Raw genomic sequence first — 59,673 nt, 5'->3', positions numbered from 1 at the left:
TTATAAAAAAATACCTGACATTGTTATATCACTGATAATCAGCCCTCTCATAACTTAATTTGGAAAAAAAACCACATAATTTACAGTATAAAAGATTAAAATTCTGCAAGCCGAAACCCTGAAAAACAAACAAATTCCTAAAAAAAACCAGCAGCCACATCCTTAACCATATGTTAACTATGTGAATTACATTTTTGCTTTATCCTACATATATTGGTCTTTTGATGTTGTCCCTAAAAAAATCTTACCGTGACTGAATCTATACATTTGCTTTGAGACCAAAATATTGTCAAAAAATCATTAAAGCAGAACTTGCGTCTCAGATTAAGAAAGGGTCTAGAAAACACCTAGAAAGCAAGATTTTGCGTCATTTGTTCTATAAAATTGAGAATGGAAATGGGGTATGTGTCAAAGAGGCAACAACCCGACCAAAGAGCAGATAACAACCGAACGCCACCAATGGGCCTCCAGCGACTCCCTAGCACTTCGTTAATTTTTGGCAATACTGTATAAAAAGGCAAGTTACAGACCAATTTTAATACCGCAATACATGATGCAGTTTGGAATTCAGAACATTCAATTCCGCAGAAGAGAAGGACTTATTCTGATTAAATGGTACATTATGACTTTACTATACATGTATTAATTTATTTTTATTTTAGAATAAAATTGAATTTACTAATGGTATATTTTCAAATATTATAAATATAGCTGTGAAAATAAAGATCAGTCTCTTGTTTCAAAAGTTTATATGAAAAAGCAAAATCATGTGACTGAACAGTGCAGAAAATATTGAATAATCTGTCCTCCCAGTCTACGAAACTAAGTAACCAATCCAAAACAAATCATCTTGCAACCCGCCCTCCCTCCGAATATCAAATGATTGTGTTCTTACTCGAGAAATAACATTGCGTTTATACAAAAAATACAACCCAATTTATTGTACGGAAAACAAACATAGTCGTCCGTTTTTTTTGTTTCATTTGAAAACTAGTATAAAAAATAGTTCGTCATTAAAGTTGTATTATTAAAAAAAAACGACGACTTTTTTTAACTGAAGCTGACATTGGTTGATGAAAATTTGTGGCTAGGATAAACAGGGACAATCGATGAAATCTAAACAAAAATTTAAAAAAAAACAAGTAATAAGGAAGAAATCCGAGACCTTCCGAACAATTTTTATTTAGGTAAATGTCAACATCCGGTTGTCAAAGACAAATTTTACACGAGGTTGAAAAATAACATCAGACGAAATGTTTCGTCAACCTAAGACAGTTTCGATGACGGGGTGGCGTCTGGTAGCATTTTGGGGTGCCTTTGTCGGGTCAATTGGAGGTTTCATGTATGCAGTTGCAATTTACCCAATGATGAACGTAGATAAATATAGTTAGTTTATGTAAGACCGTCGTATATAGATCGATGTCGAGTTAACTTTTATGAATGAGTTACAAGACGATTAGTCCAAATAATTATGACGCCTTGAACGGCTATTAAATTTTGTATGTTCTAGGTTTTCGAGACTTCATAATTATTTGGACTACTAGACGATTAAATAAGATTCGCCTCTATTATTATGGGTCCTCAGTTGCTTTCGAGACGCTAATCTGTATCTGTATCTGTATTAGGAAATCCCTCCTTCAAAGGAGCACTTCACAATGAATATATATGTCTATACACACTTAGTTTGAAAATATAAAAAATATAAATATAAATGTACGCCCCGTGGGGTGTACGTTGGCTACAGTCTTTGACTCTTGCTCTTGCTAGACGGTAAGGTCTTTAAGAGTTCATTTCTCTTGGCATGTAACGCATAGCATAATTTTCTGGATATGTATTCTACCATGAAACAATTGTCAGTGCATTTGCATCTGCAACCACAAGCACATAATAAGTGACTCGGATCTAAAATGAGCTGTGCGTCTATTACAACGTTAGTAAGATTAAAGCATTTGGTACAGTTTCTAAAGCTACAAAGAAAGCTTTCAAGTTCATGCAGGTATGGTATGCGGATATCATGCAAAGTCTTACATTCCAGAAGGAAGTGATCTACCGTTTCTGCGGATTCTTTGCATAGTAAGCAGGTTGGATCTACGCTATTTTGATTAAATGAAGCTTTGTTGCTTTGAAGATAGTAGGTGCCTGTAAGGAGCTTTAGTTTTGTTTGAAGACGACTTATATCCTGAGATGATGTGCCTACACTTGCAAGACAAGGATGAGTGTTTCGCCAGAGTATATTGTTAGTGGATAGATAATTGAGAGAACTATATAGGGATACTTTTGTTCTCAATTGATCATGCCAGACACTGTCAACTGCTTTTTTTACTTGTGTTTTCCATCGATTTGCGTTGATCGGATTGAGCATTAGATCATGAGCTGAAGGTAGATTATATTGGGCTAGAATGCATCTTGCTTTTGAGAACCAGCTTTGAGAGTTGAAACCAGACATAAGTAGTTGTCGTTCAGCTAGTTCCTTTTCTATTGAGGATTCCATTCCACATATTTTGTTATAAATATTTATGACAGCTTTATGTATTGTTCCTTGTATTGGAATTACTCCTGTCATAGTATAGACAGCTGCATCTGCAGTATTATTTGGCAGTGATAGGATTTGTTTCATTGCTTTCCTATAGAATACTTCTAATGGCTCTATGTGTTTTTTGTCTGGAACGAATATATCTAGTCCATAAATAAGGACAGGTAGGATATATATTTGAAAGATATGTAGACAAGTAATTGGGTTGAGACCATTCTTTCCGTGAAGACCAGCACCCATTAGGCTATACATTGTCCGTCTGGCTTTAGATATATTTCCTTCAATATGAATATTGATTGTTTTCTTTAAGTCAGAGCTGTGTTTAATTCCTATATGAAGAGCCGAGCTTGGCTGAAGCATAGCTGTATTATTAATCTCAAATTCAAAGTCTGTATTTCGTGTGGAGGGCACATTTTTCAGTACAAGACTCTTGGTGGGTTAGAGTTTATATTTTTCCTGAATACTGTAGTTTTCAACTGTACTTATCATTGACTGGAGATCTGAAGGTGAATTTGCAACCAGGGCGACATCATCAGCGCAGGTCGGCGAACCACAATATATATTCCCAATGTAGGAACCCAGACCGCTATTTTCCAGTTGGTCTAGAATGTCGTTTATATAAACTTTGTAGAGTTCGGTACTGAGAATTCCACCTTGTCGTACTCCTTGGTGAACAGGGAATGGATTTGATATTAAACCATTCCATTTGATGGAGGTTATGGCATAAGTACTAAGTTGGCGTATTAAGAGCCAGAGTGTTCCACCTACTCCTGATAAGAAGAGTTTACGATGCAAGCTATCATGGTTGACGACATCGAAAGCAGCCTTAGCATCCAGTAGAGCAACAAAAATAGGTAGTTTTTGGCTAATGCCATATTTCCATGACGACCCTAGGATATATCGTCCATACCGCCACATCATCCATGGGACGTATCGGGCCTATCGGCCATACCTTGTGAGACGTATCGTCTACACTTTAATTTTTTTTATTGAGGTTATAACATAAAGTATAATAATAAAATAAGTATTTATTAATAGTAATAACATAAATATGATGTGATATAAAGGCATCTTATTTTATATGAAGTTGAACAGGGTTTCCGCTGGCGGTCGCCATTTTCGCAATTTGCGAAAAAATAATAATTGTGGCGATTAAAATTCGTCATTGGCGAAAGAATTTGGCGACAGAAATATATATAACGATTTATTTTCCTCCATCTTGTTTATTTACTTTTTTTCGAGTTTTCTTGGACTTTACCCGATCAGACAATACTTGGAATTCACCTTGACCTCATTAAGATTTGTACAGAAAATCAATAATCAGCTGATTGCATTTTATACCTATCGACAACAAAGGACTAATTAATAAAGGTGTTGATTGAATTGTTTGACAAAATGATATGGTTAAATAGCTTCCGCTAAATGTCACATACATAATTTATTTACCACTTAGCGACGCACGTGTTTGAAGCAAACTTTTGACGTCTCCTCTCCTTTTAAAGATAGTTTAGAAAAGAAAGCTGTTGTGACGAAAAATGTTCAAAAGCAAGAAAAATCTCTGATTTAAAACTTAAATTATCCGTTGACTTTAATATAGGTTATTGATATTGCTTCAAAGTCGTTTTAGTGACACATGTACGTGTTTTAAGCATAGTTTTACGTCTCAACTTTTTCATTTACGATGGTCAAGAAAAGAAAACTGTCGTTATGAAGAAATCTATCCAAAAGGTTAAGAACAACTCCTCGAATGAGAGTAACCCTTCAAAGTAAATTTTAAACGAAAAATATAATTATGTTACTTGGCGAAAAAAAATAATAAGTGGCGAAAAATAAATTGTTTTGGCGAAAGAGGTGGCGAAAAAAATAATTGACCCAGGGGAAACCCTGAAGTTGAAACTATAGGAGTTGACTGCCGCTGTTGATGACGATATATATAAAAACAAATTGCAAGCACATGTTACTGTAGTCCGAGATTACTCTGACGTCCAACGGCTGTTTTGCCAGACAAGCTGGGGCCGTGGGGACGGCCCCAGCTTGTCTGGCAAAACAGCCGTTGGACGTCAGAGTAATCTCGGACTAATGTTACTGATCTTTTTATTATATCTGTAAAAGGTATATTATTCTAAACAAATCTGTGATGATTTTATAGTCTACTTCTACGAGTCAAAAGATTTGTAGAGAAAATCAGTCTTAGTGAAATTAAAAACAGTCCTCAGTGTAGAGGTTAACTCTACGGAAAGCAATTCGAGTTATATTTGTCCTGATCATCATATATAGAGTTTAATGATTCTGTGTTTTTCTTCTTTCTTATAGTTTAGAGTCAGTCATTCCTGATAACATGATAAATGATGGTTTCAGGAATGTTCTTATTGCTTTGTTCATTGTCACGGTTGACAATGGTTGAATACTGTTTTTTGACGATTTAGATGTTCCCCTTTTTTTCTGAAGCTTATGGACAATCATACCAATATAGTATAAGAAACACAAAAAGATAATATTTTCGTTTAATATATTTTATTTATTCATTCAGTCATACAGACAAACAAATATACAACATTTACAACACACACATAAACCATACAGCATACACCTTCATGTTAATAATTGTAAATTTGTTTGATAATTGGTTGGCAATCACGTAAACTAATTAAAGGATTAATACATGCACCTCTGAAATTTGTAAACTCAAAGTTTGCATTAAACAGAGACACGTGCCCAATTATTGAATTAATATGATTTATGATGGGTTTTTGTAAAGGTAATCATACATAATCATAAAAAACGGTCTGAGACCTTTGGCATAACAGCACTTATTCAAAGTAATAGTCAACCTTAGAAAATGAAAAAAATCTTCCCAATTTAGCATTTGAGGGATTTACTTGATGTTCGTTTTTTTTGTCAAGAGAGAAAAAATGCCAAACAATATGAAATGCTATCTAAGACTTGCATTACTGGTGGTAATTTGTTTAAACCTTTGAAAACCAATTTTAGAGGCATTTTCAGTACAACCTGGAAAATTGACAAATAATCTATTATTCCACAGAATCAATATATATATTGAAGTTTATACTCTTAAAACATGTAAAAACCATCTAATTGGCTACAAAAAACAAGCTTAAAATCTTATCTAAACCTTTTCTTAATAACTTAGAATTTCTTTTTAAAATGTTAACAGGAGAGACAAAATATTGTACCACCTCAAAAAATGTTGCTAGATATTCCAAATTATGTATAAGATATTGTATGAAATATTTTGAGTAATAATGACTATGTGGTATGTGCTTTGCTCATTTTTGAAAGCAAAAGATATAATAAAACTCTGTTCAAATACGTCCGTTTGCATGTAGCTTGCATTAGATAAGTTTGGTAAGTTACATGTAAATATTTTTTATCATATGAAATTCGTTTTTGTCCTGAAATATATTGCTCAAACTTTTTCTTCATATGATAAAAAAATTGAAAATAAATCATAGAGTGCCACCGACATTTCTGGTTACTCTATTAATAAAGCAAGGTACATCGAAAAGACTGCTCAAATAGCTTGTATTTTTACAAGAATTTCACTACATAAGGTATGTTTGCACTCCGCTTGAACTCTGAGTCTCAGCTTGGGTGCTGTATTTTCATAGTGATCTCGAATTGTATTAATATATTTCCTTTACAATTTATTGACAAAAGCATAATTAAAACTTGTGTTCATCAAAGGTGTAATAATAAGCAATTAACAACCTTCTTTCGGAGGATATAACAAAATTAAACATGATAAATAATGTATAAACAGTATAGTTTATTCAAAAGTTATAATAACCATCTATAAGTATCAAAATAATTCATATATAACATCTATAAAAAAAACAAAAAAAAACATGGACAATACGTCTTTACAAAGTATGGCCTTTTTTGTCATCTTTGCATCCTATGGACGTCATGGCAGTATGGCCGTCACGTCCTGCATCGCCCCAGTTGGTCTGGAGCTGAGCTGGAGATCAATCTTACTTGTTCATGTTGTTGAAATAAGATACAATCTTACTTGTTCATGCTGTTGGAATAAGATACAATCTTAATTGTTCATGTTGTTGAAATAAGATACAATCTAACTTGATCATATTGTTGAAATTAGAATCAATCTTACTTGTTCATGTTGTTGAAATAAGATACAATCTGACTTGTTCATGTTGTTAAAATTATAATCAATCTTAATTGTTCATGTTGTTGAAATAAGATACAATCTGACTTGTTCATGTTGTTGAAATAAGATACAATCTGACTTGTTCATGTTGATGAAATAAGATACAATCTGACTTGTTCATGTTGTTGAAATTAGAATCAATCTTACTTGTTCATGTTGTTAAAATTAGATTCAATCTTACTTGTTCGTGTTGTTGAAATAAGATACAATCTGACTTGTTCATGTTGTTGAACTAAGATACTATCTTACTTGTTCGTGTTGTTGAAATAAGATACAATCTTACTTGTTTATGTTTTTGAAAAGAGATACTATCTTACTTATCATTTTCTTATTGAAATGAGAATTAAATAACATGAGTTATCTCTCTTTACCAAGTAAATAAAATACATTCTTTGTATACATGTATATAACATGCATACAATTAGGAGATATGGTATGATTTCCTATGAGACAAATATAAATTTAAATAGGATACTTTTAGCTTTCTTGTCTTATATGATCATACATATATATGTTGTTTATTTTCAACATGTTCAATAATGCAACAATGCGCGATACATTTTAACGTATTTAAATTAAATAACTAAAACTCATGATAAATTGATGAAGGTTTGACTGTGAACAGACCTAAGCCTGTCGTGTACTTTAACTGTATTCTATATCTTTTTTCCTGCTTTAATGACAAATAACATGATTGTACAAACATGACAAATGAATATTGTCATTAAAAGAAAACCACATTTAATTAAGTTATTGTTTGAATTTCAGAAGAATTACAGAAAAAAGGCAGAGCTGGTTTGGATATTGAATCTATACAACCAGCAGGTAAGTTATTGAACAGAATCTATTAACAACTAATTATCTTTAGTTTGATATAAATGTATATACATGATATATATGTACAGGTATTTGTACAAACATGAAAAAGTCTTCCTTTTAAGCTTACTTGGCTCAAAGTGGCCATGTGAGCTTTTCTTTCCACTTGGTGTCCTTTACCCTTTAGTCTATAAATGATTAAAGATTTATCTTCTGTGAAACTATGGTTACAATTGGAACCATACTTTTACACAACCATTCTCCAGGTATTTAGCAAAAACATGTGTCATGTGTGTAGGATGAATGTACATGGAAAAAAAATGTAGACTGCCAAGGTTGAAAATAGAACAGCCAGATGAAGGACTCCTCCGGGTGTGGGAGTTTCTCGCTGTATTGAAGACCCATTGGTGGCCTTCGGCTGTTGTCTGCTCTATGGTTGGGTTGTTGGCTCTTTGACACATTCCCCATTTCCATTCTCAATTTTATTGTAGCCTAAGAAAAATGCAACTATTGCCAATTTTCTTTAAAACAGTTAAAGCAGGGTTTGATCATTAATTCTATCCAGGGCCATTTATCATTGTAATTTGGATGCTACATTGCTTGAGAGGTATGATATCTGACATGTCTGAAGTGGTTTTCTGATAGATTGTGCTTGAGAGTGATGATATCTGACATGTCTGAAGTGGGTTTCTGATAGATTGTGTTATGGATGTAATGCTTTATTGCTTGAGAGTGATGATATCTGACATGTCTGAAGTGGTTTTCTGATAGATTGTGTTATGGATGTAATGCTTTATTGCTTGAGAGTGATGATATCTGACATGTCTGAAGTGGGTTTCTGATAGATTGTGTTATGGATGTAATGCTTTATTGCTTGAGAGTGATGATATCTGACATGTCTGAAGTGGGTTTCTGATAGATTGTGTTATGGATGTAATGCTTTATTGCTTGAGAGTGATGATATCTGACATGTCTGAAGTCATTGGAAGTAGGTTTCTGATAGATTGTGTTATGGATGTAATGCTTTATTGCTTGAGAGTGATGATATCTGACATGTCTGAAGTCACTGGAAGTAGGTTTCTGATAGATTGTGTTATGGATGTAATGCTTTATTGCTTGAGAGTGATGATATCTGACATGTCTGAAGTGGTTTTCTGATAGATTGTGTTATGGATGTAATGCTTTATTGCTTGAGAGTGATGCTATCTGACATGTCTGAAGTGGTTTTCTGATAGATTGTGTTATGGATGTAATGCTTTATTGCTTGAGAGTGATGATATCTGACATGTCTGAAGTGGTTTTTTGATAGATTGTGTTATGGATGCAATGCTTTATTGCTTGAGAGTGATGCTATCTGACATGTCTGAAGTGGTTTTCTGATAGATTGTGTTATGGATGTAATGCTTTATTGCTTGAGAGTGATGATATCTGACATGTCTGAAGTGGTTTTTTGATAGATTGTGTTATGGATGCAATGCTTTATTGCTTGAGAGTGATGATATCTGACATGTCTGAAGTGGTTTTCTGATAGATTGTGTTATGGATGTAATGCTTTATTGCTTGAGAGTGATGATATCTGACATGTCTGAAGTGGGTTTCTGATAGATTGTGTTATGGATGTAATGCTTTATTGCTTGAGAGTGATGATATCTGACATGTCTGAAGTGGGTTTCTGATAGATTGTGTTATGGATGTAATGCTTTATTGCTTGAGAGTGATGATATCTGACATGTCTGAAGTGGTTTTCTGATAGATTGTGTTATGGATGTAATGCTTTATTGCTTGAGAGTGATGATATCTGACATGTCTGAAGTGGTTTTCTGATAGATTGTGTTATGGATGTAATGCTTTATTGCTTGAGAGTGATGATATCTGACATGTCTGAAGTGGTTTTTGATAGATTGTGTTATGGATGCAATGCTTTATTGCTTGAGAGTGATGCTATCTGACATGTCTGAAGTGGGTTTCTGATAGATTGTGTTATGGATGTAATGCTTTATTGCTTGAGAGTGATGATATCTGACATGTCTGAAGGGGGTTTCTGATAGATTGTGTTATGGATGTAATGCTTTATTTCTTGAGAGTGATGATATCTGACATGTCTGAAGTGGGTTTCTGATAGATTGTGTTATGAATGTAATACTTTATTGCTTTAGAGTGATGATATCTGACATGTCTGAAGTGGTTTTCTGATAGATTGTGTTATGGATGTAATGCTTTATTACTTGAGAGTGATGATATCTGACATGTCTGAAGTGGGTTTCTGATAGATTGTGTTATGGATGTAATGCTTTATTGCTTGAAAGTGATGATATCTGACATGTCTGAAGTGGTTTTTTGATAGATTGTGTTATGGATGCAATGCTTTATTGCTTGAGAGTGATGCTATCTGACATGTCTGAAGTGGGTTTCTGATAGATTGTGTTATGGATGGAATGCTTTATTGCTTGAGAGTGATGATATCTGACATGTCTGAAGTGGTTTTCTGATAGATTGTGTTATGGATGTAATGCTTTATTGCTTGAGAGTGATGATATCTGACATGTCTGAAGTGGGTTTCTGATAGATTGTGTTATGGATGTAATGCTTTATTGTTTGAGAGTGATGATATCTGACATGTCTGCTGTGGGTTTCTGATAGATTGTGTTATGAATGTAATACTTTATTGCTTGAGAGTGATGATATCTGACATGTCTGAAGTGGGTTTCTGATAGATTGTGTTATGGATGCAATGCTTTATTGCTTGGGAGTGAATCTGACATGTCTGAAGTAGGTTTCTGATAGATTGTGTTATGGATGTAATGCTTTATTGCTTGAGAGTGATGATATCTGACATGTCTGAAGTGGGTGTCTGATAGATTGTGTTATGGATGTAATGCTTTATTGCTTGAGAGTGATGATATCTGACATGTCTGAAGTGGGTTTCTGATAGATTGTGTTATGGATGTAATGCTTTATTGCTTGAGAGTGATGATATCTGACATGTCTGAAGTGGGTTGTTTGATAGATTGTGTTATGGATGTAATGCTTTATTGCTTGAGAGTGATGATATCTGACATGTCTGAAGTGGGTTTTCTGATAGATTGCGTTATGGATGTAATGCTTTATTGCTTGGGAGTGATGATATCTGACATGTCTGAAGTGGGTTTCTGATAGATTGTGTTATGGATGTAATGCTTTATTGCTTGAGAGTGATGATATCTGACATGTCTGAAGTGGTTTCTAATAGATTGTATTATGGATGTAATGCTTTATTGCTTGAGAGTGATGCTATCTGACATGTCTGAAGTTGGTTTCTGATAGATTGTGTTATGGATGTAATGCTTTATTGCCTGAGAGTGATGATATCTGACATGTCTGAAGTGGGTGTCTGATAGATTGTGTTATGGATGTAATGCTTTATTGCTTGAGAGTGATGATATCTGACATGTCTGAAGTGGGTTTTCTGATAGATTGTGTTATGGATGTAATGCTTTATTGCTTGAGAGTGATGATATCTGACATGTCTGAAGTGGGTTTTCTGATAGATTGTGTTATGGATGTAATGCTTTATTGCTTGAGAGTGATGATATCTGACATGTCTGAAGTGGTTTTCTGATAGATTGTGTTATGGATGTAATGCTTTATTGCTTGGGAGTGATGATATCTGACATGTCTGCAGTGAGTTTCTGATAGATTGTGTTATGGATGGAATGCTTTATTGCGTGAGAGTGATGATATCTGACATATCTGAAGTGGGTTTCTGATAGATTGTGCTTGAGAGTGATGATATCGGACATGTCTGAAGTGGGTTTCTGATAGATTGTGTTATGGATGTAATGCTTTATTGCTTGAGAGTGATGATATCTGACATGTCTGAAGTGGGTTTCTGATAGATTGTGTTATGGATGTAATGCTTTATTGCTTGAGAGTGATGATATCTGACATATCTGAAGTGGGTTTCTGATAGATTGTGCTTAAGAGTGATGATATCGGACATGTCTGAAGTGGGTTTCTGATAGATTGTGTTATGGATGGAATGCTTTATTGCTTGAGAGTGATGACATCTGACATATCTGAAGTGGGTTTCTGATAGATTGTGCTTGAGAGTGATGCTATCTGACATGTCTGAAGTGGGTTTCTGATAGATTGTGTTATGGATGTAATGCTTTATTGCTTGAGAGTGATGATATCTGACATGTCTGAAGTGGGTTTCTGATAGATTGTGTTATGGATGTAATGCTTTATTGCGTGAGAGTGACGATATCTGACATGTCTGAAGTGGGTTTCTGATAGATTGTGTTATGGATGTAATGCTTTATTGCTTGAGAGTGATGATATCTGACATGTCTGAAGTGGGTTTCTGATAGATTGTGTTATGGATGTAATGCTTTATTGCTTGAGAGTGATGATATCTGACATGTCTGAAGTGGGTTTCTGATAGATTGTGTTATGGATGTAATGCTTTATTGCTTGAGAGTGATGATATCTGACATGTCTGCAGTGAGTTTCTGATAGATTGTGTTATGGATGGAATGCTTTATTGCTTGAGAGTGATGATATCTGACATATCTGAAGTGGGTTTCTGATAGATTGTGCTTGAGAGTGATGATATCGGACATGTCTGAAGTGGGTTTCTGATAGATTGTGTTATGGATGTAATGCTTTATTGCTTGAGAGTGATGATATCTGACATGTCTGCAGTGGGTTTCTGATAGATTGTGTTATGGATGTAATGCTTTATTGCTTGAGAGTGATGATATCTGACATGTCTGAAGTGGTTGGTTTTCTGATAGATTGTGTTGTGGATGTAATGCTTTATTGCTTGAGAGTGATGATATCTGACATGTCTGAAGTGGGTTTCTGATAGATTGTGTTATGGATGTAATGCTTTATTGCTTGAGAGTGATGATATCTGACATGTCTGAAGTGGGTTTCTGATAGATTGTGTTATGGATGTAATGCTTTATTGCTTGAGAGTGATGATATCTGACATGTCTGAAGTGGGTTTCTGATAGATTGTGTTATGGATGTAATGCTTTATTGCTTGAGAGTGATGATATCTGACATGTCTATGGTGGGTTTCTGATAGATTGTGTTATGGATGTAATGCTTTATTGCTTGAGAGTGATGATATCTGACATGTCTGAAGTGGGTTTTTTAGATTGTGTTATGGATGTAATGCTTTATTGCTTGATAGTGATGATATCTGACATGTCTGAAGTGGGTTTTCTGATAGATTGTGTTATGGATGTAATGCTTTATTGCTTGAGAGTGATGATATCTGACATGTCTGAAGTGGGTTTCTGATAGATTGTGTTGTGGATGTAATGCTTTATTGCTTGAGAGTGATGATATCTGACATGTCTATGGTGGGTTTCTGATAGATTGTGTTATGGATGTAATCCTTAATTGCTTGAGAGTGATGATATCTGACATGTCTAAAGTGGGTTTTTTGATAGATTGTGTTATGGATGTAATGCTTTATTGCTTGAGAGTGATGATATCTGACATGTCTGCAGTGAGTTTCTGATAGATTGTGTTGTGGATGTAATGCTTTATTGCTTGAGAGTGATGATATCTGACATGTCTGCAGTGGGTTTCTGATAGATTGTGTTATGGATGTAATGCTTTATTGCTTGAGAGTGATGATATCTGACATGTCTGAAGTGGGTTTCTGATAGATTGTGTTATGGATGTAATGCTTTATTGCTTGAGAGTGATGATATCTGACATGTCTGTAGTGGGTTTCTGATAGATTGTGTTATGGATGTAATGCTTTATTGCTTGAGAGTGATGATATCTGACATGTCTGAAGTGAGTTTCTGATAGATTGTGTTATGGATGTAATGCTTTATTGCTTGAGAGTGATGATATCTGACATGTCTGAAGTGGGTTTCTGATAGATTGTGTTATGGATGTAATGCTTTATTGCTTGAGAGTGATGATATCTGACATGTCTGCAGTGGGTTTCTGATAGATTGTGTTATGGATGTAATGCTTTATTGCTTGAGAGTGATGATATCTGACATGTCTGAAGTGGGTTATCTGATAGATTGTGTTATGGATGTAATGCTTTATTGCTTGAGAGTGATGATATCTGACATGTCTGAAGTGGGTTTCTGATAGATTGTGTTATGGATGTAATGCTTTATTGCTTGAGAGTGATGCTATCTGACATGTCTGAAGTGGTTTTCTGATAGATTGTGTTATGGATGTAATGCTTTATTGCTTGGGAGTGATGATATCTGACATGTCTGCAGTGAGTTTCTGATAGATTGTGTTATGGATGGAATGCTTTATTGCTTGAGAGTGATGATATCTGACATATCTGAAGTGGGTTTCTGATAGATTGTGCTTGAGAGTGATGAAATCGGACATGTCTGAAGTGGGTTTCTGATAGATTGTGTTATGGATGTAATGCTTTATTGCTTGAGAGTGATGATATCTGACATGTCTGAAGTGGGTTTCTGATAGATTGTGTTATGGATGTAATGCTTTATTGCTTGAGAGTGATGATATCTGACATATCTGAAGTGGGTTTCTGATAGATTGTGCTTGAGAGTGATGATATCGGACATGTCTGCAGTGAGTTTCTGATAGATTGTGTTATGGATGGAATGCTTTATTGCTTGAGAGTGATGATATCTGACATATCTGAAGTGGGTTTCTGATAGATTGTGCTTGAGAGTGATGATATCGGACATGTCTGAAGTGGGTTTCTGATAGATTGTGTTATGGATGGAATGCTTTATTGCTTGAGAGTGATGATATCTGACATATCTGAAGTGGGTTTCTGATAGATTGTGCTTGAGAGTGATGCTATCTGACATGTCTGAAGTGGGTTTCTGATAGATTGTGTTATGAATGTAATGCTTTATTGCTTGAGAGTGATGATATCTGACATGTCTGAAGTGGGTTTCTGATAGATTGTGTTATGGATGTAATGCTTTATTGCTTGAGAGTGATGATATCTGACATGTCTGAAGTGGGTTTCTGATAGATTGTGTTATGGATGTAATGCTTTATTGCTTGAGAGTGATGATATCTGACATGTCTAAAGTGGGTTTCTGATAGATTGTGTTATGGATGTAATGCTTTATTGCTTGAGAGTGATGATATCTGACATGTCTGAAGTGGTTTTTTGATAGATTGTGTTATGGATGCAATGCTTTATTGCTTGAGAGTGATGATATCTTACATGTCTGAAGTGGGTTTCTGCTAGATTGTGTTATGGATGTAATGCTTTATTGCTTGAGAGTGATGCTATCTGACATGTCTGAAGTGGGTTTCTGATAGATTGTGTTATGGATTTAATGCTTTATTGCTTGAGAGTGATGCTATCTGACATGTCTGAAGTGGGTTTCTGATAGATTGTGTTATGAATGTAATACTTTATTGCTTGAGAGTGATGATATCTGACATGTCTGAAGTGGGTTTCTGATAGATTGTGCTTGAGAGTGATGATATCGGACATGTCTGAAGTGGGTGTCTGATAGATTGTGTTATGGATGTAATGCTTTATTGCTTGAGATTGATGATATCTGACATGTCTGAAGTGGGTTTCTGATAGATTGTGTTATGGATGTAATGCTTTATTGCTTGAGAGTGATGATATCTGACATGTCTGAAGTGGGTTTCTGATAGATTGTGTTATGGATGTAATGCTTTATTGCTTGAGAGTGATGATATCTGACATGTCTGCAGTGAGTTTCTGATAGATTGTGTTATGGATGGAATGCTTTATTGCTTGAGAGTGATGATATCTGACATATCTGAAGTGGGTTTCTGATAGATTGTGCTTGAGAGTGATGATATCGGACATGTCTGAAGTGGGTTTCTGATAGATTGTGTTATGGATGTAATGCTTTATTGCTTGAGAGTGATGATATCTGACATGTCTGCAGTGGGTTTCTGATAGATTGTGTTATGGATGTAATGCTTTATTGCTTGAGAGTGTTGATATCTGACATGTCTGAAGTGGTTTTCTGATAGATTGTGTTGTGGATGTAATGCTTTATTGCTTGAGAGTGATGATATCTGACATGTCTGAAGTGTGTTTCTGATAGATTGTGTTATGGATGTAATGCTTTATTGCTTGAGAGTGATGATATCTGACATGTCTGAAGTGGGTTTCTGATAGATTGTGTTATGGATGTAATGCTTTATTGCTTGAGAGTGATGATTTCTGACATGTCTGAAGTGGGTTTCTGATAGATTGTGTTATGGATGTAATGCTTTATTGCTTGAGAGTGATGATATCTGACATGTCTGAAGTGGGTTTCTGATAGATTGTGTTATGGATGGAATGCTTTATTGCTTGAGAGTGATGATATCGGACATGTCTGAAGTGGTTTCTGATAGATTGTGTTATGGATGTAATGCTTTATTGCTTGAGAGTGATGATATCTGACATGTCTGAAGTGGGTTTCTTATAGATTGTGTTATGGATGTAATGCTTTATTGCTTGAGAGTGATGATATCTGACATGTCTGCAGTGGGTTTCTGATAGATTGTGTTATGGATGTAATGCTTTATTGCTTGAGAGTGATGATATCTGACATGTCTGAAGTGGTTGGTTTTCTGATAGATTGTGTTGTGGATGTAATGCTTTATTGCTTGAGAGTGATGATATCTGACATGTCTGAAGTGGGTTTCTGATAGATTGTGTTATGGATGTAATGCTTTATTGCTTGAGAGTGATGATATCTGACATGTCTGAAGTGGGTTTCTGATAGATTGTGTTATGGATGTAATGCTTTATTGCTTGAGAGTGATGATATCTGACATGTCTGAAGTGGGTTTCTGATAGATTGTGTTATGGATGTAATGCTTTATTGCTTGAGAGTGATGATATCTGACATGTCTGAAGTGGGTTTCTGATAGATTGTGTTATGGATGTAATGCTTTATTGCTTGAGAGTGATGATATCTGACATGTCTATGGTGGGTTTCTGATAGATTGTGTTATGGATGTAATGCTTTATTGCTTGAGAGTGATGATATCTGACATGTCTGAAGTGGGTTTTTTGATAGATTGTGTTATGGATGTAATGCTTTATTGCTTGATAGTGATGATATCTGACATGTCTGAAGTGGGTTTTCTGATAGATTGTGTTATGGATGTAATGCTTTATTGCTTGAGAGTGATGATATCTGACATGTCTGAAGTGGGTTTCTGATAGATTGTGTTATGGCTGTAATGCTTTATTGCTTGAGATTGATGATATCTGACATGTCTATGTTGGGTTTCTGATAGATTGTATTATGGATGTAATGCTTTATTGCTTGAGAGTGATGATATCTGACATGTCTGAAGTGGGTTTTTTGATAGATTGTGTTATGGATGTAATGCTTTATTGCTTGAGAGTGATGATATCTGACATGTCTGAAGTGGGTTTTCTGATAGATTGTGTTATGGATGTAATGCTTTATTGCTTGAGAGTGATGATATCTGACATGTCTGAAGTGGGTTTCTGATAGATTGTGTTATGGATGTAATGCTTTATTGCTTGAGAGTGATGCTATCTGACATGTCTGAAGTGGTTTTCTGATAGATTGTGTTATGGATGTAATGCTTTATTGCTTGGGAGTGATGATATCTGACATGTCTGCAGTGAGTTTCTGATAGATTGTGTTATGGATGGAATGCTTTATTGCTTGAGAGTGATGATATCTGACATATCTGAAGTGGGTTTCTGATAGATTGTGCTTGAGAGTGATGAAATCGGACATGTCTGAAGTGGGTTTCTGATAGATTGTGTTATGGATGTAATGCTTTATTGCTTGAGAGTGATGATATCTGACATGTCTGAAGTGGGTTTCTGATAGATTGTGTTATGGATGTAATGCTTTATTGCTTGAGAGTGATGATATCTGACATATCTGAAGTGGGTTTCTGATAGATTGTGCTTGAGAGTGATGATATCGGACATGTCTGCAGTGAGTTTCAGATAGATTGTGTTATGGATGGAATGCTTTATTGCTTGAGAGTGATGATATCTGACATATCTGAAGTGGGTTTCTGATAGATTGTGCTTGAGAGTGATGATATCGGACATGTCTGAAGTGGGTTTCTGATAGATTGTGTTATGGATGGAATGCTTTATTGCTTGAGAGTGATGATATCTGACATATCTGAAGTGGGTTTCTGATAGATTGTGCTTGAGAGTGATGCTATCTGACATGTCTGAAGTGGGTTTCTGATAGATTGTGTTATGGATGTAATGCTTTATTGCTTGAGAGTGATGATATCTGACATGTCTGAAGTGGGTTTCTGATAGATTGTGTTATGAATGTAATACTTTATTGCTTGAGAGTGATGATATCTGACATGTCTGAAGTGGGTTTCTGATAGATTGTGCTTGAGAGTGATGATATCGGACATGTCTGAAGTGGGTGTCTGATAGATTGTGTTATGGATGTAATGCTTTATTGCTTGAGAGTGATGATATCTGACATGTCTGAAGTGGGTTTCTGATAGATTGTGTTATGGATGTAATGCTTTATTGCTTGAGAGTGATGATATCTGAAATGTCTGAAGTGGGTTTCTGATAGATTGTGTTATGGATGTAATGCTTTATTGCTTGAGAGTGATGATATCTGACATGTCTGCAGTGGGTTTCTGATAGATTGTGTTATGGATGTAATGCTTTATTGCTTGAGAGTGATGATATCTGACATGTCTGAAGTGGGTTTCTGATAGATTGTGTTATGGATGTAATGCTTTATTGCTTGAGAGTGATGCTATCTGACATGTCTGCAGTGGGTTTCTGATAGATTGTGTTATGGATGTAATGCTTTATTGCTTGAGAGTGATGCTATCTGACATGTCTGAAGTGGTTTTCTGATAGATTGTGTTATGGATGTAATACTTTATTGCTTGAGAGTGAGTGATGCTATCTGACATGTCTGAAGTGGTTTCTGATAGATTGTGTTATGGATGTAATGCTTTATTGCTTGAGAGTGAGTGATGCTATCTGACATGTCTGCAGTGGGTTTCTGATAGATTGTGTTATGAATGTTATGCTTTATTGCTTGAGAGTGATGAGTTCTGACATGTCTGAAGTGGTTTTCTGATAGATTGTGTTACATGATACAAGAATGTACAAACTTCTCTATATAGAATAGGAAGATGTGGTATGAGTGCCATTGAGACAATTCTCCACCCAAGTCACAATTTATAAAAGTAAACCAATTCATTACAGGTCAAGGTACGGTCTTCAACACAGAGCCTTGGCTCACACCAAACAACAAGCTATAAAGGGCAAAAAAAAAATAGTGTTAAACCATTCAAACAAGAAACACTTATGAACCATATAAACAAAAGACAACTACTGAACATCAGATTCCTATATACCAGAATGCTGTAAGGAATTAGTTAAGAGAATACTGGTTAAAGGAAAAGAAAATCTGAGAGGCGAAGTTTTATAATGTCAAAATGTCCGTATTGTAATTTTTGACCAAAACAACTTATTATAAATTTTATAGGCCAGTCACAGATTCTATAAATTTAGAAATTAGCACATGCGTTTTTTATTGCAATTTTTTAATAAATGCGAGATATTTATTATTGTAATTTTGGGAAAAGCAACATACATTTATATGAATCAGATATCAGAATGCAAGTTCTTATTATTGGGCTACTGGTGTAATACCACCATTGATTTCCCCCTATTACAGTCAGGATCCTACTTTGTCAAAATTATCTCCCCATTACGCCAGTTCATTATCACAATCGTAGAAACGGAAGCCATTGTAGGGATGACGCGCTACCAATTTTGCTCTTGGAAACCGATAAATTTATTCATATTGCACCATTACGATCCTTATATGTCAGTTGTATTTTTAAAGACAAATGTATCAACTAGCTTATGAGCATCAGTTAATAATCTTGTCTGCATTGATTCAACTTAAAACTATTGTCTGATCGGTTGTCAGGTGGAATTTTCGAAAATTCATAAACATTTAAAAAAAATTCTAAATAAATATTTCGTGGAAGGGCAGACTAGATTTTTTTAGTGTGTGAAGACTATAAACTCTAGTTATCACACACAAAAAAATGGAATTTTTTCGAAGATATGCATTTTCATCATCCAACTTGAAAGACTGTCGTCAAGTACTTTCAGTAAAAAAATAGCTATTCGAACACACCTTCTCTGTTTTTGTGACTCATTAGATAGGTATTTCACTTGACCTATATATTTCATCTTTTAGTACTGTGATTTTTTTGTGTTATAACGCCAACCTGTAGCTTTAATGTATAAAAATAATAGAATTTGAAGCGAGACGATGTATGAAATATTCTTGCTTTGTACGATATCAAGACAAAATACTTAACTCAAACACGCCCTAACATAAAACGGTGCACTCGATTTTCTCTTTTCGATACAATTGTTACCCATTTTTGGATTTTTTTCTTCAGTCACATAATGGAAGGGCAGACACGAAAATTACTGAAGTAATAGATTGATATAGTTTCCGTCCGTGGTAATTTTTTCAAAAAAATCGGAGGTTATGCATTTTTGACATCCAACTTGAAAGATACCCATGTCGTCGACTTGATATCTAATTGTTCTGCTTAACTATGAACTAGATAAATTGAAAACTAATGCAAATGGTGTTTTTAAAATAAAACACCTCGTAATTGAGAAGAAAATTGCAATTTTGTTTGTTTCTATTAACTTTTAAAAATTTTGTCACTATAGTAAACAATACAGTAAACATTTATCGCCTTCTCTAACAAAGAGCTTCGATTCTTTTGTTCTATTTCAACCTGGTTTCCGACTGATTAGTCTTTGTTAAATTTGCACTTTTTAAAAAAATGGGCAGAATTTATCTTTGGTTCAAATAAAGAAATACTTTGCATGAGTAAAGTTTTATCCTGTCCAGTACTATAGAAAAAAATTCACATAACATTTCATTACATATAAGAAAATAACCATCATTGGAAGTTAACCAATCAAATGTCTCCCCTTATTTTATCTGTGTACAAGGTTTAATCACCATGTAACGTCAAGATTACAAAATTTTCTATAGAAATCCCAAATAAAAAATAATGGTGTTTTGAAATACCCAAGACAGATGTTTATGACACAGAAATGTTTTTACTGCAATAAAATGTAGGATTAATAACCTACAACTGTCAAATTCAAGGAAATATTATTTTAGACCTACTTTCGTATACAACTAGATGTGACATACCATGATTTGGTGGTATTACACCTACTGGAAAGGTATTTACAATATTAAAACTTGGAAACAATTTCAGTATCTACATTCTACAGTAATACAAATGTTTTGGCCTGTGCAATTCATGCCCAATGTTGACTGAAGCTTGCTAATGTCTAATGAGATTTATATGTTTATTTTTTCAGATATGAAGGTGTGGTCGGATCCCTTTGCTCCATATAAAAAGAAAAAGGAATAAACTTTAAGATATTGTGATATTTACTGTATTTTTATATGTACTATATATCAATTGTTTTTTTGTTTTTTTAAATGTTTTCAATAAAATTTGAAAGAAGAATCTCAGCAATTAAAAAAGGCCAACACACATCCACACATATCCAGGCAGCAATATGTTAATTTACAATGTCAGATTAATGACTAAATAATCGTTCAATTGTTGTACATAAATTAGGCCATATTTTTCTCGTTTGAATTGTTTTAAATTGGGGCCTTTCATAGCTGACTATGCGGTATGGGCTTTGCTCATTGTTGAAGGCCGTACAATGACCTGTAGTTGTTAATTTCTGTGTTATTTTGGTCTTTTGTGGAGAGTTGTCTCATTGACAATCATACCACATCTTCTTTTTTATAATGATTAGGAATGTTTTTTGGCTTGTTTCCTGTTACTGAATGGAGGTCAAGTTCAATTTTCACGATTTTAACTTTTCTCCTTATTGAGTAATTCCCCTTTTTAATATTCAAAAGTGTTAATATTATGTGATCAAATTATTGCCCTTATTAATATTCAAAAGTGTTAATTTATTATGTGATTGAGTTATTTCTCTTTGAACAGAAATATATATATAGTTTGATTAATGTTCACCTGTTTATAGATAACAGAGCATCTGGTAAATGTCTTATGATTGGATTGACAGATTTATTATAAAAATGTCTGTTTTCTAAGTGTTGATGATTATAAGCTATATAGGACTGTATAAATAACGTTAGAAATTTACTGTTAATTATTAAACATTTTGAAGATAAGTTTTATAGATTTTTAAAAAGACATTATGTTAATGATAAATAAAATTTTGGATTTTTTTTCTTTTTTTTGGTAAATTGTTTGACGAGATTTGTTTTTTATTCTGTAAAAACTAATTTTGGGTCCAGTTTTCAAGTGTGTCCTAACATGGGTCCGAAATTAAACTCTTTGATTTCAACATAAATTGAAAATGTATAGGGTTCTTCGAAATGCTGAATCTAAACCTGTATTTATTTTGATTATTAATTAAATGATACCACATTGAAGTCCATAGGGTCCTAAAAATTTTTTTCATCAAAACTTTAATTCTTTGGGTTCTTTGATATGCTGATTCTAACAATGTTTAATTGACTACATCATATCTAATTTTATAGAATATAGTCATCACTAATTTTATATGAATTTTGAGCTATTTCCCTTTGAATAGAAATGAGTATTTGATGATACAAATGATTTCTTGGGGTTGTTTGGTATGTTAGTTCTAACAATGTACTTTAGATATTGGATATTGGATCATATCTGTACTTTGACCACATTCAATTTGGGTCAAAAACCTATGCTGTGTAAAATAATCAATTACAATCCATATTCAAAGCTGCTGTATCCATACTTGCTCAACTGTTCAGGGTTTGACCTCTGCAGGGAAATCTGGTTTGCTGCCACTCTGACAGCCTCTTGTTTGCGGTTAGTTATATTTCTAAGTTACTATGAGTAATAGGGCCACTGTATTTGGTGTATGTCAAATTTGCATTTTTCATCTGACCTTTATCTCGTTTTTGTGGTTCGATGATCAATGTTAAGTTTTTGTGGTCTGGTCAATGTCAACTATATTTAATGTATGGAATGGTTGTATGGAGAACATGTCATTTAAGCAGTGTTTATATGACCCTTTTGGTGTGTTCTTTTCCTCAAATACTATAAGAAATAGGACCACTGTATTTGGTATATGGAATGATTGTAAGGTGTACATGTCAGACTTGCAGGTTCATCTGACCTTTACCTCATTTTCGTGGTTCAATGGACCATGTTAAAGGGTCAAAACTTTATGTAAAAAGTCAATTATATTTAAATGTCGTATTATTAGAATTCATCTCACCTTGTCCTGACTTCTATGGTTTATTGGACAATATTATTTTGTTTTTGGTTTGTTCTATTCCGCAGATACTATAAATAATGGGGCTACTGTACTTGGTGTATATGGAATGATAGTTATATGTTCATGTCAGACTTGCAGGTTTTATCTGACCTTTACCTTATTTTTGTGGTTCAATGGACAACGTTAAGTGTTTGTTGTCTGGACTGTTTTACAGATACTATATGTAAAAGGTCAACTATATTTGGTCTATGAAATGAAAATTATGTTTACACGCCTAACTGTCAGATATCATCTGACCTTGTTCTATTCAGTGAATACCATAATCAATAGGGTCACTGTATTTGGTGTATATGGAATGATTTTAATGTGTACATGTCAGACTTGCAGGTTTCATCTGACCTTTACCTGTTTTTGTGGTTCAATGAACAATGTTAAGTTTTTGTGGTCTGGTCTATTTCTCAGATACTCGGGTAAAAGGTCAAAACTATATTTAATTCATGGAAAGATTGTAAGGTGTACATAAAGGCAACAGTAGTATACCGATGTTCATAACTCATAAATCGATAGAAAAAAAAACAAATCCGGGTCACAAACCAAAACCGAGGAAACACATTAAATATAAGAGGAGACTGACGACACAAAATTAAAATGTAACACACAGAGAAACGAACTAAGCATTAGACAAAATCCGATGAGAATTACAAATCATCAAAACTAAATATTTCAGGTTTCATCTGACCGTTACCTCGTTTTCGTGGTTCAATAGACAATGTTAAGTGTTTTTTGTCTCTTTCACAGAAAGGCACTTTATGTAAAAGGTCAACTATATTTTGTCTATGGAATGATTATTAGGTGAACATATCGTACTGTCAGGTCTCATCTGACCCTGACCTGAATTGAGTAATTCTTCGGACAATGTTAATATTTTTTGGTTAATTCCATTGCTCGGAAACTATCAGCAAGGTCTACACGTTCAACTGGTAGAATTTATCTGATCTTCACCTCGTTTTCGTGCTTCATTTGACAATGTTCAAGTTTTTATGGTATTTAAATAAAGGCAACAGTAGTATACCGCAGTTCGAAACTCATAAATCGATTGAGAAAAAAACAAATCCGGGTTACAAACTAAAACTGAGGGAAACGCATCAAATATAAGAGGAGAACAACGACACGACAGAAACACAACAATAAAATGTAACACACACAGAAACGAACTAAAATATAACAATGGCTATTTTCCTGACTTGGTACAGGACATTTTAAGAAAAACATGGTGGGTTGAACCTAGTTTTGTGGCATGCCAAACCTCCCTTATTAATGCAATGTTTTCTCAGACACCATAAGTAATGGAATCCTGATATTTAATGTATGGAATGATTGTAAGGTGAATTGTTTTTTAACAGTGTTTGCTTCGCTCATTGTTGAAGGCCGTACGGTGACCTATAGTTGTTAATGTGTCTGTGCAATTATGACCATGATCTCATTTTAAAAGTTCATTGGTCAATGATGATTTTTTTTCACGTACTTTTAGAAATAGCTCTATTATATTTGGTGTATGTAACGACTGTAATGTGTACATGTTTGTCTGGCAGGTTTATCTTAGGATGACTTAATTTTCAGATTATTTGCAATGTTTATTTTTGAAGTTTATTTGATATTTGTAGTTGAACCTTCATATTACAGACTTTCAACATGAATTCAACCTTAAGTAAAGACAATTCAGTGTTTGCAATCTTGTTTTTGGTTTTACACTTAGTATATACAAAAACAACTTTAAAAATAATATAGATTTATTAAAAAGAAAAGTAATTTACAAAGATGTAAATGTACTCACATACCAAAAAAAAAGCAGGAAACAAAAATTTGAGCCCTAATGTAACTATGGTCACTTGCACCATAACTTAATCATTTTCAGTTAATCTTAAAATCTAGCCAAACACAAATTACAGAAACAATTTAAAACTTTAACATTGTTTGAAGTTGATGAGACATAATCTTGTACTTTTAGTAATATTTATACCCAAGCAAACAATAATATTTATTTTACCGTTTGACGGTACGAAAGAACAGACAGTTAAATTACACAAACTGTTTACATTTCTGGTTCATTTACAAAAGAAGGTACATTTTTATACTTAACAATCCACACACATGGCTCACGTACAAAAGTGTTAACGAACAGTTTTACACTCTTGTTTCACTTCAAAAAGAGGTTACAAATAGTTCACACTCCTGGTTCACGAAACATATGAGTTAACAAACATTTTTTACTCCAAATTCACGTATAAATGAGGTAACACATAGTTCACACCACTCGTTAAAAGTACAAACGAGTTAATACAAAGTTTACACTGCTAGTTTACTCATGAAAGAGGTAACACATAGTTCACACTCCTGGTTAAAGTACAAACTAGTCAACAAAACAGTTTACACAGCTAGTTTACTCACGAAAGCGGTAATACATACTTAGTAGTTCACACTCCTGGTTCACTTACAAGAGAGGTAACAAACTGTGCACACTATTGGTTCACTTACAAAAGAGGCGACAAACATTTAACACTCCTGGTTGTCTCTAAAAAAAAATTGACAGACTGTTTAAATTCCTAGTTCACTTACAAAAGAGTTAACAAAAAGTACACACACCTGGTTTTCTAAAAAAAAAAACAGTGTTTTTCACATTTCTTGTCCAGTTACAAAATTGCAACAAGCAGTTCACTCACCTGGTTCACCTACACAAAAACTTTCCTTATATTGATACTACATTACATTACAACATATCTCATCAACCACCAAAACACGCAAACGAAAAAAGAACACAGACATACAAGACCAACAACAACGAAAAACAAGAAACAACAACGTTCTCCTTATCGCAAAAAGTTGCACAGGCTTACACTATTTTTGTGGCTTCACCAGCTAACTCCACATTACTTCCTCACATTTCAAGACCATTAGTCGTTTAACTAAAGCAAACAATTAAAAAAAAACCTGGATGCAGCAGCACAGAGCAACTACAACAGTTTACACTCCAGTGCACGTACACATGAAGTACCAAAGGGTTCACTCTCCTAGTTCACTTACAAACGAGTTAACAAACAATTTACACTCCTAGTTCATTTATAAAAGAGTTAACGAATACATAACATTGACAATCATACTATCTCTTCTTATTTTTATATTGATATGTAAAACATAGACACTTATAAAATAACTTATCGAAGAATTCAAATATAGAAAAATATTCAACGAATGACCCTCAACACATTAATTTACAAGTGCAAGTAGCGAGCATGAGTAAATTTTTAGTGTTGTTTGGTAACCGTTACGAGCTGAATATTTTCTTCGATTAATTATTCTTTTTATTAATTTTATTTGGTAAATGACTTTTTTTTTATGAAATTATAATACAAAATGTAAGGAACTATATCTTTTTCTACGCATCCATAATTTGTTTTATTGCGATGTCATCGAAGACGTCTTGACAACGCCCATTGTATGATAAAAGAAGATTGAAATAACAACGTTTAATTATTTTACACGTGATATTATCGGTTTTTATTTCACAATGTTACAACTCTGATATCATTCGCCTATTAACCAGTCTTCAGCACTTCGAACATTTAAATGTAATATCTCGATCCATGTTCTCTGTTCCTTGTTCTTACAACATTAATATTAGATAAAAATAGAAAAGAGGGTACATTGGCTCTTTCAATGTACTGTAGTCCATAACAAGATTTTGAGAGTAAGACGAAATTTAATTTAAAACGATTTTTTAAATTTTGAAGTCCAAAAAAGGCAGATAGTGTAATGAGATGATTAACAATACTAGTATAGGTATACAGATGAACGTATCTTCTAACACTTATTCGTATAAAATACGCTTACAACCTCTCGGTGTCTTTATGCAAAATTCGCACATAACAATACTTCTTTTAATCGCGGCTGGTTTTAATTTTTTTTCTTGGTGACCTTAGAGCTGTCTGCTACATGGTAGGTTAAAAAACTCGAAGTGAAAAATATTAAATTCCGCCACAAAAAAAAAATTTGAAATAATTTTCAGTGTTTTGTCCATATTTTCAAAACATCAGAAAATCGTTTTTATTTAGTTTATAGGTTACATAACTGCATATTTTTTGTTCGCGCGTCATTGTTGTGTCTTTTGAAAACGAAACGCACGTCTGACGTAAATACAAAATTTCAGTAGTGGTATCTGTGATGATTTTATTTACAGACATTACGCTTTTCGTTATTAAATAATTTATAGTTAACATCTAAGAACTTCTTCTGCAAATCTAATAGAATAAATAATTGATTTTTTTATTCTAGATTTCCTTCAATTTGAAGAATTACTACATGGTACCGATGATATATTGGCCAATTTCGATTCGTTCATTGCTTTACTCTTATTTGATGACATGACTCTATTACAAAACAAAGACAGGAGACCGTCACGAAATTGTTTTGACATGGCAATATATACCCATATGTTAATCATGTACGATATTACTAGTGTAATGTTACAAAACCGATTTCCGGTTGATGTTGTCAGCCACATTGGTTCTTTGGTAAAGAACGCTCTATAGAATACGCTGATTGTTGTTGGGAATTCACCAACAATGAATATGAACATTATAAGAGTCAGCATGAGTGTTGTTCTTGTCTTGGTGCGTTGTTGTTCCGAAGACTCACTCGTCGTCATTTTCTTCCGGTTTACTATACGTAAACAAAATACCATGCAAAATGAAATTATGCATGCGGGTATAAGGTGAAGAGCAAAGAATCTTATGTACATGTAAATTTTCGGGAGTACAGAAATCGCCTCATCATTTAACATGTAGTTAACATTGCAGTACAATACAGATGTGTTATCATCCAATATATTGATGACGCCTTCTATGTCAGATATTAATAGATCTGGCATCTTTAAAGCGATCATAGACACCAATGAAACGATAGCAAATATTATGTTTGTTCTAAGTCCACAAAGTCGAGGTCCAGAAAATGGAAAGGCACAAATAACACATCTCTGGATTGCAAGATAAGTTGTGCTAATGATTGACAAGGAATGGAAAATAAAAGCCAGTGTCGCTGACGCCATAACCACATAGCACGCGTCTACGCTGAGTGAACGTCCACCTATATAGGATGCTACAGTGTTGGTGGTTCCACAGGTAATAGTGAGCGTGTCATACAAGGCTATAATGGACAGAAGAATAGAAACGGGCGTTCGGTTCGACGGTGATAGCCATACAATAGCTACAAACGAATTGGTGACGAAAACTACCATCAATAAAATTACCTTTAGAAGTACATTTCCAAGCGTCGAATTGAGATAATTGTACATTTCGTTGATTTTCTGAAAAGAAAACAAATGCTGAAATAAATGAAAGTATATAGCAAATACATGAAATATAACAATATTTTATCATTTATTCAATTCATACAGGCAAAAAACTAAAGCAAAATAGGGTATAACGTATAGGGTATATGTTTCAATACACTCATCACATACATAGAAACCAGGATTGAAACTTTGTATTTGTTCCAGACACTCGTTTCGTCTACAAAAGACTCATCAGTGACGCTCGAATCTAAAAAGTAAAAAAGGCCAAATAAAGCACGAAGCTGAGGAGCATTGAGGACCAAATATTCCTAAAAGTTTTGCCAAATAAAAGTTTTTTTTATCTTTTTTATGGCAGTATAAAAAACAAGTTTCTTATATCATGTTTTTGATTATAGAAATTAACATATTACATTATCATACTATAAATGAAAATTTCCTGGCGCACGGTAGAAATATCTTTTTAAGGAAACAAATGTTTTATTAGGCACTAAAGATTTGTAATACATGCATAACTAAGTGTTGTAAGCTTCGATTGGAGGGATGAAAACCTGGATCAATAACATTAAAATAAATGAAGAACCAAACAGTGTAAAGATCTTAACCGATGCAACTGAAAAACATATAACGGAATTAACTAGGTTTGCAAGTAATTGTATTCTGTATTCAAACCTATACCTGTATGGTAAAAAATCTTTTCTTACGAATACAGTGTATTGTAAATTTTACATTAGCCAATACGTTTATGATATGCACAAGGGGTTGACGAAAGACATTTTTTGTCAGTTATAAATACCAATTTTGTTAACGCAATGCTTTTGAATTGTGCCGTGCAAACTGAAAATGTATCGTTTTATTGATGTCCCTGGTCTTATATTTGATATTCAGTTTTTCAGATTAAAACCAAAAGCAATCTTTAAACGGATATGTTTACTTCCCGTAGTTTCTCATTAGGTTAAGTGAGTACTTTGTAGATTAAATGCCCCTCTGGCGTAAATACCAAATTTAATCCTGGTATCTATGATGAGTTTATTTACGACCACTGGGTCGATGGCACTGCTGTTTTACTTCCCCGAGGGTATCACCAGCCCAGTAGTCTGCACTTCTGTGCTTATATGAATTATCATTGATATGGTCATATTTATAAATTAACTATCTACAAACAATTTTCAACTTTTGAAATACTAAAATTGTTTTCTACCTCAGGAAAAGATTACCGTAGCTGTACTTGGCCAAACTTTTATGAAATTTGTCATCAATGCACTTCAACTTCATTCTTTATTTTGCCTTTTCTCCTTTTTTTTGGATTTAAGCGTCTCTAATGAGTAGATGCACGCCTGGCGTAAATACCAAATTTAATTCTGGTATCCGTTTTATATATTAACTCTTCTAGGTCATTCTAGAAGTAGACGTCATTATAAGGGTATGATATTGCAAATGACGATATAATTTTGAATATATATTCTAAATAATTGTATTTAAAAAAAACACCGTTGGTTTAAGTCGTCGATTTGTCGGAACTATGCATGTTTGTGGAGTTACATCAATGTAGAGTTGATCTAAAACTTCGCTATTTTAACCACAGCTAATTTTGATAATTTTTTACAAATTGTGTACATTTTCATTATAATTATCAACCAATACATATTTTAAAAGAGAGAGATACCAAGCCGTCGATAAAAAAAAAAGGTCTTATAGAAATTTGAAGCGCCGTAATCACCCCAAAACATCGACGTGACAAACATCAGTCCACAAAATACTATACTGAAAAAATTGAGTGAACAGCATAAAACACTGCATATACATTTTGTACTGGTGGTAAACTATAAATATGCTCTGGAAAGGAATCCCCTCGACTTACTTATTGAACCAACACTTTGTATTTGGGCATAGATCGCAGTTAATGATATAACACTTGAGGAAAAGAACCGTAAATTGTGGTTTTGGGAAATGGAACATATCTGATGTCATATATAACAATTTTAAGGGTTACTACTGCGAAGTGGTAAATCAAGAAGATAGGTATCAGGATTCGATAAAGACTGGTAGATATTTAAAAAAACAAAAATAACTTTTTAAAATGCATTCTATGTAGTCTTCAACACTCATTATACATTTATCAAATAGATTAGTTTGCCTCCAAATCTATACAAAAAATAGAGGATTTCAATACTTAAATGACCAGACGAAAAGCGTGCCAATTATTTGAACTTTTATCTTTCGAAATTTGATGATTATATCTGTTAGTTTTCATCTATTGCTAACACTTTTCCATTATAATTATCTTTTAGTTTAAAATGTACGTTTATACTAATCCGATAATGGACTTCGTAGTAAAGTATAAACACAGTTTTTATCAGTAGGAAATCTAGTCTAACAAAGACAATAACAAACTCACTCTTCTTGTGAAAAATTAGAGAAATTTATTAATAAGATAATGCCGGTGATAATACTGATAAAAATTTATCTCTAAACAATAGCTTTACATTTTGAGAGAATTATTTATTAAACTGTGTTATTTAAAACATACATGCAAATACACGATGTTTCATGTTCAGTATTTATCGAAATAATTGCATTAGAAGCTTGTGAAACTGAAATCTGAAAAAAAACGTTCATCTTGGCTACAAAATGACAATTTAAAATCTTAAGACGTTGGTGTCACCAATTGTCAGGGTGTTCCATATAGTCCTAAGCATGTTCCAATTTCCTAAAATATATTTGTCTTTCTCTTCTTAGTTTTTAAATTTTTCTCGTGCCTCTCTGATCAAGCTCCACATATACGTATATTGCATGTTCCTGAGAAGTAGGAAGCCAGTAGAAAAAATAATGGTACACCAGGAAATAACTCGAAAAGTAACATTTTAAACCAATTTTAACGTCAAGCTCATATTGCTAGTTGTACGTACTCGTCGTTTGTTATTTAAGTTAGGAATTGATAAAACTTAATATAAGTATCTTTTTAAATTCAACTTATCTCCATTTTTACTATTTACCCGTGAATTTGTAATTTTCAGTATCCTAGCTTGCTTTTCTAAAGCGGAAAGATGATTTAAATTCAGATATATTGTTTACAGGGAAGGTAATATTTTGTCGCTAGAATTCCAATGGCTAGCAGATTTTCTTAACATTGGACTGTAATTTGGACAATAATATCTTAATCCAGTTACATGGATTGTTTTATTATAATGGCTTATTTACTTCTGAAAATAATGTATATTCAGTGTTGAAAAGTTACTCTGTCCGTAAACACCGGGCTCAATATTGGTACATTTGCATACGAACGTTTACTAAGTAAACTGAAATATTAGACTTACCTTTTAGAAATTACTGGTGACAGGTCTTTAAAACAAATGGCTCAATAAATGTCATAAATTCAAAATTCACTTTTTATACAATTTCGTGTAGGACGTCCCTGTCAGGAAACCAATTAAATTGCTTTATTAGTTTACGGTTTCAGAAAGAAATCATTAAAGTACAAAATAGATGACAAGTTTGTGAAGAAATTCTGACCAATGGAACATAGCTGATAGCTCTATACTCAATATTCATTTATTGATTTAGATAGTTCGCCAGAGAAACAACTGTGCTTTCCTTACTCTCACGGCATAGTGATTTAATTCATTTCCATTCGATGTAAACAAAACATATTATTTTTGTTTTATGTCATTTCTAAATTGTTTTATTATTTGTCGTAAAATAAAAGCAGACTGTTAGCACCCTTGAATTATCTCAAATATATTTTTGGGTAATTTAATAAATGTATAAATGCAAGTGAATTTCTCTTTGCAGTGGTTTCCTATACAAGAGCGACGAATAAATTCTTTAAAGAGTGTTTCCAAGAAAATTAATTATATACGATTTACATTAATTACATCATAAATACACCTAAGACTGCTGTCCAAAGGATATCAACTTTCAATATCAGTAGTGTTAAGTATAAAAGAGGGACAAAAGATACCGGAGGGAATATAAAAAAAATGAGTAAAATTACAAAAATTCCGAGGAAAATTCAAAACGGAAAGAACCTAATCAGATGGCAATTTCAAAAGCCCAAACCGATCTAACGAAAGGATAACAACTGTTATATTGGCGTGAATAAGATGTGGATACTAAAAAATTTCAAACATCGTTAAGAGTACATACAATCTAACTCTCTCTCATCTTTCATTAGTATTAAATCATTTGAGTTTTCTACACTTTATACAAGTATTCCACATTCAAAGCTTAAAGACAAATTGAAAGAGTTGGTATTGCTTTGTTTCATAAAAAAGAATGGCTAACGAAGATACACTTATCTTGTCTTAGGAAGGGATAAATCTTAATTTGAAAGGATCACTTTGATTCAAACAAAAAAGTCTCCGAAACTGACATTATCAAGATGCTTGATTTCTTGATTGACAACATATTTGTTACGTTCGGAGGACGTGTTTTTAAACAGACTATACGCATTCCAATGGGTACGAATTGTGCCCCTCTTCTTGCCGACTTGTTTCTTCATTATTATGAGGCTGACTTCATACAGGAACTTTTTAGAAAGAAAAATAAGAAGTAAGCAATATCCTTAAACTCTACTTTCCGCTATATAGATGATGTTCTTTCACTAAATAATTCAAAATTTGGTGACTATGTCGAACGCATCTATCCTCTTCTTGCCGACTTGTTTCTTCATTATTATGAGGCTGACTTCATACAGGAACTTTTTACAAAGAAAGATAAGAAGTAAGCAATATCCTTAAACTCTACTTTCCGCTATATAGATGATGTTCTTTCACTAAATAATTCAAAATTTGGTGACTATGTCGAACGCATCTATCCAATTTATGATATAGGATACAACAGATACAGTTAAGTCGGCCTCATATCTTGACTTACATCTAGAAATTGACAATGAGGGTCGATTAAAAACAAAACTTTACGACAAAAGAGATGATTTCAGCTTTCCAATTGTGAACTTTCCATTTCTAAGTAGCAACATACCAGCAGCACCTGCATACAGGGATGGGGTCGATTACTTTAAAATGTAATCGATTAAATTACAATTACTTTGCTAATAAAATGTAATCGATTACATTACAATTACACCTAATTTCAAATGTAATCGATTACATTAGATTACTTTTCTTTAAAGTAATCATGATTGCTTTGGATTACTTATGATTTTTTGTATATTTCAATGTCAAAGAATTTCTTATAAACTTTTGATCCTCACGAAAAAGCTAAAGGAGTAGGTCCGGTAAGACCCCTTTTTGGCCCCAAAATATAGCAGTTTTACAAAATTGTTAAAATGTAAACGTTTAGTTATTTATTGGACAGTAGAATGCTTCTGCTACATAAAAATGGGCTGTTTTTGACAATACAATGCACATATATCGGGTACTAGCACCATTAAGTCATACTAAATTACTGAAATCTTCACAATTCTAGCATTTTAGTTAAATTTTAGACGGTTTTCGTGTAAAACGAAAGTGGCCGCATTCGTGTTCATCCTTAATATTGAAATGTAAGTTGTATTTTATGATAATACATAACATATATAAAGGTTGAGGATGAACACGGATGCGGCCACTTTTATTTTTGACAAAAACCATCTGAAAAGTGACATTTTCCGGCATATTTGGTAGATTTTTCATATTTAGGCTTGAATCGGATCGTTTTTAATGACTAAATCAGTTAAAATCTTTCACATAAACTAATTGATTCAAATGAAAAAGACACTTAAGTGTTTAAAAAGTGGTCAAAATCTTTCGTCAGATGAACCTGAAATTTGAGGCCAAAATCGGTTCTTACCGGACCTACTCCTTTGGTGATTTAAAAAAAAAACAATTTAGTCATCTAATTTGAAAGAATTTAGAGGAGTACAGTGTAACATGTGTAATTTGATAACATAGCTATAGACAAGTGTCCTTTCTCTATGTTAAGGACATTACTATGTTTGTTTCTACAAACTTTAACCAACTGTCCAATTAACAAACAAAAACTGAGCAAATACTGAAAAATTAATTAAGTATAGTTTTATTGTCTGTGGGGACATAATTGACACATCCATAAATGTTTTTACAGGTGTTAATAACTACTTCCATTTTTTTTTAACAAACAATAGGTGAGCTTGGGTATTAAAATAGTATTATCTTAATATCAATAAAGTTATAAGTGGTTAATTGTCATTGTTTGTTGAAATTTTTTAATACTTGATGTAATTAGAAAGCATAAATACGGAAGCCCTGGAGTGCCATGCAAAAAAACAATTTCAACTTGTGCGCACAAGTTACCAACTTGCGCGCACAAGTTACTAACTTGCGGGCACAAGTTACTATCTTGTGCGCACAAGTTACACAACTTGTGCGCACGAGTTACATAACTTGTGCGCACGAGTTACACAACTTGTGCGCACGAGTTGTACAACTTGTGCGCACAAGTTACACGTGATCTTATAGACGTGCGCTGTTTTGCTAAAGAGACTACTTTAAGGAACGCCGTAGCTGCCGAATACAAACATATGATTATATACATGAATGCACGTACTTTTCAATATCTACACATGATTTTTCTATGTATACACATACTTTTCATATATATGAACATAGTTTACTTTATATGCTCTTACTTTTTATATATATATGCACATACGTTTCCTACATATGCACATCGTTTACCTTATATGCACATACTTTTCTATATATGCACATATATGCGAATTTTTTTTTATCTATCTGCATAAAGTTAACCTCATATGCATATACTTTTTTTTCTATATATGCACAGACTTATTGTACATATGAATGTACAAATGTAGTTCTGCATGTGAATACTTTTCTCAGTATATATGAACATAGTTTTTGAACGTGAGAATTACAATTCATATTATGCTTTTCTTTTGTTTTTTTTAAACTGAACTAAGGGTCCCAATATCATAAAAGGAATGTTTATTAAGAATTTCTTAATGATGTATGTTGTTAAATTAAGCAACTGTTGGAATCATTTTTATATGAATGCAATATTATGTTGGTATGTATTATGGTATGACGCTGTTGTCTTCATCTATAGTCACTTGGTGTTCATGTCAAAACGTTGAAGGAGTCGATTTGTTTGTATTAAATTTTAACACAAGGATTACTACCACTAACGGTTCAAAAATTGTAAAAATGCATTCTTATAAAACTTAATTTAAGTTGCCATTTTCTTTACCAATTTTAATGTGTTTTCAAAGTATTCAGTATAGTCTAAGATCTCAAAATGTGAATTGTTTTCTATTATTATGATGTTATAGAAAGGACCAAAGACGGTGGAATTTTTTGTATGCCCTGCCGATAGGCGTATGGGGCATTATACATGTATTACCCTTGATCGTCCGTTTTACCGTCTGTCCTTCCATCTTTCTATTTTATTTTGCTGCACTCTAATTCAACTTTGCCTCTACTTAATTTGATTAAGCCCATACATATGGAAAGCCACCGTTACAAATTGACAATTAACAAATGAAGAATGTTGAATTTTGATCCAAAGATACAAGTTACAAATCGACAATTTACGAATGAAGCATTATGAAATTGCACAGTTACAAGTAACAAACTGACAATTTACCGATTAAGAATGTTGAAACTACAAAGGTGCAAGTTACAAATTGACAATTTACGAATTAAGCATTATGAATTTCACAGTAACAAGTTACAAATTAACAATTTACGAATTAACATTTTAGAAATTGCACAGTTACAAGTTACGACTTGACAAGTTACGAATTAAGAATTTTGACCCCGTTGGCTTTCCATACATACACAAAGGTAAAAAAACTATAAAACGCAAAAAGTCACCTGCTGTACTACAATTCTGTTCCTTTATAACTAGGAAAATTTCATTTCTTTTTTTGTTTGTTTTTGCACTCTCACCTTAATCCCAAAATGCTGAAAATGTAGACGCAAAACAAGAAATGCAGAGTAAATCAGACAAATCATAATTTAGAACTGCGGCACGTCATATCATATTTGATATTCACATCTTTTTAAAGCTTTTCAATACGTATAAATTTTAATTTTACGGCGTCGGCGTTGGCTTCGCAATGGATTAGTTTGTGATTAGGTATGGTTTATGTTGAACCACAAGTGGTGGTTCAATGATATGTTTTATGCAGTTGTATAAGTATTGGAACATCTCATTTCCATAGATAATATTTGTCCCTGTCACCTCAGTAATTGTCTATTGACTTTGAAAATTTATTGGCATTTGCAAGTCATATTTCTATGGAGGTTATAAATCCCAACCCCTCATCATGGTTTATTGACATTGAAACATTTACATAGTTTACAAGTTTATGTTTGTTTAAAGGGAACGACTTATGATAAGTCCATGGTATTTTGTATGTAGTTGTATATTGGCACATTTCCATGGATATTGTTCAGCCATGTTCTTTCAGTCGTGGTTCATCAACTTTGAATATTTCCATAACTTACATGTTACGGTATTGCTATTTTGGTTTCAACATTTGCATTGTCAAAATTACAAAAAGGCGTTACATAACCATTTCTATGAAAACAGTGTATTTTTTTAATATTTTAACGAAGATATATATATATATAATTACTTTCGTATACAAAGAGAAAAATTCAAGAGAGATACATTACTCCCACCCGACCCCCAATTTTCAAAAGCTTACAACTTGAAAATGAATACATGATTCTATCAAAATTTTTGTCTCTTTCAGATATAATATAAAATTACTTATCAAACTGATAAAATGGCCCAATGGCCCAGCTTGATATTACTGCAAATGTAAAACCCTGGATAGTTCGAGCAAGTATGGCCCCTTTAAATACGTTTGACATATCTACATTTTGATTGTGATTAACATTTTGATAATGAGCATCTTTTTAAAGACCTCAAGAAATTCAGTGAGCCATTCTTATACACTTTTTATAGAAAATTTAACATTGACCAAAGAATTATGAATCATGAAAATGTGCCACATATAGTTGACCTACTGCGTTATTACATCTGAGCAACGTACATAATAACTCAATTTTAACATTGATCACTCATAAAAAGGGAGAAATTCACATGACAAAAAAGCTATTATTTTGTTCAACCAGTCGCTGTACCATTTATAATAGGTCAAGACCAAAGAACATATGACAGACGGAAACTTCGAAACATAAGGCTATTACAAACAAAGTATGAAGCATCCAGGTATTCTATCTTAATACCGAAAATATAAAGCTCTATAGAAATAGTTTTCGCCATCGCTGGACAGTAATACCTTTGTCTCACTCTATGACATTTTACGTTCACTTTTTATAGATTATTCCCACACCGACAAAGTGCATTCGGCTCTTACTAATGTTTTTACTAATAAAACATAAAACCTGTATCAAAAAAAAGTCTGAAAACACGAATGCCCCAGCTTAAAATTTTCAATTTTCCAAGTTATAAAGGGCATAATTGTCCAAAAAATTACTGCCCAAATTCTAACTCGGCCTAACTTTGTGTGATTATTAACATTGTGTGTGAATTTCAATAATTTTGGATAAGGCAAATTAACGACAGAGTGCGGACACCAAACTAAATTCATTAATATAACTTGTGACACGTTATCACTGAATTGTAGGGACAAAAACCACTGAATTCGACACGCCATTAGTGATAATAATCCTTGTGTTAAAATGTAATACAAACGACTCATACAAAATACAAAGTTATGGCATTAAAACAAGTGACTATAGATGAAGACAACAGCGCCATACCATCATACATGCCAAAATAGTATTGCATTCATATGAAATGATTTCAAAAGTTGCTTATTTGAACAACATACAACATTAAGAAATTCTTAATAAACATTCTTTTTATAATATTGGAACCCTTAGTTCAGTTTGAAAAAAACAACAGAAAAGCATAATATGAATTGTAATTCTCACGTTGAAAAACTATGTTCATATATGATATATACTGAGAAAAGTATTCACATGCAGAACTACATTTGTACATTCATATGTAGAATAAGTATGTGCATATATAGAAAAAAAGTATATGCATATGAGGTTAACTTTGTTCAAATAGATATATAGAAAAGTATGTGCATATGCATATAAGGTAAACGATGTGTATATGTAGGAAACGTATGTGCATATATATATAAAAAGTAAGTGCATATAAAGTAAACTATGAAAAGTATGTGTATACATAGAAAAAAACATGTGCAGATATTGAAAAGTATGTGCATTCATGTATATAAACATATGTTTGTATTCGGCAGCTACGGCGTTCCAGAAAGTAGTCTCTTTAACAAAACAGCGCATGTCTATAAGATCACGTGTAACTTGTGCGCACAAGTTGTAAAACTCGTGCGCACAAGTTACACAACTCGTGCGCACAAGTTGTGTAACTCGTGCGCACAAGTTATGTAACTTGTACGCACAAGATAGTAACTTGTGCGCGCAAGTTAGTAACTTGTGCGCACAAGTTGAATTTTTTTTTTTGCATGGCACTCCAGGGCTTCCGTACTTTATAACTTGGAAAATTGAAAATTTTAAGCTGGGGCATTCGTGTTTTCAGACTTTTTTTTGATACAGGTTTTATGTTTTATTAGTAAAAACATTAGTAAGAGCCGAATGCACTTTGTCGGTGTGGGAATAATCTATAACAAGTGAATGTAAAATGTCATAGAGTGAGACAAAGGTATTACTGTCCAGCGATGGCGAAAACTATTTCTATAGAGCTTTATATTTTCGGTATTAAGATAGAATACCTGGATGCTTCATACTTTGTTTGTAATAGCCTTATGTTTCGAAGTTTCCGTCTGTCATATGTTCTTTGGTCTTGACCTATTATAAATGGTACAGCGACTGGTTGAACAAAATAATAGCTTTTTTGTCATGTGAATTTCTCCCTTTTTATGAGTGATCAATGTTAAAATTAAGTTATTATGTACGTTGCTCAGATGTAATAACGCAGTAGGTCAACTATATGTGGCACATTTTCATGATTCATAATTCTTTGGTTCATGTTAATTTTTTTCTATAAAAAGTGTATAAGAATGGCTCACTGAATTTCTTGAGGTCTTTAAAAAGATGCTCATTATCAAAATGTTAATCACAATCAAAATGTAGATATGTCAAACGTATTTAAAGGGGCCATACTTGCTCGAACTATCCAGGGTTTTACATTTGCAGTAATATCAAGCTGGGCCATTGGGCCATTTTATCAGTTTGATAAGTAATTTTATATTATATCTGAAAGAGAGAAAAATTTTGATAGAATCATGTATTCATTTTCAAGTTGTAAGCTTTTGAAAATTGGGGGTCGGGTGGGAGTAATGTATCTCTCTTGAATTTTTCTCTTTGTATACGAAAGTAATTATATATATATATATCTTCGTTAAAATATTAAAAAAATACACTGTTTTCATAGAAATGGTTATGTAACGCCTTTTTGTAATTTTGACAATGCAAATGTTGAAACCAAAATAGCAATACCTTAACATGTAAGTTATGGAAATATTCAAAGTTGATGAACCACGACTGAAAGAACATGGCTGAACAATATCCATGGAAATGTGCCAATATACAACTACATACAAAATACCATGGACTTATCATAAGTCGTTCCCTTTAAACAAACATAAACTTGTAAACTATGTAAAAGTTTCAATGTCAATAAACCATGATGAGGGGTTGGGATTTATAACCTCCATAGAAATATGACTTGCAAATGCCAATAAATTTTCAAAGTCAATAGACAATTACTGAGGGGACAGGGACAAATATTATCTATGGAAATGAGATGTTCCAATACTTATACAACTGCATAAAACATATCATTGAACCACCACTTGTGGTTCAACATAAACCATACCTAATCACAAACTAATCCATTGCGAAGCCAACGCCGACGCCGTAAAATTAAAATTTATACGTATTGAAAAGCTTTAAAAAGATGTGAATATCAAATATGATATGACGTGCTGCAGTTCTAAATTATGATTTGTCTGATTTACTCTGCATTTCTTGTTTTGCGTCTACATTTTCAGCATTTTGGGATTAAGGTGAGAGTGCAAAAACAAACAAAAAAAGAAATGAAATTTTCCTAGTTATAAAGGAACAGAATTGTAGTACAGCAGGTGACTTTTTGCGTTTTATAGTTTTTTTACCTTTGTGTATGTATGGAAAGCCAACGGGGTCAAAATTCTTAATTCGTAACTTGGCAAGTCGTAACTTGTAACTGTGCAATTTCTAAATTGTTAATTCGTAAATTGTTAATTTGTAACTTGTTACTGTGAAATTCATAATGCTTAATTCGTAAATTGTCAATTTGTAACTTGCACCTTTGTAGTTTCAACATTCTTAATCGGTAAATTGTCAGTTTGTTACTTGTAACTGTGCAATTTAATAATGCTTCATTCGTAAATTGTCGATTTGTAACTTGTATCTTTGGATCAAAATTCAACATTCTTCATTTGTTAATTGTCAATTTGTAACGGTGGCTTTCCCTATGTATGGGCTTAATCAAATTAAGTAGAGGCAAAGTTGAATTAGAGTGCAGCAAAATAAAATAGAAAGATGGAAGGACAGACGGTAAAACGGACGATCAAGGGTAATACATGTATAATGCCCCATACGCCTATCGGCAGGGCATACAAAAAATTCCACCGTCTTTGGTCCTTTCTATAACATCATAATAATAGAAAACAATTCACATTTTGAGATCTTAGACTATACTGAATACTTTGAAAACACATTAAAATTGGTAAAGAAAATGGCAACTTAAATTAAGTTTTATAAGAATGCATTTTTACAATTTTTGAACCGTTAGTGGTAGTAATCCTTGTGTTAAAATTTAATACAAACAAATCGACTCCTTCAACGTTTTGACATGAACACCAAGTGACTATAGATGAAGACAACAGCGCCATACCATAATACATACCAACATAATATTGCATTCATATAAAAATGATTCCAACAGTTGCTTAATTTAACAACATACATCATTAAGAAATTCTTAATAAACATTCCTTTTATGATATTGGGACCCTTAGTTCAGTTTGAAAAAAACAACAGAAAAGCATAATATGAATTGTAATTTTCATGTTCAAAAACTATGTTCATATATACTGAGAAAAGTATTCACATGCAGAACTACATTTGTACATTCATATGTACAATAAGTCTGTGCATATATAGAAAAAAAGTATATGCATATGACGTTAACTTTATGCAGATAGATAAAAAAATTCGCATATATGTGCATATATAGAAAAGTATGTGCATATAAGGTAAACGATGTGCATATGTAGGAAACGTATGTGCATATATATATAAAAAGTAAGAGCATATAAAGTAAACTATGTTCATATATATGAAAAGTATGTGTATACATAGAAAAATCATGTGTAGATATTTAAAAGTATGTGCATTCATGTATATAAACATATGTTTGTATTCGGCAGCTACGGCGTTCCTTAAACTAGTCTCTTTAGCAAAACAGCGCACGTCTATAAGATCACGTGTAACTTGTGCGCACAAGTTGTACAACTCGTGCGCACAAGTTGTGTAACTCGTGCGCACAAGTTATGTAACTCGTGCGCACAAGTTGTGTAACTTGTGCGCACAAGATAGTAACTTGTGCCCGCAAGTTAGTAACTTGTGCGCGCAAGTTGGTAACTTGTGCGCACAAGTTGAAATTTTTTTTTGCATGGCACTCCAGGGCTTCCGTACTAATATTATAATTTTTATGGAAAATAAAATTTATACAATTTAAAATAAAAAGAAATCTGGTTTTAAATTCCATTTTGAATTAAGTGGGGTCATGCATTTATGTCGATCATCAAAGTCTTCATTATGCTTCACTCAAACCGAACATTAATGAGAAATATAGACTTTAGGGATAGAGATCAAATGCTACATTGCCATCAAAGAACATAATTATGTATTTGTTTGTTTGTTATAATGAACTTTATTCAGATCTTTCATAACACAATTATATGGATCAAAAGATCCAAATATGTCTTGTACTAAATATTGTTATCGACATCTTTGAAAATCTACCAAGCCTTTTAATACGAACATATACAACGAATTATTTGCAAATGTAATCAATGTAATAATATATTTTATAATAGCAGATTTTCAACGGACTTAAAAGTGTCTCCAACTTCTTTGAAGTAAATGCGTTATTAGATACGTAGTTTTCTTAGAAGTCATCAACTGTTATGCGCATCATAATGAAAATTAAAACCTTGAATTTTGTTTAAAAAGTAGGAAGATACGACGGAGACATAACTCTCAATTGATCTTCTCATTACCCCGATTGTGATTGAAATTATCTATCTACATTAAACTTGCTGATTGTTATATAAGTGTTTAACCAAAATATTCATAAGTAAATCTCAGTCACATTCTAAGAATTGAACATTCACAATTTAACGTTTCACCAATTGGATGAATATGCAATTAATTAAAAGCTAAATTAATACCAAATGAAAATTTACTGATATTGAAATGAACGACAGGAATTATGTCAATTTCTATTGTACAGTTCCAACAGACCACACCAACATCAAACACCCAAAAAGTACATATGATAAAGATAATGCATTAAGTACCGTGATGATGAACATATATAATGAAATGAAATAATTGAAATATCAGAAACAGAAAGTACCAAAAAGTAATCATTTAGTTGTTGTCCATTCGTTTGATATTTTAGAGCTTTTGAATCTGCCATTTGATCAGGGATTTTCCGTTTTGAGTTTTCCTCCGAGTTCAGTATTTTTGTTATTTTACATTTTAGCTTATTAATTGCAGTTGTATGATATTTAATTTATGATGCAGAAATATCGAATGTCAAACCTCAGTGAATCTTTTTTTCACTAACAAATGTGACAATTTTAATTTTGATATAATAAGCAGCAAAATATCACTTTCACCTGCGTATTGAATATCCATTTCCCAACTAACTCGGTCTTTAATATCTGATATCTGCTACTCAGACTTTATAAAACGTGACCAGTGTCTGAGCAAAACGAGAGTTGATTTTACCAGAGATGTGACAAAGGCCGTCTCGTCATTTTTATAGAAAAAGATTCATCGGATGATATCAAGACCTTGCTGATAAATATTCCGTATCAATTTCAACTAATAAATGATTGATTTGAAATATGGATTATTGGTATCTCTCTTGGTCTTAAATACGTGTTATTGCATTCTTTTTATTTGTTTTTGTATATTTTGAACCTTTACTGTTTAGGTAATTTTTGATAATATAATTTTGACCTGGTTCGGTATTCATACACCCCGACATCGTGTTATCGTACTATGATCCTTTCTTTATTCCTGTCTTTCAGTTTTGCTAATATACTTTGTCTATTTAAAAATGTTATGCCATTATATATTTCTCTGTTGAAATTGTCCTTTGTATTTAAATATATATAAGAAGATGTGGTATGAGTGCCAATAGCACAACTCTCCATCCAATTCACAATTTGAAAAACAAATCATTATGTGTCAAAGTACAATGCGGATCCGTACTATTAAGTGCCCAATAATTAATTACTAGTGTAAAACCTTTTGAACAGAAAAAAAAACAGCAGTCTCAACTATATAAAAAACGAGATACGAGTACACATCTGAACCACATCAACAAACGACAACCACTGAACATCAGGTTCTTGATATAGGACTGGTGCAAACAAATGCAACAAATTTAAACGTATTAATAGGCACACACCTTCATCCTGACCTGAAACAATATGTTTAAACCAGTATGTAACATCACAGCACAAAAAACACGCTATAAATATATATTGAAATGGTGATTAAGATTTTAAGAAAAATTTAACTGCTGTACCTAAATGTTTTAAGCTACCTGTCATATCTGCTCGTTTTGCTAACACATTGTTGTCAATATAAAGGACTACTATGCGACTGTCGTACAAGTGAGATATTTAGCTAGCTATAAACCAGGTTTAATTCACCATTTTCCGGAACTGCCTGTATCTTGTCCTACACGTTTACAATTTATTATGAACGTACACGGACACTACAAATAGGATGTGAAAGTTTAAATATAACCTTCAATTAACCACATATTAACGCACTTTGTTGTTGCAATGGTTGTTTAAAGATGCACTAGCTACGAGATATATAACATATATGAAATATGTTTGTTTTGTTCAATCATTCATGAAAGTGAAATAGTGAAATACTAAATCACATTTAACAGCCAGAATTGTTCAATTTTGTCAAAATAAGCTAAGAAACATTGATAATGAATTATTCACTTGCAATTGAATTATTCCACCTCATGAAATCCGTGTTTATGTAAACTTAAATTAATTCCTAAGCTAGAGATGGATACTGGATGTGCATTGTGCGTGTTCAATTATTTAAAGGAAAAGAATGTCAATATTAAAAGTTAAACAAGGGTAAATCATTTGATTTACTGATTTTATAATAAAAATCTATCTTATACAGGTAAAAATGATGATTAACATATATTTTTAAACTATATTAGAAAATTAACCAGGTCAAGAAAAATCCAAATGCACGAATCTGATATCTATTGATATCTATATTTATGATTATATCGCTAATATGACAATCGGAGGTCTTCCGGATCAACTCGACAGTTAATTTGATGGTGGCTAGACTAAACTACACATGCAAAAGAAGCTACATATTATCGAGCCCATGCCCGGTATATTGTTTATTAATGAAAATTTATAATTTTGATAAATTTTTCACATTCTTATAAATTAAATATGAGAATTTGGGTGAAATTGGTGAACATGAAATTAGACAGCAAGTGCTCCTTTAACACACATTGCTTTTCTTTCAAGGTTGAACACTCGCCAATGGAGAGGAACGAATAAGGTATTTGACTTTTGATGACGTATTTAAAAGAACCTTGATCTATATTTTAAGTTTTCCTAGAAATAAACATCAGCTACTTTTCAATTTATTTTTTAACTTAATTTTTATTCCAAAACTCGGATAAAACTTTGCTAAATTTTCAATAAATTTTATTTGATCGCAAAATATTTAAACGATTTGTATCTAATAGACAAATGCTCACTGTTTATTCTTTAGAATTTAACAATTTTGATATACCCATTTATCATATATTTAGTACAAAATACAGCTATTTTGTATATCTAATAAAGGTTGTTTTTCCAGTCTGTATCACCTACCCTGTATCGCATACCCCGTATCGCATACCCCGTATCGCATGGTAAAACCCGTATCGCATACCTTTTTTTTTTTTTTTTTTTTTTACATAAAGTTTTTTTTTTTATTTTTGCTTAAGAAAAAATTTCCTCAAAATAGGTCATTTTTTTTAATGACGTCATTGTTTGGTATGTACCGTCACGAACGTCAAGTTTTCATATTGTATGTGACGTCACGAACATCAAGTTTGCATATTTTTTGGCACACTAAATGCAACTATAAAAAATACAAAACACTCAAATAAATACAATAATAAACAAAATTGAATTGTTCTAAAGGCCCTTGGGCTGATATTGATGTCTCGGGATGATACGACATATGATACGGATTTTGCCATGTATTATTCTCTATATAATAGAAATATCCTCCTTCTCACAGTGAGCTCGAGCCCATTGTGTTCTTGTAGACAAAAAGTTTAACTAAGAATCAATTGTATCTTTAAGTTTAGGTGACAACGTCACATATTTTTGTTTTAGAGGCAAGAGGATGCCCGCCTCCGGGTGAAGCATTTTTTTTAGCTGTGATTATTCATTGGTGGCCAGTTTTCTGCTCTTATGTCGGGTTGTTGTATCTCTGACATATGTTATCATTTCAATCTCAATTTTTGAAGTATGATAGAGGAAAGATTTGCTTTATTTCTTTTGAACAAAACATTATCTTTCTTATATTACTGTTTGTATACGGAAATACAACAAATACATCTTTTGGAGTTAATGCGTTTCATTCGCCAGCAAAAGTACTGGATAAGTGAACATAATGAAGCCTTTGATGGATTAAATATTGTTGTTAGTTTTCTTTAACAAATAAGTCTTTTAATGAACTAGTGAGAAAAAGATAACAAGTGAAATAATTACAAAACAACATAGACTTTTTGAAGAACTAAGTACTGTTTACGGTATTCTTAAAGATTCATCAAACATAAATTTACATGACAAACGACATAACTAGACCTTAAAACGCAATAGAATTGTGGATAACTTTAATACGCACTTTAAGGTTAACGCGTCGTATTGTCTCGTGCTAGGGTACCACGTCATATATGTATGCAAAAAAATCGACAATGAATCCTTAAAGATAATTTCCCGATAAATAGCTAATATATCTGTAGACAGTGTTTTTAAAAAGATCTACATTAAAGAATATTTAATAATGACACTTTGAAATAATTGTTAGTGTTAACGTCACTTTGTAGCGTCACCTCTAGGCTATTTAGGGTAGGCCAGTTTTTATTGGTGGAGGAAGCTGGTATCAGAGGAAACCACCGACTTTCAATAGGAAAACTGACAATGCTAGTCAATTAAAATTAGAGTCGAGTGCACCGGCGGGTTTCGAACCCACAACCTCAGTGTTGACTGACTAGTGATTACAGTACAATATCTACTTAAACCTCTTGGCCTCCGAGTCCCAGGCATGACACTTTTGGGCCCAATACGAAGGTAGTGCAGTATATGTGTACACACATGTCAACATTAGCTGTTTAAGCTGGTGTAATGAAAACAACAAATTATAAAAACTGCTAATTGGCTTGATATTATTCCGCAAATCAAACTACAGGTTATGCAAGAAAAAATATAGGTACATATTCATAAACAGAATTTAAAACATAATAGCATAACATGCTGATCATTAAAACTAAAAAAAACAAAAATATAAAAGGTATAAAATGAAAGGGAGAAAGTATCAAAGAAACAACAAACAAACCATAGAGCAGAAAATAGTTCAAGACCACGAAGGGTCTAAAATTTGGTTTGTCTGTTGCAATTGCAATTTCATTTGGTAACATAAAATTGTAACTTTATCATTTTTGAACAGGTCTTAACACTGACTATATGCAGGATTATCCCTTTGGAATAAACAGTCAAATAAGGACACTGACAAGAACAAGTAAATGTGAGGACTGTCACTCGATTTTCCTGTTAGATCTAAAAGAAATCATCGATTTTTTTTTATACTTAAAAGATATTATTCAAAATTGATCAACGAATTTCCAACAAAAATACCGGATGAACTCATGTGCTTCTACGGGGAGGGGGGGGGGGGGGGGGGGTAATTCTGTTCCTGATGAATAATCATACACATGTCCTGTTGCTTTAAGCAGTTTTTAACTTCTAGGAATATTCATCCATATAAATTATATAGTTATCAAATTTATTATAAAGATTTCAAAAAACTAGTGAGATCCCGATCATCGTCCTGAACATGTATGAAATATTCGCCACTGGACATTAACAACAATCAATCAGTAAATCCAATCGGCCTACTCCTATTCTCCCGATTAATCTTGTTTTAATGCATGATACTCCAATTGGTGCTTTTCCCTAGAAACATTTGATGTCACAAAACAAATATATCAATAAACTCATTATAGATAACAGGACTAAATTAAGTGTATACGCCAGACGCAAGTTTCGTCTACACAAGACTCATCAGTGACGCTGACACAATATCTAATGCCGTTCTATGTGCCTCATATCTTGACTTACATCTAAGACTAACAATGAGGGTCGGTTGAAAACAAAACATTACGACAAAATATTTCATCTTCCTAATTATGAACTTTCCAATTTTGAATAGGATTCCAGCAGCACTTGCATGCGGAGTATATATATCTCAGTTGATACTTAGATATGCATAGGCTTGTATTTCTTATCATCATCTCTTTGATAGATGGTCGCTGTCACAAAGAAGCTTTTAGTATAAAAAGGAGTTCCAGTGTGCTAAGTTGCAATCATCCCATTGTCAATTTTACGGACGCCACCACGAGTAGGTTTCAAGGGTGTTATGAACATGAAAACCGATTGTCGTAACTACTATTCCGTACCCTTTCTCAAAGTGTTTCAACATGAACAACACGACTGGTGCGACATGTGATGGTTCTTGTTGCTCAATCGTTATTTTTCAATGTTGTCTTTTTTTAAGAGTTTATATAGTGCTGAAGTAAGAATGTATAAGAATGTCACAGCATATCAAACCACCTATAATACTCAAGTGTAACGTGGTATTTTGTAAGTACCATATACTAGTATAATTGAGATAGCTGTGGCCAAATAAAAAAACATCTGAAAAAAAGTTAGATCGGTAGGTAGTGATTTTTTTTACATTGAGTCTATGGGAGCTACATTCTGACTTTAACAGAGCTTAACGAAAAATGACAATAAAATCTTTAGAGTAGGCTAATTTCAAGACGAAAAAGGAGGGACGGTAGGATTACTGGAATCGCACATATATTGTTATTTGGCCTGTAGATTTTGTAGACATAATATGTTCTATTCAGACTTTGAGCAGCTTGTAGTGTATCTATTTATATGAATCCAAGTTCCCGAATTTGAAACAAAATATCATATTTGATTTATAACAGATTAAAACGATGGAACTACCATAGGAATATAATTGAAGCAATTTGAATAAGAATTTAGCGAACAAGAATGCGAAACAACTTCATTGGAAGACAAATTTCAAATAATGGAAATGATTACAAAGAAACGAACGACTTGAGCACAACTGCTATATTCCCGACTTTTAAAGAAAATTGGTGGGTTTAACCTGGTGTCATGGTCAGCCAAATATCTTGCTTAATTGCAATGTTAAAAATACCGCTAAAATGACAACATTACACGACAGACATAAAATAAAAAATAAATGCAAAAACACTCAGGACAGAGAAATACATTTATAAATAAACAATAATAGTATAAAGAATATAGAAACAATCTGTATTGCTGTATTCATTGAATGATAATTTTGATCAATTTGTTAATTTATATTTATCTACGCCGCGTTGCTGTTGTTGGATAATACAGCTGTGCTAGCACAACAAACAAATCATCCACTTTGTCGAAATGCTTTGGCAGGAACAAATACACCCACATGATAACAGTACACGATTAACAAGAGTTATGTTACAAAACCGACGATGTTGTCAGCCAAAAGAAACATACTCTGTGGAATAAACTGTCGTCGGCAATTCCCCTAATAAAAATACAAACACAAAAAGAATCAGCATAAGTATCGGTGTTGTCCAAATGCGTGTAGGCTGAGGACTGACTTGTTGATATGGTTTTCCTGTTAACTGTAATGAAACAGACGATTATGCAAAATAACACTTTGCATCCAGGAACAAGGTGTAGGGGAAAGAATCGTATATGCATACAGGTATACATTTTAGGAAGTTCCATAACGGATTCATCATTTAGAATATACTAAATAGTTTACCTTACAGTTTAATGTAGTTGTGTTAATACCAGATACATTAATGATGCCATCGATATCATAGAATAAAAGATCTGGCAGCTTTAACGCCCCCATTAATGACACAAATGATACAATGGCACATATCCATGTTGTCTTTGGTCCAAAAATTCGTAGTCCAGTAAATGGGAAAGCACAAATAACGCACCTCTGAATTGCAAGATGCATTGTACTAAGGATGGACAGAGAATGATATGCAAGCCTTAGGGTAGATGTTGTCATTGCCTCGTGACAGCCGTCATGCTGAGTAAACTCCATTCTATGTAGGAAGTTATAACATTGGAAGCACCATAAAAATAGTCGGGGTTGAAGAATATTAATATGTTAGATGTGAAAACTATACAAACGCTACACGTAGATTGATTGCCAGAACTCCGAGTAACAAAGTTCCAATAAAAAGGAGCATATAGCAGCCTTGAAGTATAGTAGTTGTACATTTTGCAAAATGTTCTAAAAGAGATATTAGTATGGATACTGTTCTAAAATGTAAAGTTTATATATTAATATGTTTTCCTTTTTATTGTTTGAAATTCTACATCTTTACTGAGTTTGACAGGAGGATGCTGAGCTCCCCAACCAAAACCCAACAACACATTTATGTGTTAGTCCAAAGTCAGAAAAATCACCAGTATTTGTCATTTGTAATGTTTTATGATGCATGCAATAATGAGGCTTAGGTAGATAGTTGAGTAGTCGCCGTTCAACTTTTTGGTGCCTTTTCTTTAATTATGTCGACGTTGAGCTTTGACTTATTGAACATGTATTTTGAAGAAAATATCATTTTTATTTTGTGTCGATTGGTTTCTGACTAATTGGTTTGAAACATCTGTCTGTGTTTTGTAGAAAATAGACTTCTCTCTCAGAATGTGTGTGTTATAAAAGAAAACAATTTAAAAACAAATTAAATTTTAGTTTAAGCTGCACGATGAAAAACTAATTGTTATTTCTAAAAGTGCAATTAAGGCATATTATTCTTAAAAAATTAAAGATACATAAGCTAGGTAAACATACAATCGATTGTGTGTTTTTTCGCTGAGCAATAAAATGGATCAATCTCAAAGTCTTTACAATAACTGAAAGCTTGTTTTTTTTAAATAACTTAAAATTAGGTACTGTCTCCAGTTAAGATACCAACCAGATCAAATCAAACAAAATTTAACCTTAAAAAAGTGAATTGGAGAGAAAGATTTATAATCTATGAAAATTATTCGCATGTAGTCATCAATTAATATTAAGAGATAGGCCTAGTCGATATAAAGATCTATCGACAATGTAACGTAGATCAACGGTTGAAAAACACAATTGTCGTAGAAGAATATGACAATTACCAGAAATTCTAATATATTATATTATCATTTTAAACTACAATTGAAGAAAGATTTCTGACTGTCAGTGAAAGTATATGCTCAATATAGTACTCGATAATTTATTTTAATTGCATTAAATTTTCATAACACCGAACTTGTAAAATATGTGCTAGGGTTCTTTTGTTGTATCATACCAAACATATTAAAATTAAGTGTGATACGATCATTTGATATGAATTGAGACTTTGAATGTTTTGAACATGTCAAATATTAGATACTTGATTTGCCTTGTTCTTTCCCAGACAGTATTAAATATACAAAGACATTGAAAGGGAAAATGTTATTACGTGCTTCACAGCAAAAACAAAACAGAAAGAAAAATGGAAAGAAAAAGAATGTCCAATATATCAGATAATTCTTGGAACACTTATTCTACTCAAGTACTTTCATTAGTTTCAATTGATTTGAGATAATATTTTTTATTTTATAAATTTATTTAAATTAAAGTTCAAACCGCTGAGCTAAATTTGCTTTTATCAGAAACGCTTACAGCTTCATGAATATATAATAACCGAATGATTTTTTTCTGTTAAAAGTTGTTCAATTTCGCTTTTTTTTTAAAATACATTCAATATTACAGGGACTTTCGTATTCAATTGAACGTACCCTAGGGAGAGTTAATTAGTATAAATTGTGATCCATTTTGCAGTTTTAACTTGCCGTCCACATAATCCTAAATTGTAACTTATTGTAGATATACACATAGTCAACACTCAAAGGTTACGTTAAAGTATTAGTGATACAAGTAAGTTGTAGGGGTAATATTATGCTTTTGATAAGGAATGGACTCGTAAACTCCAGTTTCTACTCACTTTTTATAAACAAATAGCCTTAGCATTTAATACAAACAGTTCTTGCATTTTAAATTTAAAAAACAGGAAATCAAGAGTTAGTAAAGCATTTTGCTTTTCTTTCAATATTCATGTGATTTATATTCCGTGGTCATGGAGTCAGCGCATAACTTCAAGACTATAGGTTGCATTTCTGTGAATATTGACAATGCATTTTCCCACAGGAACTCCCTTTACGGCATAAACTGTACCACTTTAACTATGAAGTTTTGAAAAAAAAAATATATCCTAGAATGAAAAATTTATATGCACGCCTATTTTTTTAAAGTCAAAATATAGGGCTGTGTGGCATATTTCAACGTTTATATACTTGAACTTCTAAAAGTTTAAACTTACACTAAATTTAATTTCTTTACTACCCAAACCTCGACTGTAGGGTTACCACAGATTTCAATATAAAAAATAAACACATGTATATTTAACGTTCCCAAGTTATGTCTCTATGAGATGCAACGTAGATACCTAAACTGTTGACTAGAATGTAAACAAAATTAATTATCCATGAATATTCTATATCTCTCCAAAAGAGGGTGTGGTTTTAGAAACAGCTGTATTTTCAAAGTGCAACCTATACATGACTGTTGACTGTCAATGTAAATAATAGAATTCTTATGACCGCGCAAAATCTGCATGGGTAATGAAGGTCGTGAACAAACCCTTAGTAGGGAAACATTTAAGCCAGCTGTAAAAAGTCCTCATTGATAATCAAGGTTGTGGAACTAACCGTTGAAGGGAAATATTTTGACCGACTGTGAAAAATCAACATTGGTAACCAAAGTCATAGCACACACCCGTAGTACGGACAGATTTTAGCCAACCGTCAAATTCTAGATGGGTTAACAAGGTCGTGAAGCCAACACGTAGAAGGGAAACATTTTGTCGATCGTGCAAAATATTAACTTGAAGTCAATGCTTTGGAACAAACCCGTACTTACTTACTTATCCTCTTCATCCCAAGTGGGACATAAGGCCACAACAAACTGCCTCCACTTCTCTCTGTCCTTAGCCATCCTCCCTGGTTTCCTTTTTCCTGGTGGTGTCCAATATAGAGCTGTTTTAGGTGTGCGGTGTTGTGGCATTCTCAGTACATGACCTAACCATCTAAATCTTCGTTGTTTAATTTCTTCTGTTATGCTCTTAGCATTGCATTTCTTCAAAAGGCTCTTGTTGCTGATCTTATTTGGCCAGAATATTTTGTTGATTTTTCTAAGGCAGCTAGTATGGAAAGCATCTACTTTTTGAAGGTCACTCACTAAAACACGCCAAGTTTCCGAACCATACAGTAGGACAGATTTTACATTGCTGTTGTAAATTCGCAGTTTGGTCCTTAAACTGTACTGGTTAGACTTCCAGATTATATGAAGTCTTGCCTTAGATAGTCTTGCCTTTATATCCTTCCCCGTTCCATTATCTTTGCTTATGATGCTTCCAAGGTAGGTGAAATCGTCAACACTGTCCACTGGCAGATCATTGATTGTTATTGGTGTTGTATTGCTTGTGTTTATTGACATTACCTTGGTCCTCTTGGTATTGACATTCAGACCAGTTTGCTTTGCATAGTTGGTAAGTATGTTGGTCTTCTCTTGGAGGTGTTCACTTGTTGTTGATAATATGGCAATGTCATCAGCAAAATCAAGGTCTTCTAGCTGGTTAAACATGGTCCACTGGATACCCCTTTTCTTGTCTGATGTTGTATTTCTTTGTATCCAGTCAATGGCCAATATAAATAGGATTGGTGACATAATACATCCTTGTCTTACACCAGATTTTACTTCAAATGAGTCTGCGATAGAGTTATCAAGGATGACACTGCATTCAAAGCTGTTGTAGAAGGCTTTTATTAGCATCAATATCTTAGGTGGAATTCCAAATGATCTTACAATTTTCAAAAGAGTTTCTCTATGGATACTGTCAAAGGCCTTTTTGAAGTCAATGAAATTAATGAAAAATGGTGTGTTCCATTCAATGCATTGCTCGATGATGTTCCTCAGAGTGAAAATTTGGTCAATGCATCCTCTGCCTCTTCTAAAGCCTGCTTGTTCTTCTCTAAGCTTTTCATCCACAATTTTATCAATTCTTTTTAGAAGAATTTTGCAAAAGACCTTACTAGGGACAGAAAGTAATGTAATCCCTCTCCAGTTGTCACAGTTACGTAGATTGCCTTTCTGTGGTAATTTAACAATCAGGCCTTTGCTCCAGTCTGATGGAATGTCCCCTTCTTCCCAGATGACAAGGAAAAGATTGTGGAGTACTTTGGATGATGTTTCTAAGTCTGCCTTAAACATCTCTGCGTGAATGGAATCAATGCCTGGTGCCTTCCCCGTCTTCAATGATTTAATGGCATTTCTTACTTCATCTATAGTTGGTGGTTCTGAGTTGATGTTTAAATCGTCTTCTGCTGGTTCAGGGGTAGCTATGAAATCAGGCTCAGGGCAGTTTAATACCTCTTTGAAATGTTGGACCCACCTTTCTGCTTGCTCCCTTTCTGTTTTCAATGCTTTGCCATTTTTGTCGTTTACATGTCTTGTCTGTGCATTTGATGTTCCACAGAGTTGTTTTGTGATTTTGTAAACTGTACTTAACTCTCCAAGAATGGCTGCCTTTTTTGCTTCTTTTGCAAGGTCCTCAAAATATTGTCTTTTATCTTTTCTCGCACTTCTTTTAACCTCTTTGTCCTTTGCTCTGTATGTTACTTGCAGTTGATCTTGTAACCTTTTGGATTTTGCATTTACTGATTTTAGTTTTATATTCTTTCTTTCTTCAATTTTTTGCCATGTTTCCGATGTTAACCAATCTTTGTTCTTTTTTGTCTTATGACCAACTGTCTTTTCTGCCGTCTTTACATAAATATCTTTGATGTTATCCCATTTTTCTTGTACACTATCTTCTCCATCATCAGAGTTATCTAGCACACTAAACCGATTTTTCAATTCTAAGCAAAAAGCTTTCTTGACGTTTGGTGACTTCAACCTTGCTGTGTCTAGTCTCTTTCTGTTCTGGTTGCCTTTCTTAGTTTTAGTTTGATGGTAGCTTTCAGTAGATAGTGATCGCTGTTTACATCTGCACCCCTGAGTACTCGTACATCTCTTAATGATCTATGCCACTTGTTGTTCACCAATATGTGGTCAATTTGGTTAACTGTTCTTCCATCAGGTGATTTCCATGTTAGTTTATGGATGTTTTTATGTGGAAAGATGGTCCCTCCTATAACCAGTTTATTGCAAAGACAGATCGATAGCACGTTCACCATTCTCATTTTTCACCCCGCAACCGTGCCTGCCCATCACATATTCAGCATCAGTGTTGTCGGATCCTACTTTAGCATTTAGGTCTCCCATTATAACTAGCATGTCGTGTTGAGGTACTTTGGAAATGGCAGTCTGTAGCTGTTCATAAAAATCATCCTTAGTCTCATCTTCAGCATCATTTGTTGGTGCGTAACACTGTATGATAGAAAGTTTACAGTAGTTGGAGTTAAATCTTGCTGTTACTAATCTTTCACTGATTGGTTCCCATTCCACACACCCGTAGTACGGACAGATTTTAGCCAACCGTCAAATTCTAGATGGGTTAACAAGGTCGTGAAGCCAACACGTAGAAGGGAAACATTTTGTCGATCGTGCAAAATATTAACTCGAAGTCAATGCTTTGGAACAAACCCGTAGTAGTGACATATTTATAGGCGTCTTTCAAAATCTAAATGGGTTAACAAGGTCCGTGAAACAACCACGTAGTAGTGAAACATTTTGGCCGGTCGTTCAACATTTTAATTGGTAATCGAGGTCGTGGAACAACCACATAGTAGAGAAACACCTAATGTAAGATAAACAAACTTGGATCTTCGTTGGTTGAGTTGTCTTTGAATTTCATCTGTCACAACCGAGGTTGTAAACCGGCCTATTAACCGACAGATGCATTCAATGTCGATAGAATTTAAGTGATTAAAATATTGTTAATTAACTAGAAAACGATGGATTTCTCTTGGGACTTCGCCTTCTTTCACTAATACAAATGGTCGCAACGATACGACCAAGAGTTTTAAAATAACGATAAACATCAACAAGAATATTCTGTTATTAATCATTGGTGTAATGTATTTGCTATAATGTATTTAAACAAAATATGAGTTACCAGTAATTATATATGTGGTAATTAAAGTTCACTCCACGACCTTCGAGAATTAAAAATAGGATACACAGCTATGTAAAGCTACAACATTGCAATATGTAGAATAAGCAGAACGAGAAAATCAACGGCTCTATCCACAAAACAAAGGAAATATGAAATAGATAGCAACCAATTCACAGGGTTGATTTTTTTTTTATAACTTCAATTTTTTTCAATTTTAATGTTCTCCTCCTTAGTATTATGCAATGATATGTGCTAAGTCTTTAAGTTTTCAAAAAAGTTATAAAATCTAACGATAAAACCTCACTTATGCTACTATTGGACACTTGAGAGCACTTTTAAGAGTTTGGTAGCGCTCGTGCTTCTATATCTTTGGTTTATGTTTCTTGATCTTTTGTTTATTGTTTTTGGCCATTGTGTTAGTAGTTATCGACATCTTAGTTTGAATGTTCTATTGGTATTATTCGCCTCTCTTGTAACATATGTTTGCATTATTGTTCAAGTTTGTGTTATTTAGCAAAGGTGTAGGTTATAACGAAAACATCAAAAGAAATATAAAAAAGTTTGTGTGGCGCTGAAACGTTTCATTTTTTGTTTATGTTAATCTACCAGGTATTATTAACGTCATTATATTGTTATTAGTTTCCAGATACACTATTTATTTTCATTGGTTAACCCATACCATTAGAGATCAATATAAGTTAAGTAGATGAATAAGTACGACTTTATGTCGGATTTGATACTTTGAATCTTTATATTTGCATAAATTTTATTCATTAATGGACTTTTTAGTATTGTAATAAAATGTTCTGATTTATGTTGTAATTCCTTATATTTTATTGGCTATTTAAATCGCTGATGGATTCGTAGGTCTAAATATTTGACTGTCTCTAAGACTATCATTACACGGAAAGTACAAATAAATAGATGAAGAGCTTATTAATAATATGAAGATATCTAAACGCTAAAACTTGGCTGAACTGCCTTTGGGTGATAGATATTGCTATACACTTTTTCTTCTATCTAAAATTGAATCGAGAAACTGATTTTGTTATATATAATTTGTTAACCTTGTAGTTTAAAGGGGCAATAGCTACGAGATATATATATATATATATATTTTATCATTAAGGAAAGTGAAATTGTCAAATCGCAATTCGCTTTTAGAAGCCAGTTTGGTTCACTTTTGTCAAAAAGACTAAGAAACTTCACTGATGAATTATTCACTTGCAAGTAAATAATTCGACCTAATTGAATCCGTTTTCATTTGAACCTCAAGTTAACTCGTTAGCTAGAGATGGGTAGTTAGTAATAAGGAGGAAAAATCAACATTGAATGTGAAACAAAGGTAAACGATTTGATTGACGAATTTGACCCACAAAAACGCGTTCTTTTACAGGTTAAAACGATATGTTTTTTTTTAATTTATAATGTGAAATCAAACAGATGGTGTATTAAGTTATAATCCTGGTACCTTCTGATCGGTATTATTTGTGTTTTTCTCTGTCCTGTATGTTCTCCCATTTGTTTGCATTATAGTCCTGTCATGTAATGTTGTCATTTTAATGTTAAATTTAACATTGCCATAAACGCGGGAGGTTTGGCTAGCCACAAAACCAGATTCTACCCACCATTTTGTTTCTTACAATGTTCTGTACCAAGTCAGGAAATTGGCTATTGTAATATTATAGCTTGTTTCTGTGTGTGTGTAATTAAGTGTTGTGTTTCTGTTGTGTCGTTGTTCTCTTCTTATATTTGATTTGTTTCCCTCAGTTTTAGTTTGTAACCCGGATTTTTTTTTTCGCAATCGATTTATGAATTTCAAACAGCGGTATACTATTGTTGCCTTTATGTATTCATTACATGTCGAATGACCCAAAAAAAGAGAGATATTTTTAAAGGTAATATAGGAAATATTTTGAATCCAGAATAATTTATATACCTACTACTGCCATTGAAGTAAATGTAAGTTTTCATGCTGAACAATTAAAAATAAATTTAAAGTCTATAATAACAAAATCGTATTATTTGTTTAATATTTTTAATAAATAGGTATTTGATATAGATAACATTTCAATTGTCAGATAAGGGCAGTTGCAGATTATAACCGGGTTTTACAGTATGTTAATTCTACGATTCCATCTTATGTCATAACATCGTATTTGTTTCGATGTCATTAAATACAATACAAACAATATCAGTAAAAAATGACAAATGTTGGCAAAAGACACGTTGTCATTCATGATGAGTTTAAGTCTGTTTTTATTTGTGCGGGATTCCGTCTGCTGAATCGTTAGTTTGATATGCATGGTGGTTAAGTAAGTTATTTGTCTCCTGTTCAGTTGATCTGGGTGTTGTTCGTTAATTTTTAACATATCTGTGAGTTTCAAATTGGCCTCTGTATATTTTCTCTTTTATTACATGGTAATTATGCTGTACAATATTAAGTATGACAGAACCTTTCTTATTTGATTGCCAGTATACGTCTGGAACACTAAAGTAAGGGGTAACTGAATTAGATCATTTTCGCAGTCTTTAACTTGCCCTTCTTATAATGTCTTAATAAGACTTACAGTTACAGTTGAAGCCTTTGTATGATAGTTTCTGATGAAAGATTATACTTTTGATGAGGGATTTACTTGTTATAGTACAGTTGGGTATCTACATGTACTTGATTTTTATAACAAATTGATTGAGTATTTAATTCCAACGTTTATTGCATTTTCAATGTGACAACCATGAAATAAAGAGTTACAATAGCTTAAAATTGCATATGGATTTATATAAATAATGTGGTCATGGAGTCATGGCATAACTACAAGACGCTGCGTACTTGTTGTTTGTTTTTTGTGAATGATCGAATTATTATGAAACATTTTTTTCCGACCGTGCTAATCGTCATTGGCAATCAAGGACGTGGAACAAATCCATAATAGAGAAACATTTTGGCCGACCATGCAAAATCTGCATTGGTAGTCAGGGTCGTGTAACAAAAACGTACAACGTACACTTTTTGGCCCAACTTGCAAAATCGTAATGAAAAAAACACGGTCTTGGAACCACCCCGTATTTGGGAAATACCTTCTAGCGTAATAGAAACAAATTTGTATCAGATTTCAGTTGGCTGAGTTGTCTAAGTATATCATCTATTGTAATACTGCCTGTTAACACTGAGGTTGTGATTTCATCACCTTACCTGACAAACGTGTTCCATGTCGGTCGGTCTTAAGTGATAATATGGTGTCTATTGCCTGGAACACGACGGTTTTCGGCAAGACTCCGGTTTCCCTCATTAATAAAACTGGTCGCAAAGACACACCGAGAGTGCTGACATTGCGATAAACTTCAAGTAAATTAAAGTAATGTAAATATGCACTAGTGTAATGTATTTGGTAAAAAAAATATTTTAAACAAAATGTGTGTCCGTTCACATACTTCAGATAAATGCTGTATGATAAACACCAGAAGGAATATAAAAAGGTACGGCGGCGCTAAAACGCTGCTGTCTATCTTATCTTATACTTTAATTGCATATCTTACGGAAAACCAAGTTTTTATACTTGTAACTAGTTTCTGGATAGTTTATTGACTTTCATTTGTCGATTTACACCATTCGGGATCACATATAAGTGAAGTAGGGAAAATTGACATTACCATTTCATAAATAAATATGACTTTTTGTCAGATTTCAT

The 59,673-nt window shown here is 33.1% G+C and overlaps 1 long non-coding RNA gene across 1 annotated transcript; it reads left to right on the top strand.

Moving 5' to 3' along the window:
- The first annotated feature begins 1,168 nt into the window (after nt 1–1,168).
- LOC139486900 (uncharacterized) lies at nt 1,169–21,044 on the top strand. Its single transcript, XR_011655672.1, has 3 exons — nt 1,169–1,386; nt 7,491–7,547; nt 20,893–21,044. It is a non-coding gene; the product is annotated as an uncharacterized lncRNA (long non-coding RNA).
- The last annotated feature ends 38,629 nt before the right edge of the window (nt 21,045–59,673 follow it).

The sequence above is a fragment of the Mytilus edulis genome, chromosome 8, assembly GCF_963676685.1.
Source record: "Mytilus edulis chromosome 8, xbMytEdul2.2, whole genome shotgun sequence".
Classification (NCBI taxonomy): domain Eukaryota; kingdom Metazoa; phylum Mollusca; class Bivalvia; order Mytilida; family Mytilidae; genus Mytilus; species Mytilus edulis.
Note: the sequence above shows the minus strand (reverse complement) of the source record. Positions and strands in the feature narration are given on the sequence as shown.